Genomic DNA, 57,973 nt, shown 5'->3' with positions numbered 1-57,973 from the left:
AGTTGCGTCTCTTGGGCACGCCAGAAACATATGATTGTTGGTTCGACTCCCGGTTCGATACGGGCGCATGCTTCTTTCGATTTTGTTTCTAGGTTTGTCAGCACCATTTCCTGGCTCGCGGATTTCACCGAAGTGGTAAATGTCTGAGACCTGCATCACTTCGAGCTTTCCTCCCACATTAAGCTGACACGCCGCGATATAACTGTAATACTGTTAAATGCGACGTTAAACCCAACTCACTCACTCACTCAATAATCATGGACCGACAATCACTGAGTTCAATTATAACAAACTACACCATAGACGGGACAGCATCCCGAGATTCTCCCAGCGTTTACCCACCAGTTCGTCAACAGCTGTATCAGTGCACCGGAAGCTGTTGATTATATAATTCCGGCGACAGGACGTGTTATGCTCGAGATGACCTTCACGTGGACCAAACGAGACCGACATTGAAATAGTGCTGGATCAAGCTCGGTACAAATGAAGCACAATCACTGAATTGTCTGGACCAGTCTGGATTTTTTACAGACCGCCGCCATATAACTGGAATCCAGCTCAGTGCGGCGTTAAACAACAAACACACAATATGACCCAAAGCTATATAAGAACTTCACGCATACAATCTCATTTAGACGGCGAAACTAGTCAGCCAAACTTTGATGTGCAGTAATGTTGTAGTTACGACAGCCATAGTTCACGTCGATTTGTGCAACCTGGCCCCACTCTCTATTCGAAATTATCCCCTGGATCTAATCCATTTTCACAATTTTTAAGAAATGACTTACGCCAAAATGTGCACACTAGATTTAACGTTTATACCTCCTTAAACGCAACAGAAGTCAATTCATATGAATAAATCAGTCAACAATAATAACTTCACAGACTCTTTATTTAATCATGAACCTATCTTTTAGAAATCAGCGCAATAATGTCATAACAGAAGTCACGCCCACTCTAGTATCAGCCAATCAGGAAACAGTAATCCGCTAGTGGGAGTAGCATATTGCTTTTGGCGTTTATGAAAACATAAACGCAAAAGAACTTTTGCAATTAAGTAGTGTGTCTTGAATAAAGGTTGTCCGCATTAGACTGTCACCCTTTACAGGGTGAGAATGGAAAACCCTGACGATGTTTCTAAAGCCTATTCCTGGTGTCCCCCCACCACTCACTCACTCACTCACTCACTCACCGAGGCTTCCACAAAAATATGAAAGTGCGACAACTGGTATTCTAGATCACGTACTTTGTGTACCCCTTGTGGAAGCCTCGGCGGCTGAGTGGGTTAGATCGCTGACCGTGTGTGCTGGCGATAAGGTGTCTCAGTGTGGGTTCAAATCCCGGACAGGACTCAACCCAAAGTACGAGAATCTATACTTTACAGAGAGTGTTATCACAAATATAACATTTCTTAGAACATGTAGGTTGGTGAACAAATTTAGAAAAATATATGAATGTGATGCCATTATAGACCTTTATCTTAACGCGAAATCTGCGTACAAAGAGTGCTATAAAAAACGAAGAATCCATACGATGCTAAACTGTGTATTGACATAAAGGTGGCAGCTGAAATAGGGAGACTGTAAACGTTTCTGGAATACATCAAAAAGGGCGATACGAGGTAATATATCTAGTTACTCCTTGTCACCAGATTATTTTCACTTATTTTCAAGATCAACTTAAGCCCGCATTTCATAACGTGAAAGCCAAACCCTTTGATTTTTATGTAACGCAGTTTAACGTTACTTTTACTTGCTAAACACATTCTTTTGCAACGTAGAGGCGATTAACGGGATCGGGTGGTCAGGATCGCTGACTTGGTTGATGCATGTCATCGTATCTCAATTGCGTGGATCGATGCTCATGATATCAATCAGTGGATTGTCTGGTCCAGACTCGATTATTTACAGACCGCCGTTGTACAGCTGGAATATTGCTGAGTGCGGCGCTAAACAACAAACAAACAAACAAATCTTTTTGCGACAGAAGGGGATTGGAAAGCAATTTGTCCAAATCAGATGTAATTGGGGTTTTCAGAAAGGGATGTACCAGGGCAAAAAATAAAAAATGGACATGTGGTAATATCCTCTTAAAATTGATACTCATTATACATAGTTAGGCGTGACACTATCTTCTACACTATCATGGCCAGTTGCGTGCAAACAGCTAGCATCAAAAGTATCAAAAGCAATTGTACCTATCTTAATTTTTTCAAGCAAAATATACATTTATCCTTTTCTTTAACTAGTGGTATATTTGCGCCAAAGTTAGACGGATCAGAAACATGGGGCGCAAAATATAATTCCGCTATTCTTCGTCCTTTAAAAGTTTTTCTATGGTTGGAAAAAATGCTTCCAATAAAGAAATTGTGGTAAAAAGGACGCTATCCCATTCGTATATTAAGTCAACTTCGAATGACATAATATTGGTTAAAATTACTGAGGATTTATTGCAAAGATATCCAATGTTTTAAACTACTGAAAGCTCTTGATGACAAAGGCAAAACGAGTTGGTTGTCCAATGTCAGATATTTATTATTTTCTTGTATCTATTCATTTGTGTGGATTTCCCCAAGACGTAGCGGATACAAACATGTTCTTATGCTCTTTTAAACAAAGGTTACAGGATATGTATAGTCAAAACTGGCATCTTCATCACGTTTCCACAGCCATGACAACGATATCAAGTCTGCTATAGAACCAGAGAAGGATATAAGTATGTTAGATGATCAATCGCTTGTTAGGGCTTCATGTATATTAAGCGTGCCATTACATAATTTTTAATGTACATTTGAGACGTAGAAGTAAAAAGAGAGATGTTGAAATGAGTATCTGTAAAAAATGCTAATGAGGAGAGATTGAGGATGAATTTCATGTTTTAATAGTATGTGATAAGTATGAACATCTTAGAGAAAAGTATATTTGGAAGTTTAACAATATGCATTAAATGATGTTAATCATTAGTATTATAAAATCCAACAACTCCAACAACTCGCTGTTATACGTTCACTACCCATATTGATGATTCTGTCAGTTTCTGAATATCATGTATATCACGTGAATAAACAAATGAAAATGAAATTAAAATGTCAACTGTGCAATGGGCCATGCGGCCTTAAATACCGAATATAATGTCTGTTTGTCTGTTAGTCTGTCTGACTATGGTGGCCCATTTCTCTCATGCACGTTCTTAAACAAAGTTAATAAGATGCAAATCTAGTAAATGGCATCGGATCGCCCTCGTGTCGATCTCATACAGGTCAAGTACAACAACCAGGGGCGGTAACTCTAATCACACTTCCTGTTAGCATCTGGCCACTGCAGCGCTCCAATCATCCGCTGCCACTGAGAATCAGCACAAACTCACAACAATATATACTGTCACATAATACAACAATAACGAATATACATACAAACAATAAACAGTATTACATGACGAAGACGCTTCAACATTTAAGCTGTTTGAAAACAAATCTTCTGTGTTTCGAATCTCACGTACACATGCATAAACACAAACAGGAACGTACCATGTTCAGTGTGAGTTTAAATACAGTGGTGGGTAATGACACAGTTGCATGCTGGGGCTATTTTTACAGACTAAAAAACAAATTCAGAAAAAGAATTCGAAATGGAATTTTCCAGCTGATTGACGAACGTAGGTAGTGCGGAAAATGCATCAAGACAGAAATATTGGATTGCACAGCCAGTCAAACTGCTGTCATTAACAATTTTAACTATATGTTAGAATTATGTCAGAGACTTACTTCACTTCCTGCTTTCCTGTCACGTCAAACTGACACGCCCTAATATAACTAAAGTGTTCAAATCGGCGTTACACCGTGTCACTCACAAATGAAATGATAGCGTCGGCCTGTTAATATCGCAAATTAATGAAAGCATCGGGTACGCGGACTGTTTCTGTCCCGGAATCCCTGGGGTAGACACAGATGATATACAAGGGTCCTTTTTCTGTATATGATTTTGAACATATTATGACGTCATATGAAAATCCACAATTTTGCAACATGTGACGAATGACGTCACTACTGATGGGAATTAATCCGGAATAATGTTCATTGTGCGATTATAATTGATAAAAAATTCCTCTCCATATTTGTCCACAAGAGTCGTGTCAATTTGTCCATGAATACAGATCCATGAGAAGCTCTTACAGGGGCGGTAATGATGAATGTATGCCGTCTGGGGCGACACATCGACAACGCTGTAGTTGGCAACGTCGGGCCAAGGTCGACTCACGTGGTGTATCCCCATCTCGAAAACCTTGTACGGCACGACCATGACCTTATTCCGAAATTCACAGTAAGACTCCGCCCGTGTTGTTATGTCTAGAACACTTACATTTCTGACAACGAAGTCCTGGTTGTTTCTGAAAGCTAGGTCAAAGAAAGCGCTCTTAAAGGTCATCGCGCACGTGTTGGTAAAGCTATGTTGTGACGTCACGATGTCCCGCCAAGTCCGCATGTCCGGCCCGTGCGGTATGAGAAATTCGTCCACATCGTTGAATACCAAATACTGGACGTTGGCCATGTGTCTGTATAGGCAATCGTTAATGGCCAAAGATTGACCATGATACCATATGGACCTTGGGCTCTTCGATGGCACGGCCCACTTGCGGATGGTTGCAATTCCTAGTGATTCGTAATGTTTCAAAACCTCCTTGACGTTCGGCTTAACGTCATGCACGTAAAACATAAAATGGTTTGCTCCAAGCATTCGCGTAAGTTCTACAAATTGAACAATCTGATCCTTGCGTATTTTACCAAATAGGGGCGGTACACACACAGCAAAATCAACCTGAGTTTCCTGCGGTGATCTTTCGGTTGTCAATATTGACATCTCAACGCTGTTTGTTGAAGACTCTTTCGGTGACAGAGAGACGCTGACAACACAGGGTTGTCTCCCCTTGTCCACATAACACTTTGGCACTTGACATGATAATATCCAACCGCCTATCTCCCGTTTATGATTTTCACACATTTGGTAATACGAGACTGGCGTCACGCAAGAAGTATTCGAAGCTCCTGAGCCTCTTTCTGAGTCAAAGTGACACCACAACCGCACTTCCTTCTTCTCGGGTTTTACAGTCGATATGATTCTAATGACAGGTATATCTTCCCTAGCGTCATAATAGGCGGAGTATAACGTTATGCTCTTCGTCAACAACACATACACATCCTCCAATCGTGAGTTATATTTAACATCGTCGCTGCAGGAATCCATTACCGGGTAAGATATATTAACCCTACGCCATTGACTTCCAAATTTCGATATACTCCGGCTCCCGGGGTTGTCACGAAGTCTCCAGACCCCTGAGGAAATTGAGGGGGCCTCTTTCACATTGCTCCAACCGTACTTTCCAAAGTAGTTGTTTTCTGCAACCAGAGACAAGAATAAAATAGACGTCGAGGTGTAGGCGAGGAGAAACAACAGGATGAACCTCCTCATCCGCGACATGCTGCGTCTGATTTGAAGTGGCTCTGTTTATGTTGACATTACACGCCTGGTGGAGCGCGCGAGGCACGTGGAGCCCTCCATGTTGTGAGTGGCGGTCGATCTGGGCCAATCACAGGGACTGAAACAATAGAAACATGTCATATCAAAATTGTGCCTGTACTAAGCATAGGCGGATCCAGAAGCGGATCCTCCACTTTTGGAGTGAGTGAGTACGGTTTTACGTCGCTTTGAGCAAATATTCCAGCAGTATCACGGGGGGGGGGGGGGGGGGGGGGGGGGGGACACCTGAAATGGGCTTCACACATTGTACCCATATGCATGTCGGGTCTTCAGCGTGACGAGCGAACGCTTTAACCACTAGGCTACCCGGCCGCCCCTCCCACTCCCATATTTTCAATATTAATTCAACTATGTTACCAATAAACCGTAGTTCTATCTGATGCACGTTGTGGGCCTTTCCGTCACCTAATGCCTCGGGGAATTTGATTCATAAACATATTTGATCTCGCTATTTCCCTTGTGAGTCATGTTGTTATCGTGTGTTAATGCTAATACTTCTTTTTTCGACTGAATGACACAGGTGTTTGAATATGGAGCGGTGGCATAGCCCAATGTGCGCTCGTCAGACTGATGACTCGAGTTTGAATAACCACGTGGGTAGAAGATTCCCTGTCATGGGTGGAATATTGCTAAAAGCGGCGAGACATTCAACTCGCTTTTACAATGCTTAAGGTAACGATTGACCGACTGACTCCACGCATATAATTATAAACAACAGAATACAAGTCAAAGAAAACCCTCAATTGGAAGTCTGTGCATTGCAATACCTACCAGCCATGACAGACAACTATAGCCATAGGAAATAATTGGGTGTTCTCTAACTTTTTCTTAGTTGTATATACTACTGACTTGCAAGACGGAAAACACTGCTCAGGTCGGCACACATTATAACCGTTTGAGTGAGTGAGTGAGTGAGTGAGTGAGTGAGGGAGGGAGGGAGGGAGGGAGGGGCCGCTTTTCAGCAAATCTCAGTTTAAGGCGGGAGGAAGGCCAAAAGAAAGTGATGCAGGCTTCAGACGTTTAAAGAACTTTGGCGAAACCCAAGATGGTACTGACAAACCAAGGATCATCATCACCCTTGGACTCGAACTCATGATCAGCGGATCCTGATACTACAAAGGGGTATAACTCTCCAAAACGCCTTACACGACTTGATCTACCGTGCCCCCTATTTCCCCCTGAATACAGGAAGATGCATCACAACACGAAACGCCAGTTTAAATGTGAACACGTTACGCTTAACGCGGCAGATGTGAAGGCGTGTGGTACGCAGAATGTCAAAATAAGACTGCGACATGAAGCGTGACTTGTCACAAAACCAGCATCGACTTGCTTAACAGGGCCCCGTGAAGGTTTACATTATCTCAACTTGGGGCGAATCAATTTTCTGGCTCGGCCTTGACGCTCCAATGATATTTATTTATATAACGACCCCGGTGATACAAAATATTGTACAAATAATCATTAGCCCGACTATCGCGTCATTTTCGAGGTCACACATTGATTGTCATTGAATGTTAAAAGTGTCTATTTATTTTTGGGGCAGAAGCCTCAGCTCATTCCGCCGAAATGCCTGCCTAGAAACTACCTTGGCAAAACGACTTTCCCCATCCATGACTGCTTGAATATTGCTAATGGCCTTGCATATTGTCACTCACTTGAAACACCAACACCAGCCGGTCCCGTGGAGAATCCGGGTTGGAAAAGGCCCCCTGGTCGTACGAGGTAACTTAATGGATCGGGTGATCAGACTTGATGACTTTGTTCAAGCGTGTCATCGTACCCCGACGGCTCAGGTCGTTGCTCAAAATATCCGTCTCCGGGTCATATTGATAGAGCATTACTAAAGGCGGCGTTAAATAACAAAGAAAGGAAAAAAACATTTTTTCTTAAATGGTGCAACATGACCCAGCCTGAATACATGCATACAGCCGTTACGGTCTGAATGGCACAGTGCGCGTCTACCCGGGCAAACAAGACGACTTCATACAAATGTCGCTGGCAGTCTTATTTCTATTATTATCCCCTTTAAGTCTGTAAAAGACTGATCATCTTATGTGGGACATTTCTCATAATAACCTTTAAGGATCGATCATCTTATGTGGCGCATTTCTCACAATAACTTTAAAGGATCGATCATCTTATGTGGCGCATTTCTCACAATAACTTTAAAGGATCGATCGTCTTATGTGGCGCATTTCTCATAATAACTTTAAAGGATCGATCATCTTATGTGGGACATTTCTCATAATAACTTTAAAGGATCGATCATCTTATGTGGGACATTTCTCATAATGACTTCAAAGGATCGATCAACTTATATGGCGCATTTCTCATAATAACTTTAAAGGATTGATCGTCTTATGTGGGACATTTCTCATAATAACTTTAAAGGATCGATCATCTTATGTGGCGCATTTCTCATAATAACTTTAAAGGATCGATCATCTTATGTGGGACATTTCTCATAATAACTTTAAAGGATCGATCATCTTATGTGGGACATTTCTCACAATAACTTTAAAGGATCGATCATCTTATGTGGGACATTTCTCATAATAACTTTAAAGGATCGATCATCTTATGTGGGACATTTCTCACAATAACTTTTAAGGATCGATCATCTTATGTGGGACATTTCTCATAATGACCTCAAAGGATCGATCATCTTATATGGCGCATTTCTCATAATAACTTCCAAGGATCGATCATCTTATGTGGGACATTTCTCATAATAACTTTAAAGGATCGATCATCTTATGTGGGACATTTCTCATAATAACTTTAAAGGATCGATCATCTTATGTGGGACATTTCTCATAATGACTTCAAAGGATCGATCAACTTATATGGCGCATTTCTCAAAATAACTTTAAAGGATTGATCGTCTTATGTGGGACATTTCTCATAATAACTTTAAAGGATCGATCATCTTATGTGGCGCATTTCTCATAATAACTTTAAAGGATCGATCATCTTATGTGGGACATTTCTCATAATAACTTTAAAGGATCGATCATCTTATGTGGGACATTTCTTATAATAACTTTAAAGGATCGATAATCTTATGTGGGACATTTCTCATAACTTTAAAGGATCGATCATCTTATGTGGGGCATTTCTCATAATAACTTTAAAGGATCGATCATCTCATGTTGGGTATTTCTCACAATAACTTAAAGGATCGATCATCTTATGTGGGACATTTCTCATAATTACTTTAAAGGATCGGTCATCTTATACGGGACATTTCCCATTCTGATTGTAAGGGCTATATCAGTACAGTTAAAACACGTTTAAGATTCCTTTTTTCTTTTATTGGACTGATCATGATCACAATTAGTATTGTTTGTGACCTACACTTAAACTCTTTTTGACTTATTTCTAAAAGTCTGAGATACCAGTCTCCACACGGTCGTACAGTTACCGTCGCGCCTGATGCTAACGAGCACCTGTGTTAATATCAACGCTATCCAAAACTGCATCTTTTTCTCACAAACTCACAACAATATTTACTGTCACATAATAAAACAATAACAAATAAACATAACTGAATCAGTATGAGGTGAGGTGAGGTAAAATGGGGTTTAACGTCGTGTTCAAGAGTATTGCACTTATATAGTGACGTGCATGGTGTGTGTGTGTGTGCGTGTGCGTGTGTGCGTGTCTGCCTGTGTGTGTGTCTGCGTGTCTGCTTGTACTAGTCCGGACTAATGCCGATTTTATAGTCCTAGCCCACTGAGATACCATGCCACAGTTTGACATGAATACCCCACTCAGACACAGTATAGTGACTCCGAGCCGACCAGTCCTTGTTTTAGCCCCTTAAAGCCGAGCGCCAGGCAGGGATATAACAAGTACCATCTTTTAACGTCTTTCGGTATGACGTTACCGGACCCCCTACCACTAACACTGATACATGCATAAATGCCCCTTGGTGCACCCTTGTTACAACTGGTCCCCAGACCCCTATGTTTGTCGTACGAGGCGACGTAATGGAAAGGTTATGCTCGGTAACATAATATGTCAGCAGGTAGACATTCAGAACATACTCTGTGATTGGGAATGTTAAACAGTAGACCCGTGAACATCCAGGGTAGAATAGGTCTTCAGCAACCCATGCTTGCCGTAAAAGGCGACTATGCCTGTCATAAGAGGCGACTAACGGGATCGGGTGGTCAGGCTCGCTGACTTGGTTGATACATGTCACCGTGTCCCATGTGGATCGATGCTCATGATGTCAGTCACTAGATTGGCTGGACCAGACACGATTATTTACAGACCGCCGTCATATAGCTGGAATATTGCTGAGTGCCGCGTTAAACAACAAACAAACAAAACATATTTAAAGTTGCTGAAATCAGTTTCTCTGTGGACTGTGAAATAACACACGTTTAGTAACTTTAATAATTAATGTACTAATAATGGTGTCAGTATTAGGGCTTAGTATTTCTCTATTCTATTTAATTCTTCTCGGAAACACTGCAAAATAAAAATTCACGAAAGAAATTACCATGGATGGTGTGTGAGTGAGTGAGTGAGTGAGTGAGTGAGTGAGTGAGTGAGTGAGGGAGTGAGGGAGGGAGGGAGGGAGGGGCCGCTTTTCAGCAAATCTCAGTTTAAGGCGGGAGGAAGGCCAAAAGAAAGTGATGCAGGCTTCAGACGTTTAAAGAACTTTGGCGAAACCCAAGATGGTACTGACAAACCAAGGATCATCATCACCCTTGGACTCGAACTCATGATCAGCGGATCCTGATACTACAAAGGGGTATAACTCTCCAAAACGCCTTACACGACTTGATCTACCGTGCCCCCTATTTCCCCCTGAATACAGGAAGATGCATCACAACACGAAACGCCAGTTTAAATGTGAACACGTTACGCTTAACGCGGCAGATGTGAAGGCGTGTGGTACGCAGAATGTCAAAATAAGACTGCGACATGAAGCGTGACTTGTCACAAAACCAGCATCGACTTGCTTAACAGGGCCCCGTGAAGGTTTACATTATCTCAACTTGGGGCGAATCAATTTTCTGGCTCGGCCTTGACGCTCCAATGATATTTATTTATATAACGACCCCGGTGATACAAAATATTGTACAAATAATCATTAGCCCGACTATCGCGTCATTTTCGAGGTCACACATTGATTGTCATTGAATGTTAAAAGTGTCTATTTATTTTTGGGGCAGAAGCCTCAGCTCATTCCGCCGAAATGCCTGCCTAGAAACTACCTTGGCAAAACGACTTTCCCCATCCATGACTGCTTGAATATTGCTAATGGCCTTGCATATTGTCACTCACTTGAAACACCAACACCAGCCGGTCCCGTGGAGAATCCGGGTTGGAAAAGGCCCCCTGGTCGTACGAGGTAACTTAATGGATCGGGTGATCAGACTTGATGACTTTGTTCAAGCGTGTCATCGTACCCCGACGGCTCAGGTCGTTGCTCAAAATATCCGTCTCCGGGTCATATTGATAGAGCATTACTAAAGGCGGCGTTAAATAACAAAGAAAGGAAAAAAACATTTTTTTCTTAAATGGTGCAACATGACCCAGCCTGAATACATGCATACAGCCGTTACGGTCTGAATGGTACAGTGCACAGACTACCCGGGCAAACAAGACGACTTCATACAAATGTCGCCGGCAGTCTTATTTCTATTATTATCCCCTTTAAGTATGCTTCTGCTATGTGTACGTAGACGTAATTGTACTTAGCTTAAAGCAACTGCATGGTCTTCTACCTGTAAAAGACTGATCATCTTATGTGGGACATTTCTCATAATAACCTTTAACGATCGATCATCTTATGTGGCGCATTTCTCATAATAACTTTAAAGGATCGATCATCTTATGTGGGACATTTCTCATAATAACTTTAAAGGATCGATCATCTTATGTGGGACATTTCTCATAATAACTTTAAAGGATCGATCATCTTATGTGGCGCATTTCTCATAATAACTTTTAAGGATCGATCATCTTATGTGGGACATTTCTCATAATGACCTCAAAGGATCGATCATCTTATATGGCGCATTTCTCATAATAACTTTAAAGGATTGATCGTCTTATGTGGGACATTTCTCATAATAACTTTAAAGGATCGATCATCTTATGTGGGACATTTCTTATAATAACTTTAAAGGATCGATAATCTTATGTTGGACATTTCTCATAATAACTTTAAAGGATCGATCATCTTATGTGGGACATTTCTCATAATAACTTTAAAGGATCGATCATCTTATGTGGGACATTTCTTATAATAACTTTAAAGGATCGATCATCTTATGTTGGACATTTCTCATAATAACTTTAAAGGATCGATCATCTTATGTGGGACATTTCTCATAATAACTTTAAAGGATCGATCATCTTATGTGGGACATTTCTTATAATAACTTTAAAGGATCGATAATCTTATGTTGGACATTTCTCATAATAACTTTAAAGGATCGATCATCTTATGTGGGACATTTCTCATAATAACTTTAAAGGATCGATCATCTTATGTGGGACATTTCTTATAATAACTTTAAAGGATCGATCATCTTATGTTGGACATTTCTCATAATAACTTTAAAGGATCGATCATCTTATGTGGGACATTTCTCATAATAACTTTAAAGGATCGATCATCTTATGTGGGACATTTCTTATAATAACTTTAAAGGATCGATAATCTTATGTTGGACATTTCTCATAATAACTTTAAAGGATCGATCATCTTATGTGGGGCATTTCTCATAATAACTTTAAAGGATCGATCATCTTATGTTGGGTATTTCTCACAATAACTTAAAGGATCGATCATCTTATGTGGGACATTTCTCATAATTACTTTAAAGGATCGGTCATCTTATACGGGACATTTCCCACTCTGATTGTAAGGGCTATATCAGTACAGATAAAACACGTTTAAGATTCCTTATTTTTTTTATTGGACTGATCATGATCACAATTAGTATTGTTTGTGACCTACACTTAAACTCTTTTTGACTTATTTCTAAAAGTCTGAGATACCAGTCTCCACACGGTCGTACAGTACGGTCGCCTGATGCTAACGAGCACCTGTGTTAATATCAACGCTATCCAAAACTGCATCTTTTTCTCACAAACTCACAACAATATTTACTGTCACATAATACAACAATAACAAATAAACATAACGGAATCAATATGAAATGAGGTGAGGTGAAGTAAGGTTTAACGTCGTGTCCAAGAGTATTGCACTTATATAGAGACGTGCATGGTGTGTGTGTGTGTGTGCATGTGGGTATGCGTGTGCGTGTGTCTGCGTGTGTGCGTGTCTGCGTGTGTGTGTGTCTGCGTGTCTGCTTGTACTTGTCTGGACTAATGCCGATTTCATAGTCCTAGCCCACTGAGATACCATGCCACAGTTTGACATGAATACCCCACTCAGACACAGTATGCTGACTCCGAGCCGACAAGTCCTTGTTTTAGCCCCTTAATGCCGAGCGCCAGGCAGGGATATAACAAGTACCATCTTTTAACGTCTTTTGGTATGACGCGGCCGGTCCCTCTACCACTAACACTGATACATGCATAAATGCCCCTTGGTGCACCCTTGTCAGAACTGGTCCCCAGACCCCTATGTTTGCCGTACGAGGCGACGTAATGGAAAGGTCATGCTCGGTAACATAATATGTCAGCAGGTAGACATTCAGAACATACTCTGTGATTGGGAATGTTAAACAGTAGACCCGTGAACATCCGGGGTAGAATAGGTCTTCAGCAACCCATGCTTGCCGTAAAAGGCGACTATGCCTGTCATAAGAGGCGACTAACGGGATCGGGTGGTCAGGCTCGCTAACTTGGTTGATACATGTCACCGTGTCCCATGTGGATCGATGCTCATGATGTCAGTCACTAGATTGGCTGGACCAGACACGATTATTTACAGACCGCCGTCATATAGCTGGAATATTGCTGAGTGCCGCGTTAAACAACAAACAAACAAAACATATTTAAAGTTGCTGAAATCAGTTTCTCTGTGGACTGTGAAATAACACACGTTTAGTAACTTTAATAATTAATGTACTAATAATGGTGTCAGTATTGTTGCTATTAGGGCTTAGTATTTCTCTATTCTATTTAATTCTTCTCGGAAACACTGCAAAATAAAAATTCACTAAAGAAATTACCATGGATGGTGTAATCAACGCCTTGGTTAGTGAGAGTACGATAACTGAAAGGTCAACATCAGCACAAAGCTGCTTACCCTTCTTTACAGAAAGTCTGCGAGGTCCGATGTTCAACTTTAAGATAATCCCTGATGCCCTGTGCCCCCTGTTCTCTGAGATCAGCACATGCAGTGATTTTCCTCTACGGAGCTATCTACGTAGTGTTGACATTGATTTTTATCACAGCTGTAGTCAAGTGATAGCCCTCACACATGAGGTATTGACAAAGTCACCATCCTTGGTCATGCATGTGCCTGATTTAATGGGAAAGTACCGTTAGTGGTTATTTGAGAGTTATTCGATACAGCGTTAAAGTTAATGCTTGAGTAACATTTTTTGTTGTTGATTAACGCCGCACTCAGCACTATTCTAGCTATATGACGGCGGTCTGGGCGTGGGCGTGGCTTTGGTCGTAAAAGACAACAGTTTTGTTGGGAGAAAACCTTTTGTTTCAAAGTTGAAACGAAAGACAAACATCTGAAGAAAAAAGAAGATATTATCCTGTTAGCGGAAATTACTCAGTATCTCGAAATGACAATTATTCTAAACATTGTTTCATGTTTTCTTTCACTGCTGACTATTACGCGGAACGGACATTCGATCTGATTTCAGTGATGCTGGATCTGCGGGACGTTGCATAAAACACAGAGTCTTCAAAGGCTGACAAGACCCGTAGTTGTCATAGTCCACGTGCGGTTCCGTCATTTAAAGACATACCTTCAATCGTTGATGCAAAGAAAGACCAGACAAACACACTAACTGTGGGGTGCGACGTCTTACATCAACAGAGAAGACTGAAATTAGATTCGGCGTTCTATCGTCAACATCCAATGACGTTATTTACTTGTGAGATCGCTTTCGTCACTTCTCTGATTCAAGTCTTGCTTCCATTGTGAAAGACATGAGGTCCTTTGAGAAGATTGTTTTCCTCCTGTCATATTTTTGTTCTTTTATATTAACTTATTATTACTTAAATATTACTGTATGTATCTATAGTTTAATTTTGATATCATTGTATTATTTCATTTTCTTTTCTTTTGAGTTTTCTTAATAATTCTCTGCGTGTGGTTGGCTATTGGTTTTCTCTTTCGAATGGCTGTGTTTAGTTTTTTCCTTGTCCATTGTATGTTTTACCGAAATATGATCATAAAGACCACTGGTTCCATTCTGAACATTCGTGTTTGCGCAAGAAAACACAATATAGTTGATCCGAAACTCGTAAACATTTTATAGGAAATCAGAGTTACTCACACGAGGGCCTTGGGGTCTCGTAAAAATCAATGGAGTTCATTTCTTACCACATCGTTCATTCCTTTATTATCGTGCATTGGTTATTTACTTTAGTAAGTCCAGAGATAAATTGAATAAACTCCCAGCAAAACAGAGTCAATAATATTATCAACAACAGAAACACACACACACTGAGTACATCTCTCTCTCAGATTTGTATCTATCCCACCCGATATCCTGCACAAGTTTTTAATAGCATTTTAATAGCAAGTATATCTGTCTAACTTTCTTGCAGGCCCATAATGTCATATTGCTCCATAAAAATCAATAAACTCAGGATAGTCTAGACTTTTCCTCAGGCCACAGACGTTCAACTAACACACTTGAGTATATTTTGCTCATCACAAACAGAGGTCATGAGGTTCATTTCTTACATCGTTCATTCCTTTATAAACGCGTATTGATTACTTGCCATTTACAAAAAGGAGTGTCGTATTCATCTTGTATACTAGTATAAAGAAAGGTCGCACGTAAACATGATAACAGCCGTGTTTACACTATCATTGGAGGGCGTGGCCATATTGAATGCCAGATGACGCCAGATCCATAACGCTAAAGGATGACAGTGTGTGTACAGACACGAGAAGACTCAACCTCTAATACGTATCATGGGCGGATACAGAGGGGGGCTGCGGGGGTGCGCACCCCAACCCCCCCCCCCCCCCCCCCCTTTTTTTATTTCGAAAAAAATCTTTATTTCTGTATAAATTACCACCGAAGACAATAAATAGATCTTAATTGCGCAAAAAAGCTGTATCCGCCCATGCGTATCCACCGGTTGCTATATAGGTGCGACTAGTGCATGGTATGTATTGCAATAGTTGAAAACACTACTGTGATACTATTGCATGAAAATTATTGGTGTCTTGGTTATTGAATGGAACTACGAGTGTTTCACAAGCTATTTCGAGGGGCGAGAGTAACTCCCCTCGAAATATCGAGTGTACACGAGTAATCCATTCAACAACGAGTTTGTAGCGTGGCCCTGTCAATCAAATGTCAGGTCACATCACACCACGGACGATGACACCGCTCTTTCTTGAGTTGCACGTGGTAGTTTTGCACGAGCGACACGTGCGGCCGTTAGGAACTCGCCGACCCCGTGTGTCATTTTGTTGAGGGATAGATTGACTTTTCTTGCTGGCAGCAGTGATGTAAAATCTCCACTCTCGACGTTTCATGAGTGAGTAAGTGAGTTGTGTTTAACGCCGCTTTTAACAGTATTATTGTTATATCGCGGCGTGTCAGCTTAATGTGGGAGGAAAGCCCGAAGTGATGCAGGTCTCAGACGTTTACCACTTCGGTGAAACCCACGCGCACGGATATGGTGCTGACAAACCTAGATACTTAATCGGGGCGAACCGGGATTCGAACCCATAATAATAGGTTTCTGGCGTGCCCAAGGGACGCAACTCTGGAAAGCAAATCGCGGCGCCTTAGACGACGGGGCCACCCGTGCCCCCGTCGACGTTTTATGTTGGGACTGAAATTTGTTTATTGGGTTTGAAACCGTTTTTTAAATCGATCACCGTCAACCAAATGGAAACATAAGTTTGTTTGCTTGTTAACGCGGCACCGAGCATTATTCCAGCTATATGATGTCGGTCTGTAAACAATCGAGTCTGGGCCAGACAATCCAGTGACTGACATCATGAGCATCGATCTACACAACTGGGATACGATGACATGCATCAACCATGTCAGCGAGCCTGACCACCCGGTCCCGTTTTGTCGCATCTTGTGACTAGCACAGACTAAATTTGTTTGATTGGCATAGACCAATTCAAACCCGGATCATCAGGAGATTTGCAGCCAAAAGTAAATCATTTGGTTGAAGAATCATAGGGTGACTTTTGTTGTTGGCAACAGTGATTGTATCCCGATCCAGCTGGTCGCCTCTTACGACAAGCATGGATTGCTGAAGACCTATTCTAACCCGAATCTTCACGGGTTTATACGCAACCATGCTACAAATTGCAATACAATGAAGAAAAGCTGAATTGAAAAATATACTGACTCAATGACGACTTAGGTAAGAAATTAATTTTCAGCCACATGTCTCCCTCCCAATATGTAAATATGTGCCGAATAAAAGCAAATGTATTGGTTTTCATAGATGAGATGTCTAACATACCAATCAACGGTTGTGTTTTATAAGATAAAAATGTTTTCATTTTCATTTTTTTTAAATCAAATTATATTTAAAAAAAAAAAAGCATGTATATTCTTTGTGTGCTGACAAAGCATCAGTACAGTTATTCTTTTGAATAATATCGTTAACTTAAGCTATTTTCAATCAATAATATAACATATGATAAAATCAACTGAGGGGTATAGTTTCCTTGCCTCCTCAGTGTATATGACAGATATACTGAGGGAAACATATAAGGGAACATCACTTCATCACATTGTTCCTTTATTTATTCCAAGAGTTTCAACCACAGTGCAGTACAAAGCTTGCGAAGTAACCTGAAATAGAATTAAGGAGCTCTTGTACATTCTTCGCTCGTCACGCCGAAGACCCGGGTTCGATTCCCGACATGGGTACAATGTGTGAAGCCCATTTCTGGTGTCCCACGCCGTGATATTGCTGGAATATTGCTAAAAGCGGCGTAAAAAAAACCATACTCTTGTACGGTCATGTGTTCCCTTATGTGTTTCCTTCAGTATATTTCCATTGTTATGGCGGATGGTTGGGGGTGAAATGGTTCGCTCGAATAAGATATCTAGATTAACGCGGCATATCACCCATGTGAGCAGGGGTATCGGTGCAATTGTGAGCTGTTATTCTCACTGAACATTATATTTTTTGCTTCATGCTGATTGGCTGATTCACGCCACCTGTTCTCTTGTGTTCGTTGTTTCAGTCAAATCAACGCATTGCCTCAAATGTGAAGATGACGTCACCCATTGTTCTTGACGTCACACGTTTTATGTGACGTCGTTCCAAATTAGATTGACTGAGGTCATCCACTTGTGATCAGACCCGTGTAGATCCGGGGTAGAAAAGGTATTGGCCCTATTCTTGCTGTAAAAGGCGACTATGCTTGTCGTTAGAGGCGACTAACGGGATCGGGTTGTCATGCTCGCTGACTTGGTTGATGCATGTCATCGTATCCCAATTGCGTGGATCGATGCTCATGATGTCAATCACTGGATTGTCTGGTCCAGAGCCGATTATTTACATACCGCCGTCATATACCTGGAACATTGCTGAGTGCGGCGTTAAACAACAAACCAAACAAAAAACACCACTTGTGATCAGGAAATACGCATTCGTCTTCATTTTCTCAGAAAAAAGGACTATGGGTAAACAGAAGATTAACCTACGGGTAATAATGTTGACGTTTTTCGCCAAGGCTCTGGGCTTACAAGTTAAACCCACTCGGGACAGACACTCCGTAATTATTTGAAGTGTGTAGGTTATTCCCTAATTATTGTATATGACCTGTAATCTTCTATATCTGTAAAGTCGCTCTGACGAAAACGGCCTGTGTTGGTCCAAGGGGGAATATCGATGAATGCCATGAGCGAAAGTACGACAAACCAATCATGCGCGTATGACTTCAAGTACTTCGGTCAAAGAATCCCTCAGGAATATGTTTTGATTTTACATAGATTTCTATGTCTAGCATTTTAACATATACCCAAGATACAGTTAAATGTGTTCAATCATACTGTATAATACTGTAGGTTCTTGTGTGTTTTCAATAGCATCTGGAAGTATGGAGTATATACCATATATGGGGGATAATACGTGAATCATTACGCAACGGGTTGACAATTCTTTTAGCTATGCCCGTTTGCGCTTAGATGGAACCCAGTCGCAAAAATGGCGACAAGAAGGGTGCGAGTCGCTATTCGGCTTGTCCCGGAATAACACGAGTTGGTCACAAATGCCAACGGGACAGCTGAACCGAATCACGGAATCAGACAGCTTGCGTTTGACAGCTGTGACGCTACCGGATATGTTTAATGGGCATTTCGCTGGAGAATATTTGAAAGAACAAGCATACTTGTAAGTACATATCACGTGAGGTAAACAATAACTTGTGTTGGATGTAAAATATTAACATGTCACTCAATATAGCAATAAAAAAAATATTAAATAAACATTAAATAAAATATTATACCTGACTTTTATACCATAATAACATTTTACGTGCTGGGTTTACTCTTAAACAAGAGATAAGGTTTCAAATCCATGACGGTCAATACACGTCCGACTGCACAATGTTTAAAGGTTTCTGAAGTCGTGTTTATATAATCGTTGAGTTTTTAAGAGTGGTGTATGCTAATAGGAATGGGTTAGGTTGCTTCGTTTCAAGAAATTACTATTGTACGTATTTGCGTTTTTATTTATACATACACGCCATCAACTTGTAGGTTCTGTGGAGAAATATGTGTCATCGATGACTTGGTTGAAGAAGAGGTAGTGAGGGATTCAGGGATTTAACGCCGATTTGATCAGGGTTTTAGACATTGACGTTAACTTTCTCGCGAGTCATCATTCATCCCCTGCCTCTAGCGAATGTTATTTAAATTTGTTTTAAATATTGAAGTCGAAAGACAACCTTATGCAAACACAGGATCCTTTGTTACAAATATACTACATGTCCAAATCAAGTAGCTTCCTGTCTGAATCGACCGCCTCCGTGGTCTTGTGGTAGAGCGTCCGCCCGGAGAGCGGAAGGTCCAGGGTTCGATCCCGGGCCGCGTCATACAAAAAGACGTTAAAAGATTGTACTTGTTGTTACCCTGTCTGGCGCTCGGCATTAAGGGGCTAAAACAAGGACTGGTCGGCTCGGAGTCAGTATACTGTGTCTGAGTGGGGTATTCATGTTAAACTGCGGCATGGTATCTCAGTGAGCTAGCACTATAAATCGGCATCAGTCCGGACTAGTACAAGCAGCCACACACACACATACACGTGCATGCACGTCGCTATATAAGTGCAATAATGTTGGACGCGACGTTAAACACAATTTCACCTCACCTCACCTCCTGTCTGAATCACGTTCCTCTAACCGTTAAACGTATGCCGGGCAAACATGGCTAATACTGACATTGTTGGAACTAAATTATTTCAGAAATCATACGATGGTATCGTCTTTCATCAGGACAACACGCCCCTCCCAAATAGTGCACAGGTTGAAGGCTGGATTGGGAGACGGGTATGTAGAATAAGTAGAAGGCAAGGTTTGTCGGTTTGTCGCCGCACGCGGGTTGTGACAAACCGAACAAGAACACGGGGCGTATCTGTTGAAATTATTGTCTGTTTTAGCGTGGGAGGGAAGCCCGATGTGGCGCAAGTCAAAGACGCCATTGTGGTGAAAACCCACGAGCATGCGTATGGTGATGACGCTGAGTGATGCCATGACGAGTTACTAATTGCTACAGACCATGCACTACTTTCCAAAGTTATATAAGACGTACATGCGACGGGTTTGTGTTGTGTGTTATGCTGCGTGATTAATTTGCACGACTCTATTTTTGAGAGCGAAGTGTCTTTTGAGTTGTTCCCCATATATGTAGCTGGGCAACGCGGATAAACGCAATGGCCAAACGATCACCTCCAAAAGGTGAGGTGAAATTGGGTTTAACGTCGCGTCAAAGATTATTGCACTTATATAGCGACGTGTGTGTGTGTGTGTGTGTGTGTGTGTGTGTGTGGCTGCTTGGCTTGTACTAGTCTGGACTGGTGCCGATTTATAGAGCTAGCCCACTGATTAAACCATGCCGCAGTTTAACATGAATATCCAACTCAGACACAGTATACTGACTACGAGCTGACCAGTCCTTGTTTCAGCCCTTAATGCCCCAGACGGGGTAGAAACAAGTATCATCTTTTGACGTTTTTGGGTATGACTAGGACCTTCTGCTCGCCAGGCGGACGCTCTACCACTAGACCACGGCGTCTCCGAAAGTGTGAGAAATATGACAATCGGTATTAGGAGAAAAGTTACTGATTATCGACGTGAAATTTGTGAGAGTATTCGAGAAATACTAAATTTAACGACCCATAAAGATCCGGGGTAAAATAGATCTTCAGCAACCCATGCTTGTCGTGAAAAAGCGACTTTGCTTGTCGTAAGAGGCGACTAACGGGATCGGGTGGTCAGGCTCGCTGACTTGGTTGTCATCGTATTCCAATTTCGTCGATCGATGCTCATGATGTCAATCACTGGATTGTCTTGTCCAGACTCGATTATTTACAGACCGCCGTCATATAGCTGAAATATTGCTGAGTGCCGCGTTAAACAACAAACAAACCAACAAACCAAAATTAACGCCATGTTCATATAATGGACTTGTTCGACATTCCGAGGTTGTGTTGTATACAGGGAGACATCATTATTTAAATACGAGTAAATATTTTTTAAAGTTTTCATTTTATTGACATCCTTAATAAGGCTGGTGATAATGTTGATAGTGGGAGTTGTTTACCGTACAATAAAACACTTCATGGAGAATAAAACCACTCGGGGCTTGGCCCCTCTTGGTTTTTTCTCCCTGCAATGTTTTATTGTATGATAGCCCGAGTGGTTCATTCTCCCTGCAGTGTTTTATTGTATGATAGCCCGAGTGGTTCATTCTCCCTGCAGTGTTTTATTGTATGATAGCCCGAGTGGTTCATTCTCCCTGCAGTGTTTTATTGTAGGATAGCCCGAGTGGTTTTTTCTCCCTGCAGTGTTTTATTGTATGTTAACCCGAGTGGTTCATTCTCCCTGCAGTGTTTTATTGTATGATAGCCCGAGTGGTTCATTCTCCCTGCAGTGTTTTATTGTATGATAGCCCGAGTGGTTTATTCTCCCTGCAGTGTTTTATTGTATGATAGCCCGAGTGGTTTATTCTCCCTGCATTATTTCATTGTCTGATAAATAACTCCCACTCGTCGTGTATTTCTATAATTACCACATATTTTATGACAATAACACGTTTTGAATGATGACAGTTCGTGAGTGACTCATCTAATGTTACATTCAACACGAAAAATGAACAGAAAAAGACAAACCCTCAAAAGTGAGGGCTACGTGATTACGTCAGTCCAGTCATGCAGAACTTCTGAGTCAGTATGACCGTATACTAAAACATTATTTTAACGCTATATTAACTGTTAACATGTAGATAAACCGCCGGTTTGCCAATTACCAATCAGGCAGTTCTAGCTGTGATGAGTGAGTAAGTTTTCTACGCCGCTTTTAGCAATATTCCAACAATATCACGGCGGGAGACATCAGAAATAGGCTTCACACATTGTACCCATGTGGGTAATCGAACCCGGGTCTCGGCGTGACGAGATAACGCTTTAACCACTAGTCTACCTCACTGCCCCTCAGAGATAATCCCTCCTGAATCCCAACATGTTCACCCATGAATCTACCCACGCTCGGCGGTAAGAAACAGTAAAGAAACGATCGCGTATCCGGCAGGTGGTCATACCCTATCAACGTGCTAGGTTAAGCCACGCCTCCTCGTTGAGTTATTATTTATAAAGACCTTAAAGTAAGTTCTTTAAATTCTGCGCTTCAGCGCTAAGTTTACGTTCCACACTGTTTTTGTCGGCCATCGTATGGTACTGGCTACTTAATGATGTGAGAAAAATCTGTCACTACTTGCACGGTGACATTTAATTATTCACGTGACAGACCACATTTAAACACAGCGGGCACATTACTTCCAATGTTCTGAGGTTGTTTGTGTAGGATAAAAGACGTCAGAGTATTTTTTTGAAATTTAAAACCCGAATCCAATGGATGAAACCGAGGGGCGACACCCGAAAAAAAAGAAACTTAAAACAACATTTATGAACATTTTTATGTTCTAAACACTTTCCACGAACCATAGGAAACGGGCGTAAAATATCTGTTGCTGGCGTACAGTTTCTTGAAAAAGACTTTCTTCTAAGCATTGTGATTTATCAGCGTCTCTGTAGCCTAGTGGTGCACTCACTGGGCTACGCATGCGAAGGTTGCAAGCTTAAGTAGTTAGTGAAATGCAAGCGAGCAGCACGTGCTATCCGAGCGGGTCCAAGTGTAAAAGGGGTGTCAGTCCATGCCACGTTGTGCTTGACAGTGACCTCCATCGGGTGCAATATGGTCCTCCTTGAATTCCATGGCACCCGTCATGAGGGTCGCTATCGTATACATACTAACATATTGTGGGTGCATCAATCAATATTTCGTTCATTTTACAGTTATTTGGGTTTTGTTTTTAAAAACAACCAGCTTCAAGATTATGAAGAAATATTTTTTTTATACATTTCAAAACAAGTATCTTATAATTTCAAAGTAAGTGAAGATATAATCTATGTTTCCTTGTTGTTTTATAATATCCCAATTCTCACATTAACCAGTAAATAATCAAGTCTGGGCCAGTCAAGCAAGTGGTTGATCAACATCTCAGCCTGGGGTGAGTGAGTTAAAATTTAACGTCTCATCGGCATTATAGTGACTCTCAAGCTGAAAAAGGGTCACCTAAATCGTCACACGATATACTTTGGATGTGTCCCTATCTGGAATCAACAAGGGGCCATATGTTCATTTGTTGGTCAACGGGACACTCAGCAATACTCCAGCTATACGAGGGCAGTCTGTATTTAATGGAATCTGGACAGACAATCCATATGACACCATGAGCAAGGGCCGAATGTAATTTTCAGTATTTTGTGGAGCTAGGGACCTCTGCAACATTTTGTTTGTTGTTTAACACCGCAGTCAGCAATATTCAAGCTTTATGACGGCATTCTGTAAATAATCGAGTCTGAACCAGACAATCCAGTGATTGACATCATGAGAATAGATCCACGGAATTTGAGATACGATGACATGCATCAACCAAGTCAGCAAGCCTGACCACCCGATCCCGTTAGTCGCCTTTCAAGGCAAGCATGGGTTGCTGAAGACCTATTCTACCCGGGATCTTCACACAGGTCCCCTATGCAACTTGCTGTGTTGAGGTGATATTGTTGACCTGAGTAGAGTTGAGTTGTATTGCATATAACAGGCACAAATAAAGATAATCGAGTAGATGAAAACTGGTGGCACACATTTACACTGAGCATCTCACATTGGTCAGGAAACGCCTGAAGATCCGGGTTAGAATTGGTTTTGTTTCGATCCATCTCCCAAATTGATAGTCATGAGATTCAAAGCATCATACATACAGTTATCTTCAGTAATCATGGAGAGTCTGTGGTACATCAGTGGGACCCGTGAAGATCCGGGGTAGAATAGGTCTTCAGCAACCCATGCATGCCGTAAAGGGTGACTATGCTTGTCCTAAAAGCCGACTAACGGGATCGGGTGGTCAGGCTCGCTGACTTGGTTGATGCATGTCATCGATCCCAATTGTGTAGATCAATGCTCATGATATTAATCACTGGATTATCTGGTCCAGAATCAATTATTTACAGACCGCCGTCATATAGCTGGAATATTGCTGAGTGCGGCGTTAAACAAACCAACCAACCAACCAACAACAGTGGGGTAGCCTTGTGGGTAAAGTGTTCTCTCATCACGCCAAGATCCGGGTTCGATTACCCACGTGGGTACTATGTGTGAAACCCACGTCTGGTAAAATATGTAAACCCACGTCTGGTGACCACCCAGATATCGCTGGAATATTGCTAAAAGGTGCATAACAATACTCACTGACACACATACAACAATGCTACAGCATAATAGCTCAAACTGCACTTTGAACACTGATTTCTAATATAAAAAAACAAATCAATATTTCACCAGACTAAAATACTTTATTTACACATGAAAAAGAATGATAGTGTCTATTACCAGTCTGCAGTAGACATACATCTCCACTACATACATACATGACACAATTTCTATGTAGAATGCCATGATTGCCTACACCAAGAACACCTGACCATCCTACACCAACCAGTCTTTAATATCATGCACCTTCATATTTGAGAAAAAAAGAAGAAAAAATTTAAATATTATTTTCTGTAGTTGGCTGTTTTGATTATTTTCCTTAATCTATCAATACCCACACTGCTGAGGGAGGGCAGGAGGCTCCCTATATCTTGTCATGTGTCAAGGGAGTACATCAAGCACTTCCTTCAGAGTTTTTCACTTATCACTAATTAGTAGAAGTCAGTTTCCTGGTACAACTTAGCGTTGTCATCCTCATGATGTTCAAAGTTATGAGTCAAGTTCCTTGTGACAATCCAGCATTTATAAAAAGGGAGGAGTCCAAAATATCAAAATCCTCTGTCAATTTTAGTGTCTACCACAAACTACATTTGGTTTTTAAAAAGGGGGTGTCTGGGCCCCCTAGACACACCCTCTGGATCTGCCTATGAGTTCTAAACAATATACTTGTTATATCCCAGCAAGTTGGTTGTATTTTAGAGGACATGGTCGAGGCCTGTTCCTAATTTTGTCAGTCACAACACTGTTGATACACAAAATATCAATTGAATAATTTGTCTTGAATATTGATAGATCAATAAAATCATTAATTGATAGATCAATAAGAAGTTCATGGACGTCAAACACAGAAACTAAACCTGAACTTTCAGGACAGCTGAAGGGAGACAACTCAAGACAAAATGTTGATGTCAATCCTACTGTGGGGACACCAGGAATGCAGGTCACCATGTGGGGGTGAATACTGCTGCATCAGCACTTTTGCAGCTATTGAAGCACGTATAAATAACTGTATCCATTTGAGCCTTCAAGTCTGAGTTTTCAATCAAGTGAACACAGTTACCTCCCTGTCATACACAACACACTGTCAACTTTCATCCAGTACCATACAGACAAGGCAGAGGTTGAACTAACTAATTTCTTTCACATTATGAACCATATAGGGAAAACAAGACTACTTTAGAATAATCCTATGGCAACTTACATATTTTGCATTTTTGTAATTATCTTGCTGAACTTTGTAACTAATCTTACTTGTCCTATCATGTGACTAAATAAAAATAAATTGTTTTGAAACTTTGCTCCAATGGTGTGTTAAGAGTAACCATGGTAACCTTGAGCATGTATACTAATCTAGAATACAATTAACCCCATAAAGATCCACCTCTGACAATTAGCAGAGTCGGGATTCCATGCTGTTCCACAGCACCAATAGTAAGCAATGGAGAAAAGCAACTTGTCATATTTATTGCAAGTCTTCGATCTGTTGTGGAATCGAAGTTGCATACTTTCTCTAGAACGCAAATCTGTGACAAACATACTGAATAATAAAGATTTTAGATATTCCATAATGATCACCACCCCAACCCAAAACATTTATCAACTCAAAGGACATCAAAAGGAGAAACGAGAATAATCACAGGAGTAAATATTGGAGCATCCACTGACAACATCCGTACCTACATAACATCATATCGTGGATTACAGTGTTCATCACATTCGGGAACGCAGACATACAACGTGGGATTGGAAATTCTGGCACTACGTAGACCTTTCAGACATGGAATAGACATGGTAGATCATAGTTCAGCACATACCCAGGTCATGCTTTCGAAGATGCAACAAAGACAAGAGATCCGACAGCAAGATGCAGCATGCTAACCCTAACTAGAGGCAATTGGAACATCTTGAATAGTTGTGTTTCACCTTAGTAATTAGAATAAAACAACCGTTATTACTTATTAAAAGTAAACATTTTTTGCGCTAAACTTTATCACCCAAACTCCTCTAAATCTGTATACCTTTGCATCTCGTGATAAAACAAGTGATAACTAATTAATTACAAATTTCTATCTGCAAGAATGTCTGTACCAAGGTCAAAAACAGTCTGAATTATTTTCAGGAAAACTTGTTAAATGCGTCACTTCATCGTATTGGCAGAATCTTGTTCGAAATATTTGATTCTATCCAATTCGTAATGGTGACATGCTGGATGCTGGTTGCACCCGAGCAGTGTGATGCGGAGTGTACTACAGATGCTCTCAGTCACACAGATGCCACCACTGCAGCACCATCATTCAGGCAATGAAGTCCAGTGGCCGGTTGAATCCTCCTCTTCTGTTCATGTACTGTCTGAAATATACATCACAACATATAATCACTTCCACTTTAACTATTATTGTCAACTGGGTATTTTATGGCTGAACAATTAACAACAGTGTTACATTGTTTCTGCTGAGATTCTGTAGACGCTCATTGCAATGTACCTGGACAATGATTAGTTGTAGGAGAGTACAACGTCTCCATCTCACCTGGAGTTATTTCAAACACAAGTGTACAGTAAAGCACTGACCTGTATCTCCGCTTCCTCTGGAGGTTAGTCACATAAATATCATTGCCTTCAACCTTCTTGTTCTAAAACAGAAAAAGGCTGTCATGATAACAACGCCACACTCAGAAACTTCCAGCTGTATGACAACGGCCTGTAACTAATCTGGATCAGATTAAGCAGTGATTCATATGATGAGCAAACAGGTAGCTGGGTACCAAATCTCACCAGGAATCCATCCCTACGTGGTACATTTCTAAAATCCCATAGGGCAACATTTTGAAATCCCCACAGGGGTGCACAGCGGAATACCCACTGGGATACATTTTGGCCAAGATAAGTGACCAACATAAAACCTGATTCCTGATTTTAAGAGTATATAAATAACTGCTTATCTCCTCTCATTTAGTGGAAACTTCCTGAACTGTGTTCCCAGAGAAGAGAAAAACAGTACATCGTATATGTTTGTCAAGCAAAGCAGCAGTCAAAATACAAAGACTATTGATTAACACTGTGACATGACAGCAAAATAAATATAGGAGTGAGGTGAGGTGAAATTGGGTTTAACGTCGCCGCCAAGATTATTGCACTTATACAGCGACGTGCATGCATGTGTGTGTGTGTGTGTGTGTGTGTGGCTGCTTGTACTAGACCGGACTGATGCCGATTTAAAGTGCTAGCTCACTGAGATACCATGCCGCAGTTTAACATAAATACCCCACTCAGACACAGTATACTGACTCCGAGCCGACCTGTCCTTGTTTTAGCCCTTTAATGCCGAGCGCTAGACAGGGCAACAACAAGTACCATCTTTTAACGTCTTTTGGTATGATGCGGCCGGGGATCGAACTCCGGACCTTCCTCTCTCTGGGCGGACGCTCTACCACTAGACCCCGGAGGCGGTCAGTATAACTATAGGAAACTGTGACACGACTACAGTGAGAATACTGGCATGACATTCATATCATGATCCAAAGGAGAACTGTTGATTTCCGTTACTGATTACTCACTTTTGTTGTTTCAAAGCCAGAGAATCCCATTACTTTCATCATGTCCGACTCCTCTTTGGACATTGTTTGTTCTGAAAGTCAAGGTCGTCATTTTTATTAATGTGTATGATAAAGCGTAGTCATCACTGCATCAACCTGACATCAAATATTCAGGAAAGAATTACTAACTCTGTGAACTGTTGATTCTTGAGCTAGTTCACAATAATTTCACAACTCCACACAGGCCATTTCTATCTGAACATGAGTCATCAGTCTGGTGAAATGAAGAAATGGAGTTTGGCAACTCATACCCCACTTTTGGTTCATTGCCATTGGATACCTTCAGTTCAGTGAAGAAAAAAAATAATGCTGTTTAGTTCTTTTCAAAATCCCAAATGTTCACCATGAGACTGATCTGTATAGAAAGTTCCATCCAGGAATATTCATCCAGTTGGAGTTCTGCTCCGAAAACAGTCCAACTTTATGAAAACATAACAATTTAAAAAAAAAAAAAAAATCACCAAAAGGCACCAGTTCCCCATTAGACTTATCTGTATATCATGTTTTAACAAGAAATATTTAACAGTTTCAGACTTCTGCTCCGTAAACAGAAAACAACTTGTTTTCATCATGACAAATCATGACACAAACCAAAACAAAAGAATAAAAATAAAAAATCACCAAAAGGCACCAGTTTCCCACTAGACTGATCCATATTGAAAGTTTCAACAAGAAATATTTTTAATAATGGTTTTGAAGTTCTGCTCCGGAAACAGAAAACAGACAACTGGACGGACAGAGAAAGTAACCCCTATATCTCTCTGTTTTTCAAACCGGGGAGGATAAAAAAAATTCAACATGTTGTTTATATATTCATTTTGCCCACACTTGAGTTTAGTTTGAACATGTTGACAAGGCTGCACAAGTTATCTCCCTTTAAACATGTAATTGTTGTTCTATCCAAGACACATCTTCCCGAGGCAAGATTGTCCACTAAAGTACTGTCGGAAATGCTAGAAAACTGCTTTTCTGGCTTCATTTAATAAATACGAGTCAAAGGACTATAAAAAGAGCATATATCAAAATAACACGAATTGCCCTAATCTAGCCTGTCCTAACTGACACTGTGATTACTCTTAAAATGTACTTTTACAGGTAAAATGATGATAAACTTAGAAAATATTCGTGTGTTGTCATGCATGTATGAAATGGCCTATAACCTGAGGTAATTACCTAACACCTGTCCCGAGATGATGACCTCACACCGGCCCGTGCATTTTCCCAGGTGCAATGTCACCGAGTTGGGGGTGGTCTAAAAATATTGCTGTTATTGTACTTAATTGACATACGTTGATGAGGTAGCAATTTAGGACATGTACTGCATTATATTTGCTTGGAAACATGATGGACTAGTTAAGAGCTATGAAACGGGATGAGTATTGGAAGGTTGCGGTTTTGGAATCCAGAGGTTTGGTGTTTTACAGATGATTTCTTGAGGTAGCATTTATCTCCCCTGATGACGTATCTGAATCTGTACTTGTGTTGTTATGTCTTGCCATGAACCCTGTACATTTAGCCAAGATAGACACAACAGGGTTGAGCTCACAATGTCTGACTGCCGTACGTTAGACAACGTAACCGTGTTGTGCCGCCAGCACATATGTCTGGTTTCTTATTCAGCCGAATTTTCTCCATGAGTTGAACTTTCGTTTCATATGGTCTGAAGTCGACCAATGTCATATATTCCTGTATGGTCGCCTTCAGACTACTCATGGTTTGGGCGACAGTATCTGATTCCCAGACGTTATATTTATTGGCGTTATCCATGACAATCACACTGACGTTGTTTCAAATGGGCAATAGCTGAAGTTCCAACCAGTCTATGAACACATCACCTCCTATAATTTTCTTATGAAAATCACCAGTTTTCTTTTTCGCCTTGAAAACGTCCATCAATAAGCCCCATATCATGGGTTGCAGCGTGCAAAACAATGACACGATTACCTTTACCTGATGGTACCATGGGTGCTTTTTGTCCATCTGCCAATAGCCACATGTAGTCAGTGAAATGATTCACCAAGGTAAATTATCTGGACGCCCTGATTGTGATAGTTATGCATGGTTCGGAGATAATGTGACCTCATAGACAGGATAGAATATTTTCCCCTGAAAAATGCTCAGTCATTGCCCCGCGCAGTGTATCGAAATCCCATCTCCTTGAGAGCAATAGTGCAGTACATTAATTGTATCTTTAATTCCTCCCAAATTCTACTACAAGTCAGGGTTATTTTCTGCTCATAGAGCTTGTACACTATACGCCTAATCACCCTGTATCAAAGCTGTCTAATATCCTTTTACGCCCCAGTTTTGTTTTTGAGACCACCCCTATACCTGTTTTGTTTTCTTATCATACCGTAGACTGGATGGTATGAATTGAAAACACCATAGCTTGGGCAGTTCGGTAATTCACCCTATCTAAATTAATAAATGGTTTCCCTCTATCTCTCTAAAGTGTAAAGAACTAGTATGCATTTCCAAGTACGGACTCCATATCGTGTACCTTGGTTATGGCTATACAAGTATAATGTAACATGCATCATGGGAGCAATGTTAACAAAAAAAACGCAACGTCATTTTGTCATTTTAGAAGATGCACATCTAGAATTTTCTCAAAATGATTTTTGTGTGTGGAGTAGATGTTTTATGAAGACTACATTATCATCATTGTAACGGAGTCACGTGCGCATATTTCTATAGTCCGTTCCAGACTGCCATCATTGGACTTAGAATAAATGTGAACTTCCTGTTTTCGTTCGAATTTGTCTCCAGTAAACTTGTCGATAGGACTCCTTGTGACTGAAATACTTCAAACCACAGGTAGGGCGATCGGTAGTTATTCTATATTTCAATAACACCAGTCTGTGAAAAATTCTATCCCTTTTTAACAGGCAAAAAGCAGTTTTCTAGCATTTCCGACAATACTTTAGTCAACATCGAAGCCTTGTTTCCATCCGTCATTTCAAGCCTACTTTTCATGGTTTGATCATGGAGCCACACAATGCAGAACATGAGTTGTGTCCCTTGTGATCAAAACATGATATCCATTCCAATAGCTGTTCATATTTCAAATGGTTTCACAAAGATGACTACCACAGCAGACGACCTGGTCGATCAGTTAACGAAAACATTCAAGATTCCATCCCCAATACTAGTGACAGAAAATCAATCACAGTCAAGGTATTTATTACTGCCGAAGTTCGCTCTTACAATAACAGAGGCGTACATACTACAAAGTATCTAGTAACACTGCACATCACAGTAACATGATATGCTCAGCAGGGTTAACTAAAAATAAAACTGCTTCTGATTGTTTCGACTTGACAAAGAATGAAGTTTGCACTGAAATATATAAAAGTACTTGGGCAAGTTGGTAGAAAATTTTGAACCACTTAGAAAACATTTGTCTTCGAATAATTTTTAGATTAAATCCAGTTTCGGAACACGTTTTTAGAAAATGTTTTCAGAACACGTGCGTTGATTTTGTAAAACGTTCTGTGATTGGACTATCGTATCCTCTGTGTCCACTCTAGTCCTCCCATATCTTTGCATTGAAAATCAGGCTTAAAATGTCCAGTGTGAATGCTAGACTTTGCCTCAGAAGATATCATAGACAATGTGCTGTCAAAAACAGACGTTAACTTATCTGAGTGTCAGCCTTAATATATGTCAGCAACAAACATGTCTTGACCAGACAAACCAGTGATTAATATAATGAGGAATCTCCTACAGCGTTGGGGTACGATGACACAAACTCAACCTCACGACAAGCGTAAGTTGGGGCCAATTCTAGTCTGGTATCCAACAACAAACTACCAAGAAATCGCCAATGTATCGACTTCACTGTCTGGTGCAGTACTCACTGTCTAACTTGGGCTTATTAGCAACATGTGATGAGTTCAGCTGAACAGGCTTTTCTGAAGACTTGCTTGTTTCCCTAAAACACAAGAAATAATATGTATGTGTTTGCATCAATATTCGTCACATTATCATAGTATTCACTATGGAAATATTTAGGTGGAGCAAAATCAGTGACAAACAGGGCAGCTCCAGACAGAAGAGGCAAAATCTGAATATCTTTGATAATGTAGTATTAATGTGATTCTAGAAAATGCCAAAAAGAGAAAAACAAGATCACAATTACGGTTGCACCTGTGTACACACAACTTTAACATGACATGACTGTGTTCATTAACTCACCTGTCCCTGGACCAACACTGTTATGGTTGCACCTGTGTACACAACTTTAACATGACTGTGTTCATTAACTTACCTGTCCCTGGACCAACATTGTTACGGTTGCACCTGTGTACACACAACTTTAACACAACATGACTGTGTTCATTAACTTACCTGTCCCTGGACCAACACTGTTACGGTTGCACCTGTGTACACACAACTTTAACACAACATGACTGTGTTCATTAACTTACCTGTCCCTGGACCAACACTGTTACGGTTGCACCTGTGTAAACAAATTTAACATGACTGTGTTCATTAACTTACCTGTCCCTGGACCAACACTGTTACGGTTGCACCTGTGTAAACAACTTTAACATGACTGTGTTCATTAACTCACCTGTCCCTGGACCAACATTGTTACGGTTGCACCTGTGTACACACAACTTTAACACAACATGACTGTGTTCATTAACTTACCTGTCCCTGGACCAACACTGTTATGGTTGCACCTGTGTACACACAACTTTAACATGACATGACTGTGTTCACTAACTCACCTGTCCCTGGACGAACACTGTTACAGTTGCACCTGTGTACACACAACTTTAACATGACATGACTGTGTTCACTAACTCACCTGTCCCTGGACGAACACTGTTACAGTTGCACCTGTCTACACACAACTTTAACATGACATGACTGTGTTCATTAAAACACCTGTTCCTGGACCAACACTGTTACGGTTGCACCTGTCTACACACAACTTTAACATGACATGACTGTGTTCTTTAACTCACCTGTCCTCGGAGTTACTCCGCTCTCTGCCCGGTGATGCTGACCTGACAACACATTATTTATCATTAGATTCAGAGTGGCAAGTAGATAATATCTAGCTGTCATTTAGGCTTGGGGGATCTACTACTCAGAAGGAACTGGGAGTCTGTTCACTTGCAAGAAACTAGTTGCACTATATGAGTATTGACAAATATTTCTGCACTAATATACTGATGGAAACATAAGGGAGCAATGAAAAACATAGGGAAATAAGATTTACTGTCAGTACCTTTGAAGTACCATGCATACAAATTCAACACATGTCAGAATCAACATGATCAATGTTGAGATGTGTTTGTGTGCATTGTTTCCAACGTGTATTTGGTAGACAAGGCTGGGAACCCATGATAGCATATCATTTTACTGTGTCTCAAACTAAGTGTTGCCTTATTCAATTCCATCAGTATATTTTCTGACCCGTGAAGATCCGGGTAGAATAGGTCTTCAGCAACCCATGCTTGCTGTAAAAGGCGACTATGCTTGTCGTAAGAGGCGACTAACGGTATCGGGTGTCAGGCTCGCTGACTTGGTTGATGCATGTCATCGATTCCAATTGCGTGGATCGATGTTCATGATGTCAATCACTGGAGTGTCTGGTCCAGACTCGATTATTTACAGTGAGTGAGTGAATATTGCTTAACGCCGCATCAGCAATTTTGCAGCTATTTGCGGCGACGATTATTTACAGACCGCCGTCATATAGCTGGAATATTGCTGAGTGCGGCGTTAAACAACAAACCAAACAACCAACAGTATATTTTCTGGTACATGAAAGTCATTGCTTCACACCACACTACATACATGTATATCTAGTAAACATATCACACCCAAGATACAAAAACTACAATTTACCAGCTTCCAATGCAAAATGTAAAACTACTCGCTAAGTACAGTGTTGGAATTAATTATAAAACCCAACAAGACATTTGGGCAGGTGACCCATAAGTGTTGCCTGCTCATCTTCAAAATTACATGCCTGCATTCAGACATTATAAATATTGAAAAATCTAAAAAGACTAAGAGAAAAATCACGTCTTGATTCACTTGAAACAATGCAAACAATAACTTGAAAATCAGGAAGAGAATTTATGTACCGTATATCAACTTCTTTATTTTAAGGAAAGGAACGTTTTTGATGAAGGAGTAAATTATCCTCAGCGTGCTCAGAAACGTTGTGTTCCTCAAAATACATTATATTGGAAATTTTCATTCGACCCCTCAAGCTAACGCTTTCAGGTCTCGAGATAAATTTCCAAGATGCAAATACTCGATAAAATCCCGGAAATAGACACACCCATAGTATTTATCTTCTAACTATTTCACTCATCCATTCATCACTCTATCGGGTTTTTCCAAAAATTAGTGAACATTTTAAGATTAAATAAAAATGAAATAATGTTTTAGATGAATATAACGGTTATATAGTTATAGTTATAGTTATATATATATATATAGAGAGAGAGAGAGAGAGAGAGAGAGAGAGAGAGAGACTTGACTCAGAAAGTAAATTAACTCAGAATTGTGTTTCGGAAATTAGCTCCGTTGTACGCATGCTAAAAAGCTTCATTGGGTATTTACGCGTGCCTTTTTTCCTTTAATGCACGCGTTTTTGTAAGCAAGATGATATTGACAGTAATTGAGTTTTGAATATTTTTGGGGAGTATTTTAGGAAATACGCAGCTTATCTGTAGCTCTGGATTTACAGGTGGAGACAGTAACAAGATCGGGTGGTTAGGCTCGCTGACTTGGTTGATGATTGTCATTGTATCCTATATGCGTAGATCGGTGCTAATGATGTCAAAAACTGGATTGTCTGGTCCAAACTTGATTATTTACAGACCACGACCATATTGGTATATATAGCAGGAATATTGCAGAGCGTGGAGTTAAACAACAAACAAATAACATAACTGAAGCCAGCACTTACCTTGATCTCCTTCGTGGAGAGTGAGACCGGGAACGCCTGCCCCTCGGTGACCTGCTCCTCCTCCTGTGGTCTGTGGGATTCATACAAGACTTATTATTAGTCGTGTTATTCAATATTCTACCATGAATCTGGAATTTACTCGATTCTGATTGGTCAATCAGAGGCTTTTAAATCACAATAAACCCCCTCTGATTGAAACAGCTGGTTTGACGACCACATCACTGCGGAAGCTAATATTCATAGAATAGAACTATTTTCAGTCATTGTTGGTAGGCATATTTAAATAATTATATCTACAATTACAGGTTACAAAATGCACAGATACGGTTACTACAATATTCAAAGGATGTGTGGCAATACATTTCATGCAGAAAACACTATAGAAATCTACAAAGGGAATGCATTTACGTTTTGGAGACAGCAGAAAGCTTGGAATTTTGGCGCTTTTCTATATACGACTGAGATGTCATATCTTTTGCGTCACAATGAGCGATATGACGTCATAATGGTGACGTGCGATGTAGAGCGAAAGCCTTTAAAGCTTGCTTTGTTTTCTTTAGGGATGCCCACCACATGTTAGCTTACCAAGTTGCCGTGCTTATATTATTATATGCTTTCAATGCCTGTCATATGTTCGAGTAAAGTATTACGGTGTAAACAAGCTGCTTGAGTATATACAGCGCCATTTTTTGTTCGGTGATTCCGTAATTCACATCAACAACCCACTCTAAACACTGGACTCAACCCATGCCGCTTCACTCAGTACATTTGCTAAGACCAAGGAGTTCGCTTTTTAGTTAATCATGGTAGAATGGAGATAAATATACTGTGTTTTCAATGTAGAGTTAGGTTACCTGTAGATTTTACCGCGCTAAATTTTACATTTGAAAACTCACACTGTGCGTTCGGTTCCAAATTCAATTTAGCACGGTTAAATCTAGTACTAGTTCTACATTGAAAACACAGTATGTTTATCTCCTAATAAGTGATCAGAGCTTTGTTTCACAATCACTGCTACCAAAGTATTTACTCCCACAGTTTCACATACACTTAAGCTATGCCTGCTTTGTGAAACTGGGCCATAAGACTACATTAAACAAGGATAGACTTCATTATAAATCTTGAAACATTCACCCAAATTATAAAGTTTGACATAGATACTTGAGAAAATGCCCTATTCAAAACAAGGAAAAGAACACCCATAATTGGAATACCAACCAGCCTTGACAGATAAACTATAGTGTTTAGGTCAAGATAGCAGTAGCTATTTGTTTGTTTGTCTGTTGTTAAACGCCACACTCAGCAATATTCCAGCAATATGATGGCAGTCTGTAAAGAATTGAGTCTGGACAAGACAATCCTGTCATTGACATCACAACCTTCGATCCAATTGGGATATGATAACATGCATCAACCAAGTCTGTGAGCCTGTCCACCAGATCCCGTTATGACAAGCATAGTCACCTTTTACGGCAAGCATGGGTTGCTGTGGACCTATTCTACCCCAGATCTTCACGAGTCCAGCAGTAGCTAGTGTCAGTATTAGATGGGGCAAATGTTGTGGGCAGTTGAGGGAGAGGCCCAGTTATCAACATCATGTATGCTACATTATCTAAGGCCTCAAGTTGTTGTGCAGAGTTGCATCCCTATCATGCCTATTCCAATGAGTGAGTGAGTGAGTGAGTTGGGTTTAACGCCGCTTTTAACATTATTCCAGTCATATCGCGGCGTGTCAGCTTAGTGCGAGAGGAAAGCCCGAAGTGATGCAGGTTTCAGACGTTTACCACTTCGGTGAAACCCACGAGCACGGGTATGGTGCTGACAAACCTAGAAACATAATTGGGGCGAACCGGGATTCGAACCCACAATCATAGGTTTCTGGCGAGCCCAAGGGACGCAACTCTGCACAGCGAATCGCGGCGCCTTAGACGACTGGGCCACCCGTGCCCCCTGTCTATTCCAATGGCTATGTGTGTTATTTGTCACGAAGTTGATCCTCTTGGTCTGACAACTGCTGGTTTCACCAAATTTGTAAACATCTATAACCGTTTCAAAATTTTGGCCTTACTGTAATTAAGCTGACAGGCACTTATTATGATGATAGACCTAAAACAGTGAGTGACAAATTTTTTTTAAGTCTAATAGCTGAACTTGTCATGTTTCAATATATGGTATTTAATAAGCTAAGCTCAGTGGAACGGAAGAGATTTACTAGATTTTCAGCTTCACACTAATATTTAAAATATTAGTGAGCGAGAGAGTATGGTTTTACGCCGCTTTTAGCAACATCACGGCTCACACATTGTACCCATGTAGGGAATCGAACCCAGGTCTTCGGCGTGACGAGCAAACACTTTAACCACTAGGCTACCCGACCACCCCTTTAAAATATTAACACTAATTTACTCATGCACTTTTAGACCAGTATGTTATGACATTGTTAAGCTGTAAACATAGGTACACAACAACAGGCAGAGTGATACAGCATTTATGTTTTTGTAAAACTTTGCGACAGGGAATAGATATAGCAGTTTAGAGTGAGTGAATATTGTTTTATGCTACTTTTAGCAATATTCTAGACATATCATGTCAGAAATGGGCTTCACTCTTGAGTTTAAGTCAATGCAGACTTTGTGGCAGTGTGATCCATACCTAAAGCAGTGTCAAGTGTTCCAAAGTAGCATGGAAGTAAGTTGGGTTTAACGCCGCTTTGAATACTTTACAGTACTCCAGTTATATCATGGCGTGTCAGCTTAATGTGGAAGGAAAGCCTGAAGTGATGCAGGTCTCAGACATTTGCCACTTTCATGAAACCGAGAAACATGGGCATGGTGCTGACAAACCAACAGTGTTCTACAGTGTTACTAGTTCTGTAGTCCTTGCCAAACTACCAAACAGTTAAGGTATCATTAGGACTAGTAGAAATATGCCATATTTAAAGGGTTTGCTAAATGTTATCATTATAAGGACAAGTAAACCAAAACTGTTAGTTTCTACCTTTGAGTGAGTGAGTGAGTGAGTTGGGTTTAACGCCGCTTTTAACAGTATTCCAGTTATATCGCGGCGTGTCAGCTTAATGTGGGAGGAAAGCCCGAAGTGATGCAGGTCTCAGACATTTACCACTTCGGTGAAACCCACGAGCAAGGGCATGGTGCTGACAAACCTAGAAACATAATCGGGGCGAACCGGGATTCGAACCCACAATCATAGGTTTCTGGCGTGCCCAAGGGACGCAACTCTGCACAGCGAATCACAGCGCCTTAGACGACTGGGCCACCCGTGCCCCCCAGTAGCATAGAAAGGTTGGTACAGTACCCAGATACATCATGTTAGGTCTACCCGTACAACCACAAACCCAAATAACAAAAGGAGATATCATAATAAAACCTTACGTCTCCTCTCCCTTGAACGTGATCGTCGTCTCTCACGATCTGAAAAAAAGAAAAGTGGGATTAAACCTTCGAAAGAAAAGTTCTATATCCTAACAATGAACCTGATGAATTGGTCAAGCAAAATAGGAATAATAATTTTTACTAGCACCGAAAGTACTTCAAGTTAACAAGTGTTTCTAGTTTACAGTTTAAACTTTAGGGACCAATGGTGAACAGTTCACATAGAATACATAGTATGGTTGCTGAAGGTAGTAAGTTTCAAGAAACTATGTTTGTTGATTACGCCGCACTCAGCCAATATTCCAGCTATATGATGTCAGTCTGTAAATAATCGAGTCTGGACCAGACAATCCAGTGATTGACATCATGAGCATCAATAATTGTGATACAAAGATATGCATCAACCAAATCAGCCTGCCCACACGAATCCCATTAGTCGCCTCTTGCGACAAGCATCATCCCCTTTTACAGTAACTTGAGTAAGCATGGGTTGCCAAAGACATTGGTCGAGAAACTATGTCTAGTATTTGTGAAACACAGTTTAATCAGAGACTTCTGGGAACCCCGACGACCAGACAACCAATGTATGAATCTTTCTGTATAAGGATATATGTATCTTGACTACACTCTTGTGACCTTAGATATGGTCCCAGCTCTAGAAAGGTAATGGGGTTATCTTTAGTGAAGCCACTTTGACCAAGATGGCACCTCTGAAGAACAGGACCATGTAACTAATAATAATAACAAACTCGCTGACGATGCCGTATTTCGTTTTTAGGATTTATTCCATGACCATACTGATTTACGGTTCCCAGGAATGAAACTACAACTACAAGATTTGTTCTGCAAATTGTTTTACTTTGGTATTATTATATTGATCCATGATGTCACATGTACACCTCGAAACTTTTTTAAAAGGTGCAATATTAATGTTTCTAAATTATAATTCGTAAAATTTCGATCTCAAAGTATCTGAAAATGCAACAACGTGAAATGAAAACACTGCCTGTTGTCTGTCCCAAACGAAAACCGGACAGATCAAAATACAAACGTTTAATGAACGTCATGGTACAAAGAAACGACTTATATTGATACATATACACGCTGTTGTGTTGACAGATAACCTCTCACACATAATTTTCGTACAGAAAACGACAAAAAGGGGAGAAAAGACAATTATTCACCTCTTCTGGCAGGCGAACGAGATCGCTCTTTGGGCATTTTGCTTTCTTCTATGTTGCAGCGAACACTGCGCCCTCTTGCGGAGGGAAATGCCAGGTGTTTAAAAATAGATATTTTCGCCATGGCTAACGTAAGCCTCCGTGGCCTAATGGATAAGGCATCGGCCTCCTAAGCCGGACTGGTGACAATGCGTGATAGCCGGGGATTGCGGGTTCGAGTCCCGTCGGAGGTGCTTTTTGTTGGAATGCTCCATTTACTAATCTCTTATATTTTAACTTCGTATGTGTGATTTAAATATTAAATATAGGGTATATTGAAACGTAATGTATGCCAGTGATGATCTGATTCCTCTAAATAAATAATGAAAATCTTTTTGAAGAGTCCGCTAACCTTATGACCGGGTTTGACATGTGAGTATATATACTCAATATATATATGTACAAGGTCGGTCAACCACGTATAACAAATATATATCACGGACAGCTTTCACGCTTTGAATAAGCTTTAGGTTAGTCCATACCAAGTAAAAAATTTGCTTCTCGATATTCTTAGCCATCGTACGTGAGTATATTTCGCTCTTTCATTAATTCGTTCGTTCATACAAATCTTTGATAAAGATATAAACGACAAAATCCTTTCCATATTCATAAAAAGATACCTGCCAAAAGCAGAGTCGGTTGTACGATTCCTACTATAACCACCACCATTTTTGCGTCACTTTATCGAAATCATAATGATCTAACTTTTACTTATAAAAACTCAATATGATAATGGTATCGGATATAATTTGAATATGCGAAAGAGGCTATAAACTAGCGGGCAAAAGAAACGTCACCAAATATGTAATGGTCGTCAGTTTTCAACAAATTTGCCAAACAGCACGAAAACTGTTGGGAACACATAGCTGGAATGCAACTTACCTATTCCCTGTGAACATGTGCACGTGCTTCTCGTGATTTGCGAGAAAAGTGAATTTAATCAGTAAAAAATGCAAAATGTTCACAAAGTTACCCGTATGTAATTCTGGTATAAAACATTGCAGGATTCTACTCTCTCATCACATGAAACCGTTTAAAACAACGAACATGCCTCGACTAACCGCAGAGCAGAGGGAGAGAGTCATCAGTATGTTGCAAATGGGTGCGACGCAGGAGCACGTTGCCAGGACCATGAGCTGCTTCAAGTGCACCATCGCCAGACTTGTCACACGTCACAAGCAAACTGGCAGTACTGCAGACAGGCCGAGGAGTGGAAGACCAAAGGTCACGACCGGTATTTACGGGTGCTTCACCTGAGGTCCTGGGGCCCCGTTCCAAAAAGCGATGGTAGCGCTACGACTGTCGTCAGTCTATGTTAAAGTATGGGAGTTACGATCGTCTTTGTGTTTCGATGGCTTTGTGAACGGGGCGCAGATTCCTAACTGTGACGTCATCATCCGCAAACGGCCTTGGACATCTAGTCAGCAAAAGGACCGTGGCTTGACGAGCCCGCCTGTATGGTCTCCTGCCTATCGACCTTTCAAGGGCATGACGTTAACACGTCACAGACTGAGATGGACCAGGACTGTACAGCAGTGGCAGCAGGGAAATTGTCGAGGAGTGCTCTTCAGCGGCGAGAGTAGGTGCCAGCTCTTCAAGTCTGATGGGCGGGTTCGAATCTACCGACGGCGTGGTGAACGCACAGCACGTTGTTGCGTCCAAGAAGTGGAGTGAGTATGGTTTTACGCTGCTTTTAGCAATATTCCAGCAAAAACACGGCGGGGGACACCAGAAATGGGCTTCACACATTGTACACATGTCAGGAATCGAACCCGGGTCTTTGGCGTGAACGAGCGAACGCTTTAACCATTAGGCCACCCGACCGCCCCCCGACGTCGTGTTGGGGCCTGCATCGTTGCTAGAGGGGGTCACAACCGATACTGAGCCATGTGTGTAGCACGGGACTTTAAAAGAAATCGAGGTCGATTCTGCTGGTGTGATCGAATACTGGACAGTGCACCCAGTTTGGTAAACGTGTCTGCAGAACTTTAAGTACATGGTTTTTGATCTTGTCATTTTCAAATGCCGTTTTTGAATAATTGGTTTTTTTAAACATCAACTGTTACTACATTTTGCGTCTGTTTTGTTTTTTAGACCAGAAAATTGTTTGGTGGCGTTTCTTTTGCCCGTTAGTTTATATTGAGAGACGTTTTGGGCTGCTTGGGGAACATTGTGTAGAATACACGAAACTAACTCCACAAACATTGGAGGAGTACTATCAGAACCCCTTTGGTGTAACCATCAGTTTAAAAAACTGATTTCATTATAAAGAAATTGGTCTTTAAAGGGAATTTACACTATTAAAGATCTCTGTAATGAAGATGATATAATGCCCTTCAATGAACTTATAACGAAAATACCAAATTAAAGGCACAATTATTGACTATTACCAGGTTCTATTAGACATACCAAAATCCTGGAAAAATGCTATTAGAAATAATAATATTATCTTATATAATAAACATCAAATACAACTTTGATGGACTTACTTGTATCGCCAAAAGGCTCCAGATATATTTATGATAGGACTATAACTACAGCAAATCTCCCAAAAATGGCGTCTACCATTCTTGACTTAGATATATCATGGAAGGATGTTTTTATCAGATACAGAAAATGTACAAAAGATGTAAAATTACTTGATTTTCAATATAAATGTATTCATCGCATAATCTTTACAAAGAAAGAACTGTTTTAAATAAAAATTCTGGATGATGATCTGTGCTCATTTTGTGAAACTGATACTGAATCCTCACACTATGTACATTGGGATTGCAAGCATGTAAAAGAGTTTTTGGCCAAAGTAGAATGTTTTTTCAATGTAAAATGTTCAAAACAATTACATTTACCAAATGCTCTGTTTTACTTGGGTACAACTCTTACATTCTGTTAAATCACATCATACTGGCATGCAAAATATATATATACTGAACAACAAAAGTTCCTGTGACATTGAATAAGATTTAATGCAAAGTTATGTTTTTTACCAAATCTGAAACAATTTCGGTTTGCAACAGATAAAAGACTCCTGTAAGTGTTCAAATGGTTTAATTTGCCATACTGACTTCCAGAAAATGCGTGATTTAGAAAAAACACCATGAACATGCCAAAATGTCAATTTACAATTCAGTAGCGTGTGTGTCCACCTCTGGTTGCGATGCAAGCAACACATCTTCGTCTCATGGATTGGACCAGGCGTCGCACAAAGTCCTGTGGGATATCTGTTCATATCTGCTGGAGCATGTTTCGAAGATCCTGGAGTGTCTGTGGAACACTAAATTAAAATTAAACATTAAATCTTATTCAATGTCACAGGAACTTTTGTTGCTCAGTATATGATGTAAGTGTATCAGAAATGAATATAGTTAAGGCCCCTAGCAGTACTTGTTCTTTTCTTTTTTATATAGATGCCCAACACGCTACCTCGTTTGTGAACATGGGCCGGTGAACTACATACTTCATTAATGAATAAAAGTATTAATCATCATTTAATGCTTGGAGTTTTCCCAGAAGTAAAACCATCCACACCCGTGAAGATCTGTGTTAGAATCTTCAGCAACCCATGCTTGCCTAAAAGGCGACTATGCTTGTGGTAAGAGGCGACTAACGGGATCGGGTGGTCAAGCTCGCTAACTTTGTTGCTGCATGTCATCGTATCCCAATTGCGTGGATAGATGCTCATGATATCTATCACTGGCTTGTCTGGTCCATACTCGATTATTTACAGAACTCTGTCATATAGCTGGTATATTGCAGAGTGCGGCGTAATCAACAAACATAGTTTCTTGAAACTTACTACCTTCAGCAACCATACTATGTATTCTATGTGAACTGTTCACCATTGGTGAAAACAAACAAACCCGAATAGTGAGTGAGTATGGTTGGAGACCAGAAATGGGCTTCACACATTGTACCCATGTCGGGAATCGAACGCGGGTCTTCGTGACCAGCGAACGCTTAAACAACTAGCCTACCTGACCGCCCTCTTCACGAATAAAGAATATAATAGTGACCATTAACTTGTAATTGGGTAGATTATTCCCAGAGGTGAACACCTCCAGGCTTAACGCTCATTTGACGATACTTCTGTATGTGGCCATGCTGAAAAGCCCAACACTTGACTGTGATAGAACGCCAATTAGATAGGTATACAGGCAGGCCAAATTTCATTATAACATTGCTCGCCAAAATACTTTGTGGCCCCTATCGTATGATTTGTCTTTGTTAATAATCATGCTCGAATAAGTGAGTTTGGATTTACGCTGCTGTTAGCAATATCCCTGCAGTGTCACGGTGGGGGACACCAGACATGGGCTATATATCGCTTGACAACGAATTTATCTCTCCGATATTCCTTGGTTCCAGACCCGGAATATACGAGGGCTGGCTGAAAAGTTCTGAGCCTAAGTGGGATATCTCAATCGGATTGAAACAAACGTTTGCCACCAACAAGTACAAGTATTTAATGAATCATAGACACAAGAACTGCAACTGTAGTGTTATTATTGTCTTTGTACCAGACCATCTTGTGAACCTACCCATTGAAATCACCAGAAATGGACAAAACTGGCTTTAGGGCAGTCATCAAGTACCTGCAACTGAAAGGGCTAACTCCAACACAGATACATGCTGACATGGTCTCCACTCTAGGGGATGATGCCCCTTCCTTTTCCACAGTAAAGAAGTGGGCTGCGGAATTCAAGCGTGGCAGAGAGATCCTTGACGATGACCCGCGTCCAGGATGGCCTTCAACAGCAACCATTCCGGAAAACATTACCCGGGTGCATGACATGGTGATGGCTGATCGACGATTGACCACTCGACATATTGCCAGTGTTGTGGGCATCTCTCATGAGAGGGTTGAGCACATTATCACCAATGAGTTGGGAATGACAAAAGTTTCTGCAAGATGGGTGCCAAAGCTCTTGACAGCGGATCAGAAACGTGTCAGATTCCTGACGCCCCGTGACAATTTATGCCGTTTTGAAGCAGATCCCGATGATTTTTTGGCCCGATTTGTAACCATGGATGAGACCTGGAGTCATCACTTTCAACCAGAAAACAGTCTTAACAATGGAAGCACCCGGAAACGCTTTGATTCAGCCATTTTTACAGCTAGCAGACGACGCAAACCGAATTACATTGATACTTTCCTTTACCCAATGCTTTCGGATAACATCGGTTCATTTTAGCTTAACGATACTTGTGACCGGTAAGCAAGTTACCTAAGGTGTGTTCCGATTCATTTCTCAGCGGGGTATCAGTCCATGCGTGACCAACTCGTCCCTATGTTGTAGGTTACGGAAACATGCAGGTGGTGACGAATGCAAACGCAAGTGCACATTTGAATCTATCAACACGACAAGTAACAACATCAATTAATAGGACACAATACAGTTCTCCGTATACAGTGCGGCGGGGAACCCTCAATGTACATTTTCCCACATTTTATAAACAAAACGTAATCCCAAAGTTCATTTAAATATTAGGAATTATATTGATCGAAGTACATGTACCTATATCCTGACGCGCCTTCTGATTAGCTTGCGCCGTTTCGACGCATGGCGGTCTTCGAGAGGGGTGACGAGCCTTGTTGTAGGTTACGGAAACATGCGAGTTGTGACGAATGTATAAGAGAAAATAGGTCACGGAAACCTTTATTTAAGTGCATGTGTACCGAGAAATGGTTAAATGGTGTGTGTGTGTGTGTGTGTGTGTGTGTGTGTGTGTTCGCGCGCGCGTGCACGTGTGTTTGGATTTATATGTGAAATTATCCTTCAGTTAATGTTAAACAATTCTGGACATGCAATACAACGAATGTATTGAAATCTCTAAAACGCGCTGCTGTCTATAAACGCCGCCGTGTTCCTGTTATATGACGGCGTGTCAGTTTGTGGCAGGAAACACCGACGTGATGCAGGTCTTAGATGTCTACTTCTTGGGTGAAACCCACGAGCATGATTGTGTTGCTGGCGAACAAAGAAATATGTTAAGGGCTTCGAACCCACGACTATAGATTTCTGGCACACCCAAGAGATGCCACTCAGCCCAGTGGTTTGCGGTTCCTAAGCTATACGACTGTCCCATCCGTGCTCCTGGTGTCTGCTATGAATAGTGGCTTTAGTGGATGGAAATGTGTCTGAGAAATGGAGTGAGTGAGTGAGTGAGTTGGGTTTAACGCCGCTTTTAACAGTATTTCAGTTATATCACGGCGTGTAAGCTTAATGTGGGAGGAAAGCCCGAAGTGATGCAGGTCTCAGACGTGGAAGTGGAAGTGGAAGAATGATTATTGTAAACTGTTGAATGGTGACGTCAGGATGCAGAATGTTAAGTGTGACAGTGAGACTGGTGGCACACATATGTTGTTCGACGCTAAAATTACTCTCTTTGAAGTAACCAGAGCGGTTGATAGAAGCCACTGTGGCAGGGTTCCTGGTGCTCACGGTATTCCGATGGAATGTCTTAAATCACAAAATGTTATTTCGGCGATGCACAATATTTTTAATATATGTTTTAGCACAGGGAAAATCCCTGCATTGTGGTTAAAGGGCATAATTAACCCCATACCAAAGTGTTCTACTTTAGATCCTGCGGATCCTTTATCATATAGAGGTTTGACCCTCACCAATGTACAAATTATATTGTAATATTTTAAATAACCATCTGCAATCTTGGGCTGAAAGCACAGGAGCTCTAAATGATGCACAAAATGGGTTCCGGAAGCGTAGATCAACTACGGATCATATTCACTCTGTTTGTTCTTTTATTGAAGCTAGAAAATGTATTAAAAAAGACACTTATTTTAATGGAGATATGGGATGGATTCCTCCGACAGTTAGACAGTGGATGTGTTATTGTCGTTTTACTAAAATGTCCCTTAGATTAAATAATTATGTTTTTATGTGGTCTGAACGTTATGCTGGTGGACGTGTGAAAAACTGGAATTTTCGTGTTAGGGCAAAGCTGAACGAATGGGGTCTGAATATTTCTGAGAATGTTAGCGTGAAAAGTGTAGTTGTACGTGTGCATGATATATGCATGGGAAAGTATGTGTCTGATTGGAATGAACTGTTATGCAAGCCTGGTGGAAGAACGGTTGGTAATAAATTACGTACCTATAGAATGTTTAAAGATGGGTATGGGTGTGAAAGTTATGTAAGTATGTATATGCCTCGTTCTTACCGCTCTGCCTTCTCCAAACTTAGATCAGGTACTGCTCCTCTGAAGTTGGAAAACAGGCACATATACGAATATGAATGTGAATGAAAGAGTGTGTTTTCAGTGTGAGGAAAGTATTGAAGATGAATGTCATGTATTGCTGGATTGCCCTGTGTACGGTGATTTGCGTGAAGTTTATACGAAAAGGTCGGTTTTAACTATCCGAACTTTCTAGAGTTATACAATACTGATAAACTTATTGTACTTTTGAAATATTATGTATATCTTACAGACATAACCTGCTTTTTAATTCTCCAACGAAGAAAAAATATTTTATATGGCTAGTTACAGGTAGTATATTTTACATACCCCTTTTACACCAATATATTTATGCTGTATATACTGTGATATATTGTAAGTCTCTCGTAACCCTTAACGGGTGGCTCACTTTAATGTCCTTTTATATGTATCTATGTAAATATTTTTTGTGAGGTGAGACTCAAATAATCTGTCTATGAATAGCTATAGCTATAGCGTGGATCACCTTTCAAAATGCACAGCTCGCTCAGGTATGACCAACTATACCCTTATAGTGAACGTGGCACCTAAGGAATGTATTTAAAAGGGCGGAAAGCCCATGTGTTATTGTTAACCCACCCTTGTCCATGTTGAAAACACTATTATTCCATTATTGCGGGGGTGGGTATTTGGCAATATTGTGCAATATCTTATTGCTGACTTAACTATTAATACCACACACACACACGATGTGGTAATTTGAGCTCCTCGCGAAAAGAAATGAATCTCCCTACGTTTGCTATGTCATTCTATTTAATTGTGATGCGACGTAAAGCTCTCATCTATCACCACACCCTGGGGTGAGAAACCTTTAGTAAAACCATCATTACACCGCTTGAGTAAGACACTCATGCAAGTTGATAAATACAAGCGAAGCAGGTTTGATAATACTTTCATCCACTTTCAGCAGGTTTAATCATTCTTCCATAAACTTAGAGCACGTTTAATAATACTTTCACCCAATTACAGCACATTCAATAGTACATCCACATACTTCCATGGAGGCTACACAACTGCGGACACAATACAGATATCACTGTGGAAGACACACCGGCGAAACAATGCCATGTGACATCAGCATGCTGGGGACATCGAATGTGCATAAGCTCCACTCTGTGATCTATCATCTCTACACGCAATGTAGTGAAGACATCACCCATTTAATAAACATTTAAGGATTGACCGGGAATTGTTTTCGGTTCAATGAGGTATGAATCGAAAAACTGATGTGCAAACTTTTGCGTGCAAGATCACCGATAGGAGCTTACGCACACTAGATGACCCGAAGCTGGTTCCCAGCACTGGCGATGACCCCAGCAATCCTGTTGCTAGGCTGACGTCACATGGCATTGTTTCGCCGGGGTATTTAAACTGGTTCTACTGTTGGTACGCGACGCAAGCTTAGGGTGATTTAGTTTTTGTAGACAGGAACCCAGTATACGGGGTATCTTGCGACAAAATTCCACAAATCGCGTCATAGGGTAGTGTGACGTGATTGTAAATCCTTGTGGTGCAGGACTCCTTTCCAAAAGGCGATCGGTAACCCAACGGCAGTGGTGAGTCTGGACTACCGATCGCCTTGTGGTTGTACCGTGGTTGTACCATGTGAATGCTCCTAAAAGTTTGGGAGTTATGACGACCTCAGCGCTACGATAGCTTCGTGGAACGGATCAAATTCATATCGTAATCTCGGCGAGATATTCAAGTGTTATCTACGGCCGCTCGGCTGCGCAAACAGCTGAACTGAGAGTCTCGCGAGAGTCAACGAGATCTTGGCATTCTCCATTACCTGCTCGATCCGGCAAGACATATTTTTCGTGATATGTGTTTGGTGTTTCATATAGCGACTAGTTATCGTAGCCTTTTCCTATGTGTCTCCACTTCCTGGACCGCTGTTCTGCCCGGAGAGGGGATTTCCAATTGCACAAGTAGAGAAACCCTTTACAAAGGGTCGGCCACGTTAGGCCATAGGTCAAGCACTAAGGACCGGGGCCAATACCACATCCCAAATAAGGTACAAGACATTCAAGGGGTGGACAATGATGGCAGTGATTTAATATCAGAATTCGCTCGATACTTCCAAAGACCCTTCCCATGGGTGAGTCGGCCAAAATGCAACCAAACCCAGCGACCACATGGTGCCCGATGGCTAGGAACCTGATGCCATTTTGCAAGGACGGTTCGATCCGATTGCAGTGAGACAGGCAGTGTCTTCGTAACTACCGGCCATTATTGTGACCGTGTTCATCGATGACAACATATTAGGACAGACTGACATGGAGGTCCCTCCGTTACCAGATTTGACAGTGCTACAAATGAAAGATGTGGACAACATGGTCCGAGCCGTTCTGGATCAGCGCAACAGGACGGTTGATAAGAACCTAGATAAAGGGTTGTCCAGTGTTCAGCCTATTCTGCTACGAGGCATGGGCCCCCTTACAGATCTCTGGAAGGGTATGGAACATGTTCGGGGGCGAAGACGACGCGATAGGTATCGATGAATTGAAAAGACAGTGGTGTGCCTTGGACAGGTTGTTGTGTCCACCACCCGACGTCAGGATCGTTAGATTTTGCGACAACATCTTCAAGATTACTTTGTTACTGCTGCGGAAACTGCTCGACACACCATGGGGACACCCGACGACACATTAGTGCGTGCGTCGGCGATTGACGAGCAGACACCTCCATTGTGAGTGGGCAACAGCACCAGTATTGGCGCCACCAGCAGTGGAGAAAAGTCCTCTTCTCAGACGAGAGCCGTTACTGTATCTCAACAGCAGATGGCACAGAGAGTCTGACGACGCTGTGGGGAACGTTATTCGGATGTTTGTGTTGTTGAGAGAGACTCGTGGGGTGGTCCAAACATCATGGTGAGGGGTGGAATTGGTCTTGCACAGAGGGTCGGCCCTGTGGTCTTCCAGAACATCGGTCCAGGGAGAGGCAATGGTGTCACAGCAGCTCGGTACATTGATCAAGTCTTGAGACCACACGCCTTACCTCATTTGGCACGTCGCCGGAACCACGAGTTTCAGCATGATAACGCCCGTGCCCACAATGCGAGAACAACAAGAGACCTCCTCCAGCAGAATGGCATCAGAACCATGCAGTGGCCTGCCCTCAGTCCCGATTTAAATGCCATTGTGCACTTGTTGGACGAGAACGACGACTGAATGACGTCCGACCAAGCCGACAACTACAGCTGAACTGCGTCAGGTGTTCCTCAGAGTGTGGGCTCAAGTGTCTATGGCCTTCTTCAACCGCCTCATCCATTCCATGTATCGACGTTGCACAGCAGTCATCAATGCACATGGCGGACACACGAGATGCTGACTTGTGATGAAATTTTCTCAGAGACTAGTGTTGTGATTCACTTTAAGAATATTTGACACTTTAATTTCAACCTTGATGATCAGTTTTGCCAAGTTTCATCTTTGTAATATGTCTCAAAGTATGTTTACAGTGTTTTGAGAAATAAGGTTTCTCATATATCTATCTATGATGACGTTTCTTTTGCAGTTCAGTATATATCACTCTGGACGTAATACAGGCACCACTGTGGAATCTGTCTCTCCGTAGTACTCTAGCCAAGCTAGGTTTTCGTGAAGTGACTAAATACCTGTATGTAAAGGTTGTAATTCTTGCGAAATAACGAACGGAAACATCGTTCCACATCCCATTGTCCGATCGTACGAAGAGAAAATGGCGGCCTTCGAGAAATGCACAATTTATACATTTTCCAGTACAAATTACCCCATTAAATATCAGAAAAAGTATTTAATTACTGGAATCAATCGGAAAAATTATTATTTTTCTTTGTAGTAGCATAATTGCTTTCGTTATTTATTTGGGTGTTTTGTACAGGGGGTCAGAAAGTATCACTAAAATTATTACCTCGTTACTTTTTTGTCGGTCACACTTCATAACGCTCCATCTTGGATAAACATCGTTAAATTAAATAAAAGTAGATTTTAACATTTGACCAATTTTTGTGCATGCAGATATGCTAAAAATATTAGTAAACTTTCTTTATTGAATTTTTGCGAATTTTAGAAAAATAACATCGAATATTTCAGATGACAATCATCTTGTTTAGATGGTGTTTGCTGAAATTTACATTAAGACGTAATGTTTGGACTACTTTCTCTGCTAAACGTCAGATAAATTTGATCCAACAATTTACTCATATTCAAAAAAAAATAATAGGTATTAAGCAGAAGTAATTAGGATATCAGTGATCAAAATTGTTTTGGTTTAAATACAAAAATAATTTTGTTGTCGTACACGAAGCCATAATAAATTAATTTCCAGATTCTCATCCAACTTTTGAAAAAAAGTGAGGCGGGAGGCATTTGACAAAGTACGCATGTTAATCCTGCTATTACACTTATGATCTGATCATGAGAGTGTCTATTGTATATCTGGTCTTTAAAACCCCCATCACACCAAACTAGTTCTCAATACGTTCGTGAAAATGTTGTCGACCGGTCTCTAGCTGTGTATAAACGTAGTGGACGTAGTAGCAACTATTGACAGTCTTTTTACGAACTTCATGGACGGGCTCGGACGGGGAGAGTGCTCCAGAACTATAAGTCTGCTCAAAATTTTATCCCGTCCATCCCGTTCTGCAATTAGTCGCATTGACAACATACTTAAAACGAGAAAGACGTATTACGAACGGAATTGTCATACTTCGAACCTAGCATGCTTGCCGTAAAAGGTGACTATGCTTTTCGCAAAAGGCGACTAGCGGGATCGGGTAGTCAGGCTCGCTTACTTGGTTGATACATGTCATCGATCTCAATTGCGTGGATCGATGCTTATGACATCACTGGATTGTCTGGTCCAGACTCGATTATTTACAAACCGCCGTCATGTAGCTGGAATATTGCTGAGTGCGGCGTTAAACAACAAACCCAAACCAAACAAACTTCGAACCTACGACGTGGTGCAGTCGGACATAAATTTCAGTACGTGTGCACATCGACCGGGTCCGTTTGTTGCTCGTTCATGATGTCTACAGCTCGGAACCCTGACCTTGAATGAAGACTGGCTTCAACGCGCTCGGTATCCATAGGAGTCGGGCCAGGACGGGCCAGGACGCGAATACACGCGCACCAGATGAGGACATAGTGCGAACGAGTTGTTGGGTTAAGAATTAGTTAGAACTGGCTTGGACGTATTGTGAACGAGGTAGAACGAGGTTGAACTGGTTAAGAACAGGTTGAGAACAACTACGGACGTGCTCGAACTGCTTCGAAACGTTGTCGGGATGAGGTGAACGGGTACTTTTACACGATCTGAACTGGATACAAACGGACTGCAGACTGGCTAAGAACGAGATAAGAATGAGATAGACGTATTGAGGACTGCTTATGACGTACTAGCATAGTATTTTACGCCAAACTACGCGTTCTACCGTGATCACAACCCTTTCTAGTATTTCGTTTAGAACGGGGTAGAACGGGATAGAACTATTTAGGTGTGATGGTAGCATAAAGTGTTTTAACTGATCGGCAGATGGCTCCAACTCACAGTTATTTCAGCAACGACGATCAGATTACCCCTACTGGCGCTTTGAAACTTACGTTATTTGACAGAGAAAGGATACATATTATATATGCCATATATATAGTTTGACTTGTAAAAAGTCATTTTTGTTGCATTTGGACTATCACATGTCAACAATTTGTTTTCGTGCAATAGAAATAGCATATCATGTTATTAATTTAAAATGCTGCACCGATATTGGTATTTACCGTTGCTCGTAAAAGAATAGTGTCAGATACAATTTCTTATTATCATTGTATCAGAATACCTTCAGGTTATATTGTTGGTATTTTAAAACCGAGTCGGCGGTAGATCGGGAAGAAAATGTGTTTACAGCTGATTGCTATTTCCGGCTAAGGTTACGAGACAAATATACAATCTTAATCTCTACATAAAACAAAACAATATCTAGCAGAACAGGCAATAATGTTGAAATGGTACATTATCATGTCTAGTGATGCTTTATCTCAATTTTCAAGTTTGTTTCCCCTGAAGCGATACGATACCTCGCTTAGCCTTATATCCGAAATATCAGTTTAATTTCAAATTGGATACATGCCACTTGTTTATGGATAGCTACTCCTTCTTTTTTGTACGACGTTTGTACATTCATCTCACCTTGTGTTGTGTGAACATCATAATATATTTTAATTGTTTGTTTGTTTGTTGCTTAACGCCGCACTCAGCAATATTCCACCTATATGACGACGGTCTGTAAATAATCGAGTCTGGATCAGACAATCCAGTGATTGACATCACGCAATTGGGATACGATGACTAGCATCAACCAAGTCAGCAAGCCTGACCACCCGATCCTGTTAATCGCCTCTTTCGACATGCATAGTCGCCTCTTATGGCAAGGACGGACGTAATATAAGTATAAAGCCAATATACGTCATATTGCCATCGGTGTAACACAAATATCAGTGGCATAAGAAATTAAGTAATTGAAATTACAGTAGTGTTGTGTGGTAATCATCAATTCTCTTTGGGATTATGTTCATGATGTTTTTATCCAAGAACATATTTCAGTTTGTAAAAAGCTTTACCATGACAATAGTTGTTGTTGTTGTTTGTTGTTTAACGCCGCACTCAGCAATATTCCAGCCATATGACGGCGGTCTGTAAATAATCGAGTCTGGACCAGACGATCCAGTGATTGATATCATGAGCATCGATCCACGCAATTGGGATCGATGACATGCATCAAACAAGTCATCGAGCCTGACCACCCGATCCCGTTAGTCGCCTTTCACGACAAGCATAGTCGCCTCTTGCGGCAAGCATGGGTTGCTGAAGACCTACTCTACCCCGGATCTTCACGGGTGTTACCATGACAATAAATACATAGATTTGTTTAAACAGAAGGACCACAATAAGAGATTACGCTAGTGTCAGTGGGGGCATCAGTTGTGTCAATGGTATAACAGAATCAATCAAAGAAAGTTTTTTTCTGTTTCCTTTCAGGATTTGATCATATTTCAAATGCATCAAACGTGTATTAAAGTTTAATTGAACTATTTTATCAGTAACATTATATTTTGAACTATTCATCATGTCATGGTCAATGGTGTAAGAACATTTGTCATAAGTATCACTGACGATACTCCACTAACATATTTTAAATATTGATGCATTTTAAAAATAACAACTACTCCCCCTGCAGAATAGCATGTGCTCAAGAAAAATTAACAATGTCTATGCATTTATTAGACGAGATCTGTTGAATCAGTGCACATGTGATAGACATCAATATGGTGCAAGTCAAGCGTACAAATTCTTTTCATCTGATCTGCTGACTCTTTTCCTGTCGTCTGCTGACTCCTTTCTTGTCGTCTGCTACTCTGCCTCATACACAGAGGTGATCAGAACAGAACAGAACTTTATTACGCTCAGGCCGAGATCCTCGGCATATGAGGTACACAATGACAGCAAAATACACATTATAATAGCGGATATGTGGTTAGCCGGAAGATTTTATAATTTGCATTACATAATTACAGAATTTACTAAGGTTTTTTTAATACAGATATCTCTCTCTGAAAAGTCTTTGAAATTTAATCATATTAGGTCTTTTAGAATATGTAGGTGGGATATACAAAATTCTTTCTTTAGTAAAATATGGACATTTTAAAATATAGTGAAATTCATCTCCAATATCATCAATAAAACACAGTTTACATTTTCTTTCACAAATAGACGTGACCATTCAACTTCTCAATTTTCAAACGGTGATTTCTTTTATTTCAACCAGTTATGATTTGTTGCACCACTGAGTGTTGTTTTTGTACAAGCATATAAATGTGTACATATATATATATGCCTTAAATAGACTGTAACACCAGGTGATTCACGAGGTATAATGAAAAGATCACGAATTAGCCACATGAATTATAAAGTAAGTCAAAACATTTCATTGAACAGGAAAAAAGGCAAGCTCAAAGTGATGTCACAGTCCACTGACAAGACAATTTACTCTATTTGGAATTATTTGAACAATGTTAAATATGATTAAATTACGAAAAAGGTGATTAAATCTTATTCACATGTATATAAATTAATGTATAAAGTAATCAAATATAGTTTCGAATAGAATTAAATATTGATAACAGTTGGGGTTTTAATTGAGTGGATCAGAAAAGTGTCAGATGTTTACAAAAAGTTCATTTATTGTCACTGTTAATATAATTTAGAATGCTTTAATTAAAACTTGTTCAAAATAAAAATAAATATTTCAAAATGTAAAATTATTATTTATAATTCTGACCTCCTGACCTGAATGTTTGGTCGAAAACTCTGGAACAGCCCACCCCTTCCCAGATAACCCTAACGGACTGGAAATATTCACATGCAGATCTACCCCATAACAATGCTAACCTCTATATTTTGCATTATGTGCATAAAAAGAATTAAACCATTGTGGTGATAAGGATCAATTATGTAATCAAGTGATATAGTATATTTAATAATGTATTATTATCATGATGCAATAATGTTACAGGTGCACTTGTCACTGTGTGGGTATGTAGGCCGAGCAGGGGAGTTGTCTGGATGTCGCCCCCATCAGTAGATTCCAGGGTAGAATAGGTCTTCAGCAACCCATGCTTGTCGTAAAAGGCGACTAACGGGATCGGGTGGTCAGGCTCGATGACTTCGTTGATGCATGTCATCGATGCCAACTGCGTGGATCGATGCTCATGATATTAATCAATGGATTGTCTTGTCCAAACTCGATTATTTACAGACCGCCGTCATATAGCTGGAATATTACTGAGTGCGGCGTTAAACAACAAAGCAACCAACCAACCAAACCCCATCAGTAACAAGCTTGACACATGAACCCCTGGCTGTTACTGCTGCATCACCGCTCATCCTGGCCTCCATGAGGTCTCCCCAAGCAAATACAGTACGTGGGCCTAATACAATGAGGTCGTTTACACCAGTGGACCAGAAGGAGATGATGAACCAGTGCACAAATTTGATATGAAAACATGTCCTGAAATCTTTGAATTAATTCTTTGCTTTACGAATGTAATGCTATGGCTCCAAGTGAAGCTTCCAGGAATCCAATACTCGTTAAAACTGGAAACAAATGTTTGTGTCCAAAAGGAATAACCTCACAAACCTACAATCAAGGTTGGTTGGTTGGTCTGTTGTTTTACGCCGCACTCAGCAATGTTCCAGCTATATGACGGCGGTCTGAAAATAATCGAGTCTGGACCAGATATACAATCAAGGAAAGGGTAGATCATACATTTCTTTGGTGAACATAGAGTTGTTCCCTTCAGTAATCCTCTGGAATGGTTTCAAGCGAAAATGGTTTTGCAGTTTAAAACAGCAACTACGTTCAGAATTCTGAAATATGCAATTATTTTGTAATGGAACACCTGCAATAAGGTTTAGAAAAAATATATGATTTACTTTCATCAATCGATGAGATAAATATGCACTTGTTATTCTAGACTGTGAGCAAGCAATTGTTTTAATTCGTGACTTGTTTTGATTATGCATTTGAAACCATAGCATGCAAAATAAGCAAAGCTGAGAAGGAAAATAAGTCTTTAATACCATATATGTTTATTTACAAGACAGGTTATGTAAACCTATGCAACTTGTAAGGTTATTAAACTGCATGAGTGATATTGAAAAATGTCCACAATATTTGCGTTTCTTTTTTTTGAAGAGTGTTAGTTTCTATCCATAAAAAATGTGTCATGCATTATGTTCAAGCGGAGGAAATGTCATTCCTCTCATTTGTTCTGTAAAAAACACACATTCATATTTTAGTTGAACTGAAAATATCTGCAAATGTTTTAACATTAGTAGATAATCTGTACTATTTTGTTATTTATACGATTGTGTCCCATAGGCCTTTTTGGCCGGACGGTGAACTTCGGTAAAATTATGTTTACTTAGGGCCAGTAATGTTACACCATTTATTGATCAAACTATCTACATTTTGCATTGGGAAGCGGACACTTCTACACACGGAACTAAAGGAGTGATGTATGTCCGAGTTCGAATCTCCGCTCATCGTTGTGCTTGTGATGTAGAACAGGCATTCCGCTTATTGTGTATTTGTGGTTTTATTGTTTACATGTGGTTTAATTGTTCCATAACGTCGGTGCCTGGAACTAATTGCTTCTATACAGCAAGGTGCCACTCGATACACAATCTCGCAAACTCAACCTTTTCTCGATTTCAAATAGTCAACTTTCCCTTTTTGTCGAGCAATATTCCAGTAGCTGCAACCCTCGGTGTCTGAATTTCACGTTTGATGTACTGCGAGCATGCTTTCTCCAAGAAGCTTTTAAAGAGCGTCATACGACTCTTGCTCAAAAGTTTTTTATCAGGGTTACCACCTTTAAGGTTTTATGATAGACATCAGTGACAAAAATGAACAGTTGCATGTCGCTGCATGTGTTTGGGACGGCCGGCACCTGTGGTGCAGGAAATGCTCACCATTTGTCACCTGTTTAATAATAAGGCTTACAGTCTATAGACATGTCTAGAAAACTTTTTTCCGGCCAACTATCCCATGAAGATTCAGGGTTAAAATTGGACTTAAGCAAACCATGCTTGTCGTAAGAGACGACTAACGGGATCGATTGGTCAGGCTCGCTGACTTGGTTGATGCATGTCAACGTATCCCGATTGCGCAGATCGATGCTGATGATGTCAATCACTGGATTGTCTTATCCAGACACGCTTATTTACAGACCACCGCCACATTGCTAGAATACGGCTCAGTCCGGCGTTAAACAACAAACAAAACAAAGTTGTGGCCAACCACTGATCAAGTCACTATTTTGCATGATCCAGATTCACTTATAAAC

General features: G+C 40.7%; 2 protein-coding genes and 1 non-coding gene across 4 annotated transcripts; 1 reads left to right on the top strand and 2 right to left on the bottom strand.

The window, feature by feature from the left end:
* Window positions 1-1,839: 1,839 nt before the first annotated feature.
* Window positions 1,840-13,905, bottom strand: LOC124139387 (beta-1,4-galactosyltransferase galt-1-like). Of its 2 annotated transcripts, none has more exons than XM_046506422.2 (2): window positions 13,783-13,905; window positions 1,840-5,592 (listed from the first exon to the last, which is right to left on the bottom strand). In XM_046506422.2, the coding sequence occupies exon 2, from the start codon at window positions 5,472-5,474 to the stop codon at window positions 4,056-4,058; it is 1,419 nt and encodes a 472-aa protein (XP_046362378.2). In that variant the 5' UTR covers window positions 5,475-5,592; window positions 13,783-13,905; the 3' UTR covers window positions 1,840-4,055. The 2 variants fall into 2 exon arrangements, with proteins under 2 accessions (XP_046362378.2, XP_046362377.2); XM_046506421.2 differs by lacking the exon at window positions 13,783-13,905 and adding an exon at window positions 7,193-7,364.
* Window positions 13,906-24,771: 10,866 nt separating this feature from the next.
* LOC124139388 (U4/U6.U5 small nuclear ribonucleoprotein 27 kDa protein-like) lies at window positions 24,772-39,909 on the bottom strand. The gene is made up of 8 exons (XM_048402585.1): window positions 39,819-39,909; window positions 38,635-38,673; window positions 35,243-35,312; window positions 33,279-33,320; window positions 32,163-32,236; window positions 28,264-28,334; window positions 27,278-27,339; window positions 24,772-27,057 (listed from the first exon to the last, which is right to left on the bottom strand). Exons 1-8 carry the CDS (start codon window positions 39,853-39,855, stop codon window positions 27,003-27,005), a joined length of 450 nt encoding a protein of 149 aa, XP_048258542.1. The 5' UTR covers window positions 39,856-39,909; the 3' UTR covers window positions 24,772-27,002.
* Window positions 39,910-39,950: 41 nt separating this feature from the next.
* Trnar-ccu lies at window positions 39,951-40,048 on the top strand. Its single transcript has 2 exons — window positions 39,951-39,987; window positions 40,013-40,048. It is a non-coding gene; the product is annotated as a tRNA-Arg (tRNA).
* The last annotated feature ends 17,925 nt before the right edge of the window (window positions 40,049-57,973 follow it).

Source organism: Haliotis rufescens, unplaced genomic scaffold, assembly GCF_023055435.1.
Source record: "Haliotis rufescens isolate VD_foot unplaced genomic scaffold, xgHalRufe1.0.p SCAF_27, whole genome shotgun sequence".
Classification (NCBI taxonomy): domain Eukaryota; kingdom Metazoa; phylum Mollusca; class Gastropoda; order Lepetellida; family Haliotidae; genus Haliotis; species Haliotis rufescens.
Note: the sequence above shows the minus strand (reverse complement) of the source record. Positions and strands in the feature narration are given on the sequence as shown.

What these genes read in the sequence shown, in the direction of transcription:
- LOC124139387 (XM_046506422.2), bottom strand. Translation starts at nt 5,474, where the DNA reads ATGTCGCGGATGAGGAGGTTCATCCTGTTGTTTCTCCTCGCCTACACC.
- LOC124139388 (XM_048402585.1), bottom strand. Translation starts at nt 39,855, where the DNA reads ATGCCCAAAGAGCGATCTCGTTCGCCTGCCAGAAGAG. An exon ending in TCTCCACGAAGGAGATCAAG is followed by an intron (nt 33,321 to 35,242) that starts GTAAGTGCTGGC and finishes ATGTGTTGTCAG; the next exon opens with GTCAGCATCACCGGGCAGAG. An exon ending in CAGAGGAAGCGGAGATACAG is followed by an intron (nt 27,058 to 27,277) that starts GTCAGTGCTTTA and finishes TGTATATTTCAG; the next exon opens with ACAGTACATGAACAGAAGAG.